Source organism: Nelumbo lutea, chromosome 1 (genome assembly GCF_056320005.1).
Source record: "Nelumbo lutea isolate HS-2025 chromosome 1, American lotus-T2T, whole genome shotgun sequence".
NCBI lineage: Eukaryota > Viridiplantae > Streptophyta > Magnoliopsida > Proteales > Nelumbonaceae > Nelumbo > Nelumbo lutea.
In genome coordinates this window covers 85,769,791-85,841,879 of record NC_142684.1, presented here as the reverse complement: position 1 = coordinate 85,841,879, position 72,089 = coordinate 85,769,791, and the positions used below count along the sequence as shown (strand labels likewise).

At 36.0% G+C, this 72,089-nt stretch overlaps 3 protein-coding genes and 1 long non-coding RNA gene across 17 annotated transcripts; all 4 read left to right on the top strand.

The window, feature by feature from the left end:
- Window positions 1-18,281: 18,281 nt before the first annotated feature.
- On the top strand, window positions 18,282-22,603 carry LOC148875869 (uncharacterized). 9 transcript variants are annotated; one of them, XR_016105444.1, is made up of 7 exons: window positions 18,282-18,844; window positions 19,169-19,247; window positions 19,500-19,561; window positions 19,695-19,786; window positions 21,525-21,566; window positions 22,038-22,167; window positions 22,265-22,603. It is a non-coding gene; the product is annotated as an uncharacterized LOC148875869 (long non-coding RNA). The 9 variants fall into 9 exon arrangements; XR_016105437.1 differs by having other exon boundaries at window positions 18,348-18,960; window positions 19,078-19,247; XR_016105439.1 differs by having other exon boundaries at window positions 18,350-18,844; window positions 19,078-19,247.
- An 8,589-nt stretch (window positions 22,604-31,192) lies between these two features.
- NRPB2 (DNA-directed RNA polymerase family protein) lies at window positions 31,193-40,140 on the top strand. The gene is made up of 25 exons (XM_088965543.1): window positions 31,193-31,837; window positions 32,009-32,230; window positions 32,309-32,599; window positions 32,740-32,937; window positions 33,197-33,261; window positions 33,351-33,437; window positions 33,526-33,646; window positions 33,747-33,791; window positions 33,877-34,014; window positions 34,106-34,178; window positions 34,285-34,361; window positions 34,513-34,620; window positions 34,725-34,841; window positions 35,440-35,595; window positions 35,686-35,790; window positions 35,970-36,095; window positions 36,195-36,272; window positions 36,388-36,483; window positions 36,577-36,692; window positions 36,823-36,892; window positions 36,973-37,026; window positions 37,125-37,268; window positions 37,455-37,754; window positions 38,812-39,234; window positions 39,374-40,140. The coding sequence occupies exons 1-25, from the start codon at window positions 31,598-31,600 to the stop codon at window positions 39,491-39,493; spliced, it is 3,570 nt and encodes a 1,189-aa protein (XP_088821669.1). The 5' UTR covers window positions 31,193-31,597; the 3' UTR covers window positions 39,494-40,140.
- Window positions 40,141-44,494: 4,354 nt separating this feature from the next.
- On the top strand, window positions 44,495-57,396 carry LOL2 (lsd one like 2). 6 transcript variants are annotated; one of them, XR_016105295.1, is made up of 5 exons: window positions 44,495-44,811; window positions 46,904-47,011; window positions 47,814-47,923; window positions 55,606-55,751; window positions 56,638-56,890. XR_016105295.1 is itself a non-coding variant. In XM_088965540.1 (4 exons), the coding sequence occupies exons 1-4, from the start codon at window positions 44,745-44,747 to the stop codon at window positions 57,268-57,270; spliced, it is 303 nt and encodes a 100-aa protein (XP_088821666.1). In that variant the 5' UTR covers window positions 44,495-44,744; the 3' UTR covers window positions 57,271-57,396. The 6 variants fall into 6 exon arrangements, 5 of the variants coding, with proteins under 5 accessions (XP_088821666.1, XP_088821667.1, XP_088821664.1 ...); XM_088965540.1 differs by lacking the exons at window positions 55,606-55,751; window positions 56,638-56,890 and adding an exon at window positions 57,253-57,396; XM_088965541.1 differs by lacking the exons at window positions 55,606-55,751; window positions 56,638-56,890 and adding an exon at window positions 57,092-57,396.
- Window positions 57,397-62,350: 4,954 nt separating this feature from the next.
- LOC148875866 (riboflavin synthase-like) lies at window positions 62,351-64,256 on the top strand. Its single transcript, XM_088965537.1, has one exon. It carries the CDS (start codon window positions 63,149-63,151, stop codon window positions 64,010-64,012), a length of 864 nt encoding a protein of 287 aa, XP_088821663.1. The 5' UTR covers window positions 62,351-63,148; the 3' UTR covers window positions 64,013-64,256.
- Window positions 64,257-72,089: the final 7,833 nt, after the last annotated feature.

Below are 72,089 nucleotides of genomic sequence, written 5' to 3'. Positions count from 1 at the left end.
TATTTGATGGACTTTGGATTTTAATTTAAATTTTTATGGGTTTGATTTTTGAAATTGGCTATTTGATTTGAATATTTTATGGTTTTTTGAATTTTTATAGGTTTTGATTTTTGAAAATATTTGATTTTTATGGGTTTTATTTGATCTAAATATTTGATTTGTTTTTTGCACATGACAGATGCTTTTTCTCTAAGGCAAATCTTAAGGAAGCTAGTGCTCTGCTAGAAGGCATCTCCCTTTTTGAAAGAGCCTCCGGGCAATAGGTGAATTATAAAAAATGTGAAGTTTTCTTTAGTAAAAAGATGCATCCCAAATTTAAAAAGATGGTTTCCAATGTGCTTAAAGTTAAAAAAAAAAAAGTAGACAAGCCTTCCATATTTAGGAATTCACCCTCTTGTTACTAGAAATAAAAACCAAATTTTTGAACACCTTTCGAAGAGGGTATCAAACAAAGCCAAATGTTGGAGGAGATCTCTGCTCTCTCAAGCAAGAAAAGAGGTCATGTTGAAGTTTGTCTTGGCTGCAATTCCAACCTATTGTATGTCTTGTTTCCTACTCCCAAAGGGCATTTGGAATTCCTTGACATAAAGCCAAAAATCCTTTTAGTGGGGAGATCAAGAGGGAAATAGGAAAATAAGATGGGTAAATTGGATGTAAATCCGCAAAAAAAAAAAAAAAAAAAAAACAAATGGGGGGTTAGGTTTCAAAGATCCTAGAGCTTTTAAACTTGCACTGCTTGTCAAATTATCATGGAGGTTTGTTTCTAATACTACAAGCTTATGGGCAAGAATTTTGAAAGAAAAATATTACCCTGGCCACCATTTCACTCATGCAAAGCTAAGGAGTCAGCCCTCGTGGGGCTGGAGGAGTGTCCTAGAAGGAAAAAAAAATCCTAGAACAGTGTACCTGTTGGAGAGTAGGTAGGGGATCCAATATCAAAGTCTGGGAGGATCCTTGGATACCAGACATAAGTGAGTATAAACTAATAGGACCAAGGCATCACATAGTGAGAACCTCAAGGTGTCTAACCTAATAAATCAAGACAATAGAAGGTGGAATGTTGAATTGATAAACTCCATTATGCCTTTTGCCTTTGCCAAAAAAAATCTTAGACATTGAGATTCCCACAAAGCCCTAGGATGATAAATTAATATGGATAGGTAGTAAAAATGGAAAATTCTCGGTTTGATCATCTTACTACCTAGCTAAGCAAATGCAAGAAGAAAATTTATAGATCAATGTAGACTCCATGCAAAATAAAAAATTTTGGAATTTTGTGTGGAAACCGCCAATTGAACAAAAAATAAAGCAATTCTTATGGAGATATTGCTTAAATGGTTTAGCAGTTAAAGAAAATCTTATTAAGAGAGGTTTAGGAGAATCCAGTATCTATGAAGGATGTGGAAAAGAACCTAAATCCATTCTTCATGCATTGCTCCTATGTGATAAAGCTAGATGCATCTGGTTGTGTTTAGGTGTTGGTATCAATCCAAGCTATGGTCAAACCTTTCCAAATTTCAAAGATTGGCTAATGCATATCTTTCTTCAATTAGGAAGAGTCCATAAGGAAAAACTAGCAGATATTGCTCTAACCTTATGGAAAATATGGAAACATAGAAATTTGTTTTATTTTAAAAATGAAAATTCAAATTCCTTTGTAGTTATCTATCACATTTGCAGGTCAATAGTGGAGAGATATCGTCTCTGGCACAGAGATCAAGAAGCTCTTCCAAGACTAGTCAAGGAAATAATAATTGTTTTTGGATTCCACCAGATCAGGGCCTTATGAAAATTAATGTTGATGGTGGTTTGTTGGAGTCATCTAGATAGGCTTCTTTTGGTTTCATTCTTGGAGATCATTTGGGTTGCTGCTGGGGTGTGGCTTATGGGCCAGTCAAAGCTTTGTCACCTCTGAAATCAGAAGTTAAAGCTCTCTTAGAAGCAGTTGTTTTTGTAGACAAGCTAAACAAATCAGATCTTTGTATTGAATTGGACATGAATACTTAGTAAAATTGCTAAATGATTCGGAAGGTTGTGTGGAACCAGACATCCTCTTCTGCTGCAAGGAAATTAAAGAAATTACATCAAGAAGAAACTTCAGAGATCAATTTTTCCCGAGGGAAGCAAACCAAGCAGCTTATTTTGCAGCCAAATGTGGTTTCTCTGGATATTTTGAATCTAGTCTTGCAAGTCCTTTTTGTCTTTCAAATGTTATTAATTTGGACTTAAGTTTTTGTGACCGTCTATAGTAGCTAGGTTTTTTGAGTAGTTTAGTTGTTATTTTTTTCTTTTCTTTTCGTGTTTATTTGCCTGTCATAGATGTATCTTTCTCAGTCCTTTGATGAAATGTTCTCAGTTATCACCAAAAAAAAAGTATATAGGAAGCATAGACCACTATAAATACATGGAACTTACATTTTAGGGGGCGTTCTTTTTGTGGATTTTGAGAGGGGGGAAACCAAGAAACCCATGTTCATTTTTCAGATTTACGTGGGGACAAGCGAATGTTTATTTTCCTGGGCACCTATCTCCTAGGTGGGTAAATTAACTTTCCCATCTAGGAGAAAGTTGCCAATACTTGGATGGGACAAAAATGCCCTTTTAATAATGGAATTTTTATGACTAAGGTCATTGTCTAATTTACATGGGAAATAAAAGAACATGGCTAAATGTACTTACCTGGGCAAGTCTTTCCTGACAAACACTTACTCGGATAAGTGACTTACCAAAAAGTGAACGGGGCATTAGGGTTTAAGAGTTTAGAGTTTAGAGTTTAGGACTTAAGATTTAAGGTTAGGGTTTAAGGTTTAAGGGTCTAGGAGTTTAAATTTTAGGATTAAGGGCTCCTTCAATGTGGTAGGAGCCCAGCATTGTGCGTAGGGGTGCAACTCAGATTGGTCCAGTTTAGTATTTTGCACTGCTTTGGGCTGAGCCCATTCAATTTTGATGTAAGTCCAGCACGAGCCCACCCAAGTGAGGGTTAAGGCACTTGTTTGGAATCAATAGTGGTTCAGTTTGATGCTACGAAGAAGATTCTTCTTTGTTCCCTCCCCTGTGACCTCTCTGAAGAACAAGCCATCACCTTCAAGGAGGATATCAACATCGCTTCAATCTTAGAAAAATCATCGTTGAAGAAGTTTCTTTGATCATTGATTAGGCCCTATCAAATAATTCATATTCTTCTCATTGGCATATCCAACCTTTAAGTGGTGGGTGCAGGGAGATCCATTAACCATTCGATAAGTTTGAAGTAAACATTGTCAATAGCGATAAGAATGTGAGGCTAAGGGTGTCAATGGAGCAATTTTGTGTTGAACCCTAACCAAATTAAAATCAATTTGGATGGATTGTATAGAATAATAAGACATATTGAATTAGATCAATCCAGATTTAATGGACCAATGTATTTATTGGATTGGACCAAATTGACACCCCTAGGGGCTAGGGTAGAGCAGTTCTTTAACAAGCGTCTTCTTCCAATTGTATATTAAAAAAAAAAAACAAAAACAAAAGAAAAAGACCTTCTAATTAGTTAAGATGGTTCTATAGGGTTTAAGACATGATGAAATATTAGGTCATGTTTTAGGGCTTTAATTAGGTCAGAGTTGGATATGATCTAAGACACATCCAAATTTGATATGATTATTGCAATAGTAGACCCAAATCATATCACAAATCCGATTTATCAAACTCTTATTGGATTAAGATTTGATATGAATCCACTTTATTGTGTTTTAAAATAAAGAAAAAAATTTAAAAAATTAATTAGTTTTTAACTTATACATTAGGTCGTTACCCTATATTGTTCCCATTATTTTGGGTCTTGAGAAGAGTGGACTGGATAGGTCAGAACTTTTGACACTTTTTTGCACAAAATTGGCCGCTTTTAGACTCATATTTATGTTTTTCATGCTTGACAGGTGGAAATTTTACTATTATACTAAGTAATTGTGCCTTTAATTATAAAATATTGATTGTATTAATTACAAAATTTATGTAATTATATTCAATGTCTATATATATAATAATTATATATACAAAAACTAACATTAAGATTTGACCAGCTCTATGCTACTATGCTAGCCTATTTACTTTTAATATTTGAGAATAAAATCATAAATTATCATTTAGGGGACTCTATTGATATAGAGCTCCTTCTCAAATTTATTTAAAAAACCCTATGAATCACATGAGTCTCAAGTCATTTATTGCATAAATTGATTATAAATATATTTTACTTAATTTAATTTATTTAAGTTCATGTGTTTTGCTTATGATTTTAGTTGCTTGATTTGATTTCTTTAGATTTATTCTATTGTTAATCATTTAAGTATGCTGCTTATTTGTGATGAAACAAAAACCCCTTAATGATGTTATCCTTCATGGGTGGGTTTTGATTGGTCAAAACTCTTTCCATGCCATATCTTTTCCGCATCATAGATTTCCTCTATCCTTTTTTTTTTTAAGTATTATCATTTGGAGCAACAAATGGTGCAATTCACTTTCGTTGGGGTTGGGGATGCAAATTTAACTAGTATGAAGCAGTAATGAAAGAGTTCAAGTGAGTGGTTGAAAAGCTAAAAATCTGGAAAGCTGGAAGTAGAATGTTGGTTATGCAAGCATGAGTGATTTTTAGAGCGGAGCTCTGCAAGATATCGAATACCATACATGTTACTTGTCATTGCATCATTCGTATTTACTTTCTTCTCAGGGAGTATTTCTTATTTTATGTTTAGATATTAGTAAATATATTATTAGAAATGACTAGTATTTTTCTAAAACAGAGATTTTAAATTTCTAGTTATTTATATTGCTTAAGCTGGTGCAAAACTTTAGAATTTCTTCGATTTAGTTGTATCTATTTAGTTACCACCAAACTTGTTAGTTTTCTTTTCTTGTCTCTGGTTTGGTTTCTCAAACTAAATCTTTGAAGTCTTATCTTATGCTTGTTTCTGGTCTTGTCTAAATGTCTTTTCGCTTTCCAGAGTGTTAATGAGATTATCCTCTTTCGTTTAGTTTTTTTGCAACCCGGCGATTTGCAACTTTTCATTTGAATAGGTGTCTTTTACTTCAAGATTTACTAAACCCTTTTCCAAACGATTGTATCTTTCTTCTTCTTCCTCTACACTTAACTCCTTATTACTCTAGAACTTTGTCTTTCTCTTGTCTTTGTTCTTGTCTTTTTGTTTTACCATCATGGACGATGTCGAAGCCTTAATTGAAGCCTTCCAAAACATGCTTCATGCTACTAATATCCTGGGTATTGACCTTGTTGATATTCGCCCTCATCTTTTTGAAAATTTTTGAGAGGGCTTGGATTTTTCATTTATCTGTCGATTATTTCCTCGTCTTACGGATCAATTTTATGAGCTTAAACAAGGTCTTTATACCCTTTGGAATCTAGATCCAAACCGTCTTCTTATGACACCCTTTCAACGGGAACATTTTAGGCTCCATTTTTTCTATGAAGATAATTTTATTCGAGTTAGAGATAATGGGCCTTGGATGCTCAATGGTCAGTGGATTATCCTTAAACCCTAGGTTCCTAGTCGACCCCAATATGAATGGAAGCTTAATCAGATTGAGCTTTGGGTTCAGCTACATGATCTCTCCTTGAAATCTTATCGGAAGATATAGGCAAACCCATTTTTGAACGCATAGGTCCAACTTGTCATATTGAGGTTATCCAAAACTATATCCATGCTAAAGTGTTCATTACCATTGACAAATCTTTGAAAACTAGGTCTTTTTTAGTGGTATGAATTGGGTTACATTTAGATATGAAGATCTTCCCATTACTTGTTTACTTTGTGGTAGAGTTGGTCATTTCTACCACCGCTGCTCACAACCTCTTCCTCATGTTTCTGGACAATCTTATGAGCAATATTTTATTCAAAGATCCATGCATCTTTCGGGTCCCTGGCTTAGTGTAGAAATACCCATGCATCATAACTGGAATCGACCTTCTTTTCGTGATTTTGTTCATATTCCCACTCCCCCATCTCAGGCACAACCATCCCTAGTAGCATCTCAGCCCCATCAATCACCTATACAATCTCAACAGGGAAACTCTAATCCTAATTCTACTTTGGCAAGAATTACCTCCTCCATTTCTACTTCTGAACCATCTAATTCTCAACATTCCACTATGAAAGTCTCTTGAGAAACCTATCGGTTAGCTCAACATGCTTAGACTACCCTTTCCAACCTCCTATTTTCTTATACTTCTGGTGCTTCTTCTTCCAAAGGCAAACGCCCTAGGTTTGATCTTTTAGAAAATCTAGAGATAGAAGATACTCCTGACTTGCCCATCTATGAAAGACTTGAATCTTCAGATTGAAGTAATCAGACTCGCAAAATCCTTTCTATTGTACAATCTGATCTAGAAAATGATAATGACCTGCACATCCATAATAGAGAACCTTCTAGTCAAGAGGAGACTTCTGCAAGTGCTTTAGAACTGGTCAGTTTTATTTTTAAAATTCTACTTTACTTTTTTCTACATAGGGTGGTGATGGCTAGCCCCAAACAGCCACAACACCGCCAATGTTGATTATTAGTTAGAATTATTGAGAGGCAACACGCCCTAAGGCAGTTAAAGGTTTAGGAGTTTTTGTTAAAAAACATAACCCAAATTTTATTTTTATTTATGAAACCAAAATTCCTTTAGATAAAATGGAAAATTTAGCTAATCGATTTCATTATGCTAATTCCTATTTGATTCCTCCTGAAGGATGTGCATAAGGCTTAGCTGTTTTTTGAAAATCTAGTATCCCAATTTCCCCTTTTTGGTTCACTCAAGGTATGTTTTCCTTAAAGTTTCTTCTCCTCCTATTTTTGATGATTGGTTGGTAGGTCTCATTTATGGTCCATCAATTAAAGCCCATAGAAATAAATTTTGGTCCAACCTTAATCAATGGCTATAGTCTCTAAACCCATCTTTTTAATCCTAGGTGATTTTAATAAAGCAGATACAATCATGATTCAAGATCCTACATCCTCTAACAGTACCTATAAACTTACATCTAACCAGTATCATAATTTGGTTTTGGATAATAATCTTATTGAAATTAATATTTAAGGGGGAAAACTTAGTTGGTCCAACAAAAGATCCTTTGGACTTATTAATCAAACTCTAGATAGAGGCTTAGCTACCCCAGATTGGATATCAGATTTCCCTCATGCAACCCATAACTTATCTACAAGATGGGGTTCTGACCATCATCCTCTAATTTTAAACATTAATCCCCATAAAAATCAATATCCAAAACCTTTTAGGTTTTATGAGATGTGGTTGGTAGATGGTTCATGTAGTGAAGTTATTCAAAATGGATGGGATTTCCATATAAATGGTTATGCTACCTATAGACTTTCTCAGAGGATGGATCGAATTAAAGCTTATCTTATTCATTGAAGGAAATTAAAATTTATAGACCCTCAATATAAGTGAATTAGAACAATAGATTATTCTAGTTGATCAATCAACTCCCTGGGATTAAACTAAAATCATGTCTCTTTATAAAATTTATGATGATACCCAATCCCAAGTTGAGAGTTTTTTGGAGACAAAGATCTAGACAACTCTGACTTACTTTGGGAGATAGAAATACAAATTATTTTAATAAAAGTACTTTATATTGCCAGAGAGAGTGAAATTCAAGGAATTAAATATTGTCATGGCTCTTGGGTGACAGATCATAAAGACATAGCAGAAGCCTTTAATTCTTATTTCTTGGACGTATTTACACATCAACCTCAGGATGACTTGTCCTTTATTCCAGATATTTTTAACCCTATCATTTCTAAGGAGGATAATGTCTTTCTAACTACCATCCCTTCTGAAGAAGAAATTAAGTTAGCTCTATTTAGTATAGGTAGTCTTAAATCTCTAGGTCCATATGGGATGTTAGCCTTAGTATATACAGAATACTGGGATTTGATGGGCACTGAAATTATAGCTTTTGCCGAGGAATTTTTTTCAGAATAAGAAATTACTTAAACGCTTGAATCATACATTTATTTTCCATGTAAAAAAAAGTAAATTGTACTAAAGTCCAAGATTACCATCCAATCGGTCTTTATAATGTACTATATAAAATCATTTCAAAAGTTTTAGCTACCGGACTTCATACTATTTTGGACAAATGTATCTCCCCTAACCAATCATCCTTTATTCCAGGGTGTCAAATACATATAACACCATTATTACCCATGAAATATTCCATTTTTTAAAACATCACAAATGAGGTACAAGCTATGTGGCCATTAAGTTAGACATGACAAAAACTTATGATAGACTTGAATGGTCTTTTCTTCATCAATCCTAAAAGCATTAGAGTTTTCTTAAGACTTATGTCACATCATTCTATAATGTATTTCTTCTATCTTCTATTTTATTCTTATCAATGGTACTTCTAAGGGGAAAATATTACCTACTAAGGGTCTTAGACAAGGTGATCATTTATCCCCCATACTTGTTTATTCTAGTAATGGAATGTCTGACTCGAATGATTATTAAAGCTGAAAATAATAGTCAACTTAAAGGCATTCAAATAAATGCTATAGCCCCCTCAATTTCTAATTTTTTTCTTTGCAGATGATATCCTCTTATTTCTCCGAGGTTATTGGGATGAACTAAATACTCTCAGGAATATTCTTCATCAACTTCATAATTCTTCAGGATAGTTAATTAATTAGATAAATCATAAATTTATTTTAGCAAGAATATTCACCCTAAACACCAAAGAATGATACGAAGACAACTTTAGATAAAAGCCCTTCCTGAATACACCAAATATCTAGGCCTTCCTCTAATTTGGGGATGGAATATGCATTCCTAGTTATCTTTTATTTTGGATATCTCAAAGATAAACTTAATAAATGAAAAACTTTTGCTCTTAGTTAAGTTGGGAAAAGAATTCTTATTCAATATATACTCCAAGCTATTCCAACTCATACAATCTGTAGCACAACTACCCTAAAAAACTATTACTGCCATTGACCAAATTATCAAAGATTTTTGGTGGGCTAGATCAGGAACAAACCCCCATCCATATCATTGGTGTTCTTGGAATTCTCTCTCTCTTTCTAAATCATCAGGAGGCCTAGGATTTTGAAATATTAAATTGGTGAATCTAGTCTTGCTTAAAAAACTTGCCTGGAGATATCTTAATGAACAACATAAGTTGTGGGCCCGAATTTAAAAATCCAAATATCTTCCAATTCAGTCTTTCTTTCCTTATTCCATCCCTTCCGATAGTTCTTATTTTTTGAAATCTATTGCCCCAAAACTTCAAAGTCTACTTCAAGAAGTAGGTTGTTTAGTCCTGGAAATCTTCTTCAAAGAAAATTGATCAACTCCCTTGGATCCAACATAATGAGAATTTTCAAATGGTACCTCACCATATTTCTCTTACCACTTCTCATCTTACTTTTAATGATCTCATCATTAATGGTAATTGGTACCTCTAATCTTCGTATTCATTTTGATAATGACCAAATTGAACATATTTTACGAACATCTATTTTTCCAACTAATATATCTATTTTCTACATCTGGACCAAGCATTCAATAGGTAAATTTTTTACTTCAGATGCATATATTGATCTATTTCATACTTATCTCCCAAGAATTTTTGACCATTTAAAATCATGTATTAAGTGGATTTGGAATCTTCCATGCCCCCCTCGTTATCAATTATTCATTTGGAGGATTATTCAAGGTTTTATCCCTGTCAAAGTAAAAATTCTTACTACCAATCAAGATCAAAATTGTGTCGTTTGTCATAATCAACTGGAAACATTGCAACATCTTTTTCTAGAATGCTCTTCCACTCAGTCCATTTTATTTGCTTCGCCTTGGAATATTAATTTAAATACTATTTCTCATACCAACTGGGTGGATTGCATTCTTAAACTTTGTAATCTTTTTTCTATGAAATCTACTTTTTTAAAAGTTCTAAGTTGGTATGCTATTTCTCTACACTAAATCTGGTTTGCACGTAATGAAAAATCTTTTAAAGATATTACTATTTCAAATCTCTGGATTCTTTGCAAGATTAATACTATTTTCAATAGCATTTGAATATCAAGCACTTCGCGGGAGTTACCTTTGAAACTACCTTCACGTTTAAACCTTTTTGTATAGTTACACACTGATGGTATTATATTTACAGATGCAGGGAATATAACCTCTACTTTGTTTTGTTATGGTACTATCCTCCTCAACACTCAGCTAGAATGTATACAAATCTCAGGAGGACGAAAGTACTTAAAATCAACCGAGGCAAAACTTTTTGCTATATCAAGGAATCCACCAAGCTTTTCAACTAGGAAGAAGGAACATCTTGGTGTGCTCGGATTCTGAGCTAGCTATTCAAGCACTTCAAGGAAAAAATTCCCATCATTGGTCATTTTTGGATCTGCTCCAAAAAATACAAAACTTATTTCAATCCTTTCAGTCTATTACTTGTTTATATATCAGTAGGAAATATAACATCCCTGCTCATCAGATAGCGTATAGGATTAAACATACTCTACAGGATTACTTTTTATTAAATACTTATCCTCCTTATATATCTGATGTAAAGAACTTTGTAGTTTGTTCTCTCGTTTAATATATTACTTTTATCTTTCAAAAAAAAAAAACTAGTATAACACTATGACTTTGGCCTTGTTCAGTGCGTCTGATTTCTTAATGCTGATGTGGTTTCTTACGATTTTTAGTGTTAAAGAGGTGTGCGGTGCCTCTTAACTCTAAAGACTCATGATGGCTCAAGTACAAATGAATTCAATGCCTCTGATTTCTTAAGGCTGATGTGGTTTCGTACCACTTTCAGTACTAAAGAGGTGTGTGGTGCCTCTTAACTCTGAAGACTCATGATGGCTCAAGTACAAATGAATCAGTTAATTATCCTAATGTATTTTCCTCATATTGCCCCCTTAATGTTCAAATAACCTATATTATTCATATTGTACTATTATAATAATAGTTAATTAAATAATGTTATTAATTATAATATTATAGTGCTATTAATAATTACTTATATTAATTATTATAAATATTTATTTAGAATATTATTTACCAATTACAATATTACAATGAAACCAATAATTGTTCATATTAAATAAATTATTAATTAAAACAATAACTACTTAATTAATTATATTAAATAGTATAAAAAATTTTGAATAATAATAACAAATTATTAATATTATTATAAACTATTTATATATAATATATATGTATACATGTTATTTAGTTTTTCATAAATTTTTTATTTATATTGCATTTTTGTAAATTTTTTATATTTTTTATTTTTTATGAAATCATGTATATATATATATATTTGCTGAAAATAGTTGAAAAAAATACCTTTTTTCTCCATTTAACTAGTTATATTTTTTCTTTCAATAATTTATTAATGTTTTAAAAAAATTAATTCAGATGGATCAATTTCGAATATCCGACATCTTGATCGGATTCAAATTCAAATTGCTATTTTTATGAGATCTGATCAGATCTTTGGATCGAATTGGATTTGAATATACCTTGATTTGAATCCGATCTGATTTATTTGCACCCCTACTCACAGAGCACACCTCACACTGAACTCACAGCACATTTCAGTTGTGCATTGGGAGCATCTCCCCATAAATAAAATTTTACAATGACGGAGATATTCTAGATGCACAACTGAAACATGATGTGAGGTTGGTGTGGAGACACTTTGTAAGGAGCAGATCTGAACTCAAGTTGGGATAAATCTAATAGAATTGATAAAAGTTAGAGGGAGGGAGTTTTTGGTAATAACCCAAAAAATACCAATTTGATTACAAATTTAACATACCGGTTGATTGGTTTCAATTTTTTTCCCAGCAAACCCACCATGTATGGAAAAGGAGCTGCCCTTACTCAGAAAAAAAAAAAACAAAAAGAAAAAAAAAAACACAAAAAGAAAACCTGGATTGCTTTTACTGTTGATGTGGTAATAGTTTAAAGAAGGCAATTGTTTTTTGACACGTGTTTGTTTGAAACTAGTCAGCTCGAAAATTCCATCATCCAATCTAAAATATTTATATTAAAGGAATGTGATCAGACTAAAGAACTTTTCCTTAATACATTTGGCAACCTAATGTTTCAAGAAAGAACATCTCATAAGTGGGTTCTCCCATTCTAAAAAAAAAGTAGGGACAGATACATTTTCAAATACAATGAGTTTAATTTGAAAGAGACCATAAACCCATATCTTCTTCTAATTGAATTTTATTCATTTTGGTTTTTTTCTATTATCATTTTCTTCTCTAATATTTAAACCATTCCATTTCTTATCTAATCTCTATTTTCTATGATATTTACATCTTTCTCCAACTCATACAACTATCATTTAATCTAAGCAACTTAGACAGGAGGTTCTAGCCAAGAAGATACATGTGACTAAGGTTAGTCTTTATAAATCTTATTGAATTTTACATTCTCAAACCATCCACACCAGCATCACTAGAACATAACTAATAAGAAGCAATGCACAAGTGAAAGGAGAAGAGGAAAAGGTGACATGGTCCCCAACTGTCGCCGAAGATAGAAGAGAACCAACCTCGCTTGGATCTGCTTCTGACGATATCATGAGAGGAGGTAACAAATGATTTTGCTATGATGTGTGGGAGAGACGAGTTCAAATCAGCCCCCCACAATGTCCTACAGCACATCCCTGTCGTGTATTGGGAACATCTCCCGATGATAATATCATAAATGATAATGCCATCATCTGGAGATGTTCCCAATACACGACGGGGATGTGCTGTGGGACGTTGAAGGGGGCTGAAATCGAAAGAGATTTTTTCATGATGTGGCCCTTTGAGATAGGCTTCTAAATATTTTTCTTCCCCAAAAATGTTCATCTTTTGTATTTCTTTTTTCTTCTCAAAACTGCATTAGTTGGGAAATCTTCAATTAAATTGGTTTGTAAGCAGTTAGCATTAGCGAATTTATCCTCTTTTAACTCTTCACCATGCAACTTTGTTGGGCCACTCAGACTTAGTTTGTCTCTCCCGTGGGGTCTTTGCAATAATTGATACGAAGAGCATAAAGAGAAAGGAATAAATGCAAAGTTAAAGACCAGCAAGCTCATGTAAAGGAATATTCATTCATTTTCTTTTGTTTTTCTCAGAAAATTTCAGATTTACTGTTCCCTTGTACTGAAAGTGGTACTACTATTTCATGTTTGCTTTCATTGTCTGCCATTCTCTCTCTCTCTTTCAAACTCAACTTGTGATATTCATCTTTATTCTTCTTAATATAAAAGGTTTTTATTAAAAATATAAAAAAAAATGAGATCCCCCTTCTTCTTTTTCCTACTCCTTGCTCCTCATCTCCCACTTCTTTAGGAGACTTATGCCTCCTTGTGTTCAGGAGACCTGCGCCTCTTATATTCTAAACTACACCTCACACCTCTAGGTAGTGGAATGTCTTGCATTATGCCTTAAAACATTGATGGGGAATATCAATTGGGTCTTAAAATGTGTCTTAAGCAATTTATTATGACAATGATGACATTAATTACCACCTATTTGTTAATTAGAGAAGTAGGCAGCGTTTATCCCTGTTACATAGTTGGACTTGGGCAGTACCATATATGAAACCTTGTAATTGCACCCTGCCTACAAATGTGAAAGAAAAGGAAGAAAGTTCTTCTGTAGATGTTGACCTCAACTGTTGAACCTTCAATATAAATATTGGTTGCTCTCAATTTCAACTATTGATTACTATTGTGATTTGATACTAGGAAGATAGATTATACTTCAATTGCAAGTTTGACCCCCTATGATTGAATTATGATGTGTAAAATTTCATGTACAAGGCTTGCCAACTTCCCTTGCAAAACAAGACAAGTACTCAAAATTCCTTTAGAAAGAAAGGAAGATAAATATTTGGGAGCTCCAATTATCAAAGGAAGAGTAACAAAGAAAACATTTAAGAAGATAGAGGAAAACGTTGAGAGAAAACTTAAGGGTGGAAGAGAAGTATTCTCTCCTTAGCAGGAAGAGTCACTCTAATCAAGGCATCAATCAACATGATGTCGCAATACATTATGAGAACATTCAAGCTTCCATGCTCTACTATTGAGGAAGTGGATAAAAAACAAAGGTATTTTTATAGAGGAAAAATGACAAAAATAATCAATAAACATAGTGAAATGGGAAACAAATTGTAAATCCAAAAGGGAAGGTAGATGGGGATTGAAAAATCTCAAGTGGGTTAATGAAGTGAGATTAGTGAAACCAGGGTGGAAAATTTTGACCCAAATAACATGTGGGTCCAATGGTCGAATAAATACCTCGCAGCTAAGAACTTATGGGAAGCTAAAACCCAAAATAACATTTTTTGGGCATGGAGGGGCATCCTTGTAAACAGAAACATTCTGAAAAGAGGAGTTGGTTGGACTGTAAGAAAAGGTAGAAATATTCATTTCTGGAACGACATTTGGGTAGGTGATTCCTCCTTACAATCAAGTCTAGACAATGATCAGATTGAGGATGAGTTAATGGTAAGCGAGTTTATAACAAACACGAGAGAGTGGAACAAAGACACGATTCTTTAAAAAGTTTTTCCATTTTATGGGATAGAATAAGGTCTATTCTTTTTCCAAAAATAGAGAAAAGTGGTATTATGATCTGGAGACCAGATAGTGAAGGTCAGTTCTCCATTAAATCAGCATACAAAATGATCGAACAATGATGTCGTAGGTTTAACATTGAGAAAGGTGTGGGATCTTAGGTGTCCTCTAAAGGTCTAGTTTTTCGTGTATATGGTATTTAAAGGCAAGATTCTCTCTAAAGCTAGACTAAAAAGTTGGGTTATGGGAGAGGATTCATGCTCCCCACATTGTGGGGAAGAGGAGGATCTTAATCATATGTTTTTACACTACACAGAGTTAAGACAAATATGGGAAGGAGAAAACATCATTGACATCACACCTAGATTAGGTGACTCTATTAAGGACTGGTGGGATAAAGTGATGAAATCAAAAACTAAAAACATATGGAATCCTAAAATTGGTAGCATAACACTATGGCACATATAGAAGAAGCGAAATACCAAACTCTTTCAAAATAAAAACACTCCTAATTTGCTCCTCCTTCGGAGGATCGAGTCATATGTGGATATGGACCTAAAAAACCTCACCCCACCTCACAAGGTGAATCTGTTCAAAGTCAACTTTGATGCAGCCAAAAGGTTAAATGGCAAGTGTGTGATTGGGGTCATTATGAGGGATGAGGTAGGAAGGATAATAAGTTGTAGAGATGTTGGGGTTTGTTCTTCCAATGAAGTGGAAGCATGGGCTGCTCTTGAGGCCCATGTGGTAGTTGATAGGTTTCCTCAATGTAAGAGCATCACAAAAGAGATTCATGTTTCATCATCAACTGTCTTCGAGGTCAAATGTTTCCCCCATACGACTTGGTTTGGATCCGGTGTAAAATGTGATCATCGTAAAAGTACATTGATGATGTTTTACACTGAACCGTATAATAGGTGATCGTTACATCTTGAAAATGGTGATAAAAAAGTGTAAAGTTTTACATCGACAAAATTGATGTAGTATTTACATCGATTATTGATGTAAAACTTTATGCTTGATGGGGTTTTATATCGATTCATGGTGTAAAACTCCACTCCATATATCTAAATGCACGCAAAACTGAACCGGAGTAGAGTTTTATGTTGATCATAATTACATGCTCCTTCCAAACACCTACAAAGCTGAACCGATGTAAATTTTACATCGGTTATTGATTTACATTACTTCCAAATGCAGCCTACAACATCTCCAATCTTATTGGAGAATGTTAGGAAGTTTGGAAATGGCATAACCTTAATCTTTCTTATAAGCACGTCGTGTGGGAGGGGAACTTTGTTGCGGATCGAGTTGCATTCCTTGGTCACAGTGTATCCTTATCCAGTTCGTGTATCTCGGATATGAAGCTTCCTTATTTGTTATTTTGGCTCAGTTTGGAAGGAGTACAAATACAAATATGTAGATTGCACTCTACATATTTGTCTTTGTACTCCTTCCAAACTGAGCTTTTGATGCATGGGGTCATTACACCATGCGTCATGGTTCCTTTTGATTTTTCCTGTTAATTCTCCATGTACCATTAAAAAAAAAACAAGATGAGTCTTGGATTTTAGAAGCCCTTTGGTTGTGAATGGATCATAAACTATCATTTTTTTTTCAAATTTTAATATGTGAGATTATTTGAAATCACAACTTTATCATGAAATCCCATGTATAATTGTTGCATCAATGTTTTTTTTAAGGATTATCTTATGCAATTAAATAGCTCTTTGTGACAAACAATATAATGCTCATTAAGTGCATAAACACTACATAGAATGTTCATGGAGCTCCATGTATTTTGTCAAAGAAAAAAAATAAGTGAGAACAATTAAGTGTGTTTACCTTGTGTGATGTATTTGTTTAATGTATTCATGTGCTTACATTGTCTGATGTGCGATCAAGACATGGTGTGAGGTTGGTGTGAGGAGCAGATCCGATCTCACTGGAGATGTTTCCGGTGTATGGTCAGGCCCCCTAGGGAATGGGATTCTCATTCAAGTTTGTCAAGAAGTATGAAACTCATGACAAAATCCCCCAAACCTGGATATTATTAAAATAATAAAATATTGTTATATACTAATAATTAAAGTACTAATAAATATTAATAAATTAATAGTATTATAATAAAATATTTAATAGTTGCTAGATAAAAACGTGCTAAATAAAAACTTTTATTAATATAGTTATTAGGTTTATTATTATTATTATTATTATTATTGTTGTTGTTGTTGTTGTTGTTGTTGTTGTTGTTGTTGTGTATCATATGTTATGGGTTTCTAGACAAACTTGAACCATTTTCAAAAATGAGTCAACACAAACCCGTTTAGCTTGTCTTCTTCGTCAGAGTGATAAAATGGGTTCTACATTTTAAATTTTCATTAATTTTTATTTTATTTCATTTGTAATGGGTCCTCACCCATGGATAATTTTAAACAAAACTCAAAACATGACACCAAGTAGGGATCGAGGCACTTGTTTGGCAAGTGTAAGGTCCATTGCTCAACCCATATTGAATAACTCAAATTATTCTCACCACGTATCCAACCTTTGGCAGGTGTAGGGAGATCCATTAAACATTCAATAGGTTTGAAGTAAACATTGTCAATAGGGAAAGGAATCACGAGGCTAAGGGTGTCAATGGAGCGGTTTTGGGTTGGACCTCGACCAAATCAAAATCAAATTGGACCAATAAGACATTGAATTGGGCCAATCTAGATTTAATGGACCAAAGTATTATAGATTGGATCCGGTCCATCCTTAATGGATTTATATTGGATTGGGTCCGATTGAATCAACATCCAGTCTATTGATAAAAGATAAGTATACATGTGTCAATGGACCAGGTTTGGATTGGAACAAATTTAAATTAAAACCAACTTGAATAGATTGGACAATCCAAACATTGAATTGGACCAGTCAAAATAGTCCAAAATACTCATGGGATTGGATTGGATTTGCTCCATTTATATTTGACTCATATTGGATCAATTGGATTGGACCAAATTGACACCCCTAGGGTAGAGCAATCTAGTTATTTGATAGGTGTCTTCTTCTAGTTGTATATTAAAAAAAATACCTTCTAAGTAAGCGAAGATGGTTTGATAGGGTTTAAGACATGGTGAAATATTAGGTCATGGTTTCAGGGTTTTAAGTAGGTCAGAGTTGGATCTGATCTAAAACACATCCAAATCTGATATAATTATTGACATGGTACATCTAAATCATATCAGAAATTCAATTTCTCAAATTCTTATTGGATTAAGATTTTATGTGAATCCACATTAATTAGTTTTTAACTTATACATTAGGCCATTACCCTATGTTGTTTCCATTATTTTGGGTCTTTGAGAAGAGGATTGAATATGTGAGAACTTTTGGCACATTTAGCACAAAATTGGCCACTTTTAGACTTAAACCTACGTTTTCATGCTTGACTGGTGGAAATTTTACCATTGCACTAAGTCATTGTAGATCTCTTGTTTCTTATGAGGAAGTCGTCCGAGTGGCTTTTTTTTCACATCGAAGTGGCTATTTTTTTTCACGTCGGAATGTTCGCATACTTACCAACTTTGAAATGTCACCGGTGTGGCTATTTCCATTGTAAACGAGGTGAAACGTTTTAACACTTTGGTTATATTAGGTCTAGTTTTGAAAGGTAATTCTGATTGTCCCCAGTATCTTATCCTCATTTGTTATAGATAAAACTAAGGGAAATTAGAGTGCACATTACAGGAAAATTTCCATATACCAACGGACGGATTTACCGACGGACAGTTTCTATTTTGGACTCCATATCTCCTTATTACTCTCCATTTTACACTCACTTTCTTTCCACTCTATTGGAACCCTGTCCTCCATCCACCTCTCTCTACACCCTTCTCCATTCTCCCTCCGATTTTTGTTCGTTCTCATTCTCTTTCACACTTCCTCCACTAAAGCCCTATCCTTCCTCTGCCTTCTCCCTAGGACAATCACCACAGCAGGTCACGCCATCACCATGCCCTAACATTTTGATTTGAAGACATGTATGATGCTTGATGATGTTCTCCAATCTCCTTGCAGCGTCATGACTATGTTTCTACACAGTGAATTCTGGTTGTCTACTTGGTATCTTTGCGTCGTTTTTCTTTCATTTGGCTAGAACCCAACATGTCAAGCAGAGTTCACGTCATCTTTATAATTGAGAATTGAGATCGTGTAGTCCATCAGATCATTCTACGTTGGTGGTGGGTCGGATTCAGTTTTTCAATGGCTGGTTTAACCAGTCAAGAAATGAAATTATCGATTCCACTGCTATTACTGGTTATGTTGCCAAACTGTCGTGTGAATCCATATTTATTATGTAATTGCAAAAGTTGTTAGCAACTCTAATGCTCTTTTCTTGTGAGCTTCAACTATTTGATTTTATTCCACAATCAAAATCTGCTTTAATCAGTTGGGGTGCCCTGGAATTTTGCAGTGGTTTGCGGAATATCTACCTGTGTGCGTGTTCACGCCGTCCTTATAAGCGGATTTCCGCATTATGACACTCGTTTCTTTGTTTTCTTTAGCATGCTCAAGACCCTCGAGCGCTACCAAAAATGCAGTTACGGTGCATTGGAAACCAGCCAACCTGCCAAGGAGACATAGGTAGCTTCGAATGTCTCATTCCTAACCAGAATTTTGTTGAGATGGTATTTACTCAATGGGACAAAAGTCTTGGATATAATTTTTAGTTTAAATTGATTGCTTCCTTCAGTTTTTCACTGCTGGATTCTGATCGCCAAGTTGTCATAGTTCATGTTAATATCTTCTATCTATTTACTTGTCCTATATGGCTGAGACCTGGTTTTGATATCCGGATTTCTGACATGGTTTTATTGTTACAATTACCTCATGCAGAGCAGCTACCAGGAATACTTAAAACTCAAAGCAAGAGTTGAGGTCTTACAGCGTTCTCAGAGGCAAGTTTCTTATCATGCAATCCAACTTTCTTTCTTTGATCTCATAGCTATCCTATTTTTGTGAATTTATATTACTGTTTGTTTAACTCAGGGAAGTGATTAACCTGATTCTTCTTTAATCATGTTATTGTAGAAACCTTCTTGGGGAAGACTTGGGTCCACTAACTACAAAAGAGCTTGAGCAGCTTGAAATGTCCTTGAAACAAATTAGTTAGATCAACAAAGGTAATTTAAAAACCTAATCTTTGGTTTGATAGTGTTGACTAGATAATTTCTTTTAAGCCATGCTTTTTTCCCAGGTAGAGTTGGGACTGTGCACTATTTCTGTTACAATGAAAACTTCTGAATACATTGAGAACTGATAGCCAGGAGTAAAGCCTTCCCGTAATTCTTCCCAAAACTACTTAATCATTGCCACTGTCGTTCTCAAAAAGCTGAGCATTCTTCTCCCCCCACAAGCACCAAAAAAACAATCATAGGAAGCAGCCCCTTTAACTCAAGCTGCCTATCTTTCAGGTTATCAAAAACGATCATGTGGATTAAGGAAAGCAGCCCTCCCAGCTGAAAGTATCAAGAACTTTGCTTCACACCTTGGTTGTGAATGGACAGTTCATAAGTTGTTTGCAGTCTCCCACTCCACACCATTTTGTTTCTGACAATGATGTGGAAGTACTTGTGCATTGATTTATTCATATCATATCCTAAGTTTTAGATAAGAAGGGTATGGTAATGAATTTTTTTTTTCTTTTCCTACTCTTTGATAGATATTTATGTTTGTCAGTATAAGGGTGAGAATCAATGCTATACAGGAGTCTGTTTCTTACTGGCTTTCTTGAGAACCATTTCTTATCTTTCAATATAGCAATGGGAGTCCTAAATCTTTAATCCATGCAACTCTGAACTTTGTGGCTGTTGCAAAAACTGTGTCAAGTCATTACAAAGTAGAGGCTGAAAATAAAATTTTCTCACATTTTTAGAACTAACAACACTGCTTTTTATAAGGAGAATGGAGGTTTAAAACTTGAGACCCTTATGTATTTTGTTAGGTGGTCTGCAATTTGCATTCCTATTTTATTTATGTAGGCTCCAATTATCAAAATATCGATATGATATGCCCTACATTGGGACTATCATTTCTGCATCATTGACCATGGAGACAATGGTACACAAGGTTTTTGAAGTTTAAAAGTTTGGGATGATAGAAGACATACCTCTAATGCTAAAAAAATAAAAATAAATAAAAAAGGTAGAATATTGGTCATCTCAATGCATACTGATGCCCACGTCTTGCTATTGAGCATATTGATATTTTGATTCTTGGTAGACTCTAATCCATTGTTGAAAAGACTGATATCTGGTCATATTTTCTGTAGAAGAAATACTCCAGTTATATTTATTTGTTGTTCAATTTCATTGAAATTGTATGGAAAATGTGAATCTATTTGTTGTGTGTCTTGTAATTAGATTGAACCTGATGTTTGAAGGAGAAATAAATCAAAATGTGCAAGTTACAGTCCCTTATGTCAACCATTTCTAGGGAGAACGGGAAGATATGTCATACTGTATGCCCAACTAGTAAATAGGTCTAGGTGAAGCACTCAAGCTGGGCCTAACTGATATCACTCATACAGCTTCAAAACCACAGTTGTAATAGGGTTTTCCTTTTATTCAATAAGTTGACCTATTATCATCATATTGGCCCTTTGTTGGAGCCATTATTGTAAAATAATATATGTGGATCGATTTGAGTAATACAACTTATATACATTTGCCCGAGGGTCCTTTCTTATGCTAAGAAGGTAATTAATCCCTTTTTAAATGCTTTGCAAACCCAATTAATGCTTGATCAGCTATTTGATCTTCAAAGAAAGGTGGTTAAGTGGTCTTACTTATCTTGGGATTTAATGTTGTTATATTTCCATCTTTCTGTCTTCTAAGTTTGTCTAATGTTGTGCTAATGCAGGAACAAATGCTCCAAGAAGCAAACAGAACCTTAAAAAGGAAGGTATATCACCACCTTAGCATTTCAAATGTGAGCAACTTACAAAATGCTTGAGAATTTGGGTGTAGGTGCAGGTCCGAATATACTTGCCTATCTGTCTGGTAACTAGGTTTTTTTAATTTTTTTTAATTCTTCCACATAGCAATGTTTTAGGGCCCAATTAGGGTAAGCACATTACTCTGCATTTCTAATGCCAAGTTCCAAGTGTCTGGGTAACTATATCCACTAATATCTTGCTTTTTGGGGGCTTAAGTCATGCACTCTTACTACTATTTGTTGAAGGTTCAATTTTAGTTCCTTCAAACAACTGTTCAGGTACCAGTTTCAGGTTGACTTTAAGAGTTTAACTGGGCTCCATAAAGCCAAGTAGTTGAATTTTCAAAACTCGTAGATATACTTTATACTGCCTTAACAGAATTCAAGCAGATCACTGAAAATGGTCTCTGATATAATTTTTGTATTGGCAACTGGAAGAAACTAGTTGTGAAAATCCCCTTCGGCTGACATGGGAAGCTGGTGGGCAAAGCATTTCATATAGCCGCTAGGCTGCTCAATCAGAGGGGTTCTTCCAACCATTGGAATGCAATTCAACATTGCAAATTGGGTAAGCTCATCAGAAGTAAAATCCTTAAGGTTTTTTTTTTCAAGGTTGGCTTTCTGAATTCATCTAATTTTCTATTTAATTTTCATTTTGCCTATAGGTACAACTGTGGGACCAGATCAAATAACTGTTGCAACCCCAACCCAGAATGTGAATGGCTTCATTCCTGGATGGATGCTTTGAGTTCTGAATAATAAGTTAAAGCCATAAGCATGCTTCCTACTAGTTATATATGTCATATTGGAACAAATAAGTTAGCGGAGGTTTATCCAGTTTTTGCTTTGGATAATGCTATTTAGGCCTCTTGTGGCTTAATTGGACAATATTTACATGTATTTATCTCTTACAAAGTTGGTCATGTGTTTTACTATCTCAATGAATGTTACAAGAACAAAGTTTATTGGTTTGAATGGAATTTCAGGTTATGGTCTTTTGTTCACCCTTTGGATTTGGTCTAGTTTTTTAATGTATAGGTGTGATGCATGTGTTAGACAATTTAGATGAACGGGGAGGAAGGGAATTAATTGTAACAAGTAACAAATTTAAGGTTATGATGAAAAAATCACTACCTATACCAGCAGACCTATCTGTTGGTATATATTGGCACTATACCGACGGACAAAATCGTTGCTAAACCAAAGACTAATACCGATGGTTGCTAGTCCTTATTGTGACGAAAGGAACCGTCAGTATAGAAACATATACCCTACCATGACTTTTCTATATATACTGATGGATGTCTTCATCGACGGTTGTAGATTCATTGGTATAGCCATTAAAACCTACAGCGACGGATCTAATCCGTCGGTATGCCCCTATATTGACTATAACAAACTAGACGATTGGAATGACCGCCAGAGTAGCCCATATTGGGTTATACCGACGGATTTTCTAACTATAGTGACGGATGTAATTCATTGGTATATGTCATATTTCCTGTAGTGGCAATCTTCCCTATCCGCCTGCAGGAGGTCTCACCCCAAGTTTTCAGCTTCCAACTAAATATTATTTCTTCCTTACAGGTTTCTAGGTAAGTTTGTCTCTAACCTATCATGTGAACTTTATCTACAGGGCAGCTCGTCCCCATGCTATTTTAATTTAGGAAGGGTCCTTTTCTCATTGTTGGGTAATAGTTCTCTCTACAAGAGAAGAAGTCAACAGTCCAAAGTAGCTGGAAAATGGCATATCAGAAAGGAAAAGGAAAGGTATGGGAAGATTAGGACAAGGCTGTGAACATACACCTGGCGCAAATGCTTACAAAGAAAGCTGTGGTGAAAGGAGTGCACATGAAGCTACCGATGGAAAAGTGCCCTGAGGCAGAGGACGTACTAAAGCACCTAGTAAAGGGTAGAATATTTCCTCACATACAAGTCACCAAGGAATCTTTCAAGAAACATGTGAAGGCCATTTGGAGCATTCGCCATGAGGTAAACGTTAATGGGTATTGAATGGAGGACCATGGTTTTTTAAAGCTAGTTGGATTTTAGTGGCTCCCTGGACTAACTCGAAAGATGAAACAATTGAAAAACAATTGGAAAACAAGAACTTGGAAAAGTTATATAACGAAATCGGGTTTCAGATTTGTGGATCTAGAGCTAGGGCTAAACAAAACTGGGCCGACCATGTAAGACCATTTACGATCCAGATATGAAAGCAATTTTGTCTATCAGTGATGGGTTTTTGAAGTGCTTAGCTGATGATGGAAACAAGTCGATGGTACCTCTCGGCATGCTACTAGGGAGGGGCTCTGAGCAAGAAGCAAGCGGCTTAATGAGAACCACAAATATTAGAGGAAAGGTGAATACCAGGCCAAACATGACTGTAATCATCGGCCATAGCCAAGGAACTATGACCATATTACCGAAAGGCGATAGTGGAGAAATGGACGAGAACTGGATTGAAGTTGTTGGAGACTTGCTACCTGTTCCACCTCCAAGCCAATCTCTCCTCCGGAATAATATCTCTGCTCTAACCCATTAAGTATGCCAAAAATCACTAAAACCCCAGTCATTTTATTTCTCATTTTATAGCTCTCTTCACTTTCGTCGTTGGATGTTAATAGTGCCAGCCATTAAATTTTTCATCTAGAATAGTCAAGGGTGTTGTAACCCTCAAAAAGTTAGATTCCTCTCTAAGAGCATTAGAAGAACCATCCCCAATGCAAAACTCAGCCTTGGATCCAACTTGGGGCCTATGTTTGGTCTATGGCAACCCAACAAAGAGTCACTGCACATCGTTTTGGGAAAATCTAAGCTCTATACTGGAGGATTGTGATAAATGGCTCCTCAAAGGTGACTTAAAAGACATAATTAAGGAATCAAATTACAGGGGTTGCTCTTGGAATGGTAGAAAACCATCAAAAGCCCTAATCCAATTGATTAAGAACCATGGACTTCAAGAAATAATGACTGTCAGTACCCATTTTACTTGGTCCAATCATAAAAGCAGAAGCAAGCTGATGAAAGAGAAGCTAGACATGGGATTGGCATCACAATGGTGGCATGAGACATTTCCAGAGGCAAGAATTTTGTCCTATCCTACCATTTTCTCAGATCATGCCGTATTGCCCTTAAAGACAAGTCCAACCTTAATGTTTGATCCAAAATAGTTCCATTTTCTACCAATGTGGGCTGATGATGAGGAATGTAATAAACTGATAAAAGAGCTATGGGAGACAGAGACAAGAAACCAAAATCTTCCTTCTAAACTTAAACCGTGCAAATGGGCTCTTAAGGAATGGAATAAAACAAGATTTGGGAATATAAATGAGAAGCTAAAACTGATAGAAAGACAAATTTTGGCAATCCAAGAAGGAGATAGTCATGCCAGTAGTGGGGAGCCGTCTAGGCTAAGAAGGGAATATGATAAATGGCTGATAAGAGGGGAATAGTTGTGGAAATTGAACTCTAGGGAGATGTGGTTAAAAGAGGGGGACCGGAATACCAGATATTTCCATCAGATGGTCAATTTTAATCAAAAAAGAAAGAGCTTGTAGTTTCTAAAAAAAGAAAGCGGGGAAGTCATGAAACTAGAGGAGGTAGCAGAAATGTTTAAGCCCAGAGCCAAAGAAATTGGGGATTGTCATCATGGACATGACATAAATGTGTCGGGCCTTTTTCATAAAAAAGTGCCAGCTAAAGAATGGAAACTCTACTCTCCCCTCCCACAGAAGAAGAAATCCATGAAGTAATTAAATCCATGATATCACATTCGGCACCCGACCCAGATGAGTTCACCCCTTTCTTCTTTCAAAGATACTGGTCTTCATTAAAAGTTGATGTGGTAAGCCTAGTACAAAATTTCTTTAGGACTGGTGAATTTTTTCTTGAAATAAATTCCACCAATTTGGTCTATATCCCAAAAGTAAATAATTCGGAAAATCCCTCTCACTTTAGACCAATCAGTGTGTGCAATGTTATCTACAAGATAGTAGTTAAGTGTATGGTTCTGAAGATGCGAAGATACATTAATTAGATCATCTCTCCCAACCAAGCAGCCTTCATCAATGGTAGACAAGGTACTAACAACATGATACTTGCCAAAGAGATCATCAGCAAAATGAAGAAACAAAAGAAAGGATTAGGTTGGCTATTCATCAAAGTTGACATGTCAAATGCATATGATAGAATGAGAAGGGATTTCATTCTGAAAGTTTTAGAGGAAATGGGATTTCCAGAAAAGTAGTGTAAATTAATAGAATCCTACATTAGTACATCCAAATTTGCTATAAAAATCAATGGGACCCACAAGGAATTCTTAGCTTAAGGAATGGTTTAAGACAGGTCCCCATATTTGTTCATCATTGGAATGCAGGTCTTATCGAGCTTAATTGAAAAGGATAAACAGGAGCATAACTTGAAGGGTTTCAAACTGGGGAGAAACAGTTCACCAATAACTCACCTACTGTTTGCAGATGATTGTATACTCCTTTGTAAAGCTGATCCGACATTGGTAAGAAAAATAAATGGGGTGTTGCATGAATTTGAACAAATGTCAGGACAGAGGGTAAATTTGAAGAAGTTGGGGGTGCATTTCAGTAAAAATGTGCACAGAAGAAAAAGAAAACTCTTGGCAAGTTTACTTGGAGTCAAATGCATGGGCTTGAATGACAAATATCTGGGAGCTCATATCCACTTTGGCAGAGAAATAGAGAATGAGAGTAAATAATTAATAAAAAAATGAGCTCTAGATTATCCTTGTGGAAGGCTAAACTACTATCCCAAGCAGGAAGAACCACAATGGTCAAAGTCGTCATGCAATCAGTGCCCACATACATTATGAGGGTCTCTATATTTAAGAAAAAAATAATAGACCAATTAGAGAAGATCCAAAGAGACTTTTGGCGGGCGGGAAGTTCAAAACAAAATACAATGCACACAATAGCATGTGAAAAGATATGCAAGCCGAAAAATGGAAGGGGGGTAGGTTTAAGGAAAATGAGAGAATTCTACAAGGCTTTATTTGCCAAACAACTGTGGAGATTACTTTGAGATGACTCAAGCTTATGGGTTAAAGTCATTAAATAAAGATACTTGAGGAACAAATCTCCATTCTCACTCTCAAAAAATCAGTTGATTATGCATGGTGGAAGAAAATAGTGGACATGATGGAACTTATGAAGAACAAATTTATTTGGCAGATCAAAGATGGATCTAATATACATATTCTAGATCTTTGGATCCCATCTTTCCATAATGGGGTTCCGAAACTGCAAAAATAAAATTCCAATTTAGCCCAAGAAATGACAGTTAAAGACTATTTGGATATGGCTGGCAACTAGGACTTACATAAACTGAGATCTCTATTTTCAACTGATTGTATTGAACACATTGTGCAAACACATGTGTTCTCCTACATAAGCAAAGATACCTTGCAATGGAAGGGTCCCGAGAAAACAGCATACACTGTCAAGTAAGGATATAACTTTCTTAATGGAGATGCTCCCTCTACTTCAGGACTTTCGTCCAACTAGAATTCAATATGGAAAGCCCTCACTCCATTAAGATTCCAGTCTTTTATGTGGAAAGCATGATGGCATGGGATTCTAACGAGAGACAAACTCATATTCCTAATAGAGACTGAAAGAAAACGTCCATTATGCAATGTGGAGACTGAGTCATGGAGACACCTATTTTTCATGTGTCATTATGCAAGAGCAGTTTGGCTCTAAGCTCAGATTGGAATATCTCTGGAGGAATTCTACCAAAATGATATCCACATCTCCATAGTGAACTAGGTGACTCAAAAGTTATTTCGTTTGTCTAAGGAGAAAAAGATGAGATTCACATCCCAATTCTTAATAATATTTTGCCTCATCTGGGATATTAGAAACGTAAAGATAAATGGTGCTCAGGTGCCGATACTCAGGGAAAATAAACTTTTCATGAACATCACAAAAAACCCATAAAAATAACATGGATATCTTGGTTAATAGGAACCAAAATCCCATTAACCAACTTTCTCCCCTCTCAAAATCCAAAAAATAAATGAGCCCATACTGTAAACTAATGTTTTAAAAACTGACCCGAAATCGAAAACATTCTAGCCACCGGTTTTCGGGTTGACGGTTCAACTGTTTGACTTGAACGAATGGCTTGTTCTGACAAAAAAAAAAAAAAAAAAGAAAAATAATTAAAATAAAAAGCGGCCAAGAATGGGTTAAACGGGTCATTGACCAATTCAATAGTTTTTTGCTAAGAATCGGGTTTGGGGTAAAACAGTACTGATTGCCTGGATGGTTTCTGATCCAAACGGTCTAACCATCTAGGTCAACAACGGTTTGAAAACATTATTGTAAACCATTTATATGAAATAGTAAATTTAGAGTTGGGATCTCCTGTCAACAAAACATGTCCCAACAACCTACTAACATGATTTGGCATCGCATATCTCACCTTAAGACTGGGGCCCACTATAAAAGTGGGACATGTGTAGTGTCAGATGACGTTGGGAGGGGGTTGGAACATATGCTATTTGCAGGCGATCTAGACTACTAAATTTATATTAGGGACTCTATGGGTTTTGAAAAGTCGGAATCCATAATTCCATATACGTATAATAAAAATGATAGTTTCACGTTTTTTATTTCATCCATAATCTCTCTCTCTCTCTCTCTCTATTTCCATAATCTCTCTCTCTCTCTCTCTATTTCCCCCCTTAAGCCCAATATTCAGGATTGTCAAAGGGTTAGGCTTGGTTTGGGATAGCATGTACCGGTCCCATCTCAATAAACTTTATTTACTTATTCAATTATTTATTTTTAAATTAAATAAATTATTATCTATAAAATTTTATATATTTAATTACTAAATTATTTGTTTAGTTAGAAATATTTTATTAGCAATTTATTATTAACCCAATTTTTAGATCTATCAATGGGTTGGTCTGGTTTAGGATAGCATGTAGCAGTCCTAATCCAATAAACTTTTATTTATTCATATATTTATTTTATTAAATTAATTGAAGTATTACCTATAAAATTTATTTATTTAACTTACTAAATTATTTATTTGTTTAGAAATAATTTACTAACAAATTATTACTCCATCCCCATCCCCGTTGGCAAGGACAAGGTTATCCCCATCCCTATCCTTACAAGAATTCCCACTCCTTATGCTTTTTCTATGATGTTAATCATTTTATTTTTTACTAAAAAGATCAAAATATATCCAAACATATTCATATATATATATATATATATATATATATATAACACATATATATAAACAAGGATCTCCAAGGGGCAAGAGGTCCTAGGAAAAGTTGACATCCATAATAATCGTTGGAATACCATTAATTTCTTAGATAAACAACATGTTTTATTTCCTCGTTGTATATATTGTTATTCTTATTTATTCTTAATCGATCCCATTTGTACCTTTCTAGCTATAAAGGGAAAGCTCTACGAGAAAATAAAAAGTAAAAGACAAATAATACTTACTCAACTAACAAAAGTGACTATCCATATTATTGATAATTATTAATTAGAATAATGGGCTTTTTATAAAAAATAATAAAATATGATAAAATGGCAAAATCATATATGTTTACATAAAAATTTAAAAAAGAGTGATAGCAACAAAAAGTTAACTTTTTTGGACCAAAATGTCCTTTCTTAAATTCCCTCTTGAAATTTGAAAGCAACCACTCATCATCACTGTTCATTGTCTCCTTCGTTTGAATTTTAATATTCATCGTCCTCTCCCAGAACATCACCAACAATGGCAGAACATCACCAACAATGGTAGAAAACAAAAAGGCTCTTTAATGTGAAATGCCCCTTTATATGTAAGCGTTAATGTTCTATGACATCGGTGAGAATTCGCAGAGCAGAAGAAAGTGAGAGCTTTCTTCGAAGTCTTGCTGTTGGCATTTCTTCCTTCGTGTCTTTCTCTGGTTAACATTAAACATGTTTCTCTTCCAAACCCATTTCGAGCTCATGTCGAATGGATAAGTTGAAGTTCTCACCTCCATTAACTAGGTTTCTAAGAAGCAATGGAGGGAATAGAAGTAGAGGTAGGTCCTGAGCCAGACCCCTGTTCTTGAGAAAGAAGAATACGACCATCAAAACCCAGGAGTCCTCTTCACCGTACCGAAGGTCACCTATATCAGGCAAATTCACATTAGAAGGTCCAAGCAAGCTGCGTCTAAGCTTGGATGCACTGGTACCGCTTCTAAATGCTGGTGCCATTAAATCTGCGATGCTTTGCTTTGTAAGTTGTAACTATATTGTTAAAAGGCCGAAACCCAGAACTTGCTTTTCCAATTAAGTTATCGGAGAAAGGTTGAAGTCGTGGAAGATTCAATGAAGAGAGAACCCGAGCTAGAAGATTCAAAAAAAGAATACGATTCAGAAGAAGATGATGAAGCCAAGGTCTTTATCTCTTCTTCTCCGTTGAAGAGCGCTTTACTGCTTTATGAGATGCAGATTTGAGCCGTTGTTCAGTGGAAGGAGACAATGAACAAGGGTCATGAATAGGAGTTTGGGGCATTTTAGTCCAAAAAAAACCTCTCCCGCATATTGTTTTGATTATTTTTTTGAAACGTGCATATGGTTTTCTTAAATGATCATAGTTCATCATTTTTTATGTAAAAAGCCCTAAAATAATTATAATGTAATCAATTATTCAAGTTGTAATAATCTTTGTATATTATAATTAAAAAATTTTAAATTTTCATAATGTGATTTTTTCTTAATTCTATTTTTATTTGTTTCATATTAAATAAATTTTACTACTACACATATTTTTAATATGCACACGCTCTTCTGCTAATAACCGAAAAAATAGTAATTTTAATACTAATTTTTCATGACGAATCACTAGTGTATTTATCCTTCTCTTTTGGTGGTTAAAGATATGGTGATTTATCTCTTATGTTGGTAATTTATTTCAGGTTTTGTTTGTTGCAGAAGGTTTTTCATTTTCTCATTTATCCATTATAAACATTTTGTTCTTTTTTAAGGACTTATATTTTTGCTTGGTATTATTATATTTTTAAATGTTTCTGTATTTTATTGTTTGATACTATTACTACTACCATCTATTCATACAAATTTCATAATTAAATAAAATATAATATTTTACTTAAAAAACCAATTTAATTACAATTTTAACATAGCAATAGATTAGTTTCAATTTTTTTCCCGGTATCAAAGTTGAAACCAGTACCTTGTATTTAAAACAGAAACCTGGATTGCTTTTTACTGATGATGTGGCTAATAGTTTAAAGAAGCCAACTAATTTTTAACACGTGTTTGTTTGAAGAGTAGTCAGCTCGAACATTCCATAATCCAATCTTCTATGATAGTAGAACAACCCTCAGCCGTTAGATTTGCTAGTATGATCATTGAACTGTTGCCAGCGCCAACAGTTTTTCCACACGCGCGTCCCAGGGCTAGGGCCCACCTCACCGGTCACCGCCTTAGCCTCCGTGCAGCTCGTTCGAACATCTTTAAAGCCTTTCATCGGAAACATTTCTATATTTCTATACTTTATTTCATATATTCCCAATACAAGCTATAATAACTGTTCGAACATGTTTTGCATTGACTGGAATCCGGTTTCCTCACTCAGCCCCAGGACCAACCGCCTCTGTCGATCCAGGAAGTCTTTAACCTACGCACTCCGTTAACTAAACCTACACACCGCATCTTCACTTCTCCCTATATAAGTCCATGCTTCATCCATTGACGAGGTATTTTGCTGCGGAAGAACCCCCTCTTCTTTCATCGCTTCGACGGGGTTTTCCTTTGCCACACAAAACCAATTTACCCGGCAAAACGAAATCTTGCATAAATTTAAAAGAAATGGGTTAATAAACAAGCATTCGAACATTTGTGCACTAAGACAATACTGATTTGAAGCTTCCAGAGGATCAGACATCTAGGGTTTTTTATTCTCTTTCACTGAGAAATTAGGGTTTCTTTCCGAAAATGTACGGCGGAGACGAGTATGATCCCTCAATGAACGATGAGGACGAAGAGATCACTCAGGAAGATGCCTGGGCGGTGATCAGTGCTTACTTCGAGGAGAAAGGTCTCGTGAGGCAACAGCTCGATTCCTTCGATGAATTCATCCAGAACACTATGCAGGAAATTGTTGACGAGTCTTCCGACATCGAGATCCGTCCCGAGTCACAGCACAACCCCGGTCGCCAGTCCGACTTCCTTGAGGTTAGACATCGGTTCTTTCTTCAGATAGAAACTTAATTTCTAGGGTTTTTACCAGTTTGAGGTGTTTTCAATTAGTATAGATGTTCAATTGGAAAACAAGATGTGGTGATTTTAATGGAACTTATTTTGGCCACCATTCCTAAAGACAATACTCATGGTCGTTTGATGCAGACTATATACAAGATTAGCTTTGGTCAGATATACTTGAGTAAGCCCATGATGACGGAGTCGGACGGTGAAACTGCAACCTTGTTTCCAAAGGCGGCAAGGCTGAGGAATCTGACCTACTCGGCCCCATTGTATGTGGATGTCACCAAAAGAGTAATAAAAAAAGGGCATGATTGTGAGGAAGTCACTGAGACTCAGGAATTCGCGAAGGTCTTCATTGGGAAGGTATTGATATTCCAGTTCCCAAGTGATAATTAATAAATTATGAACTAGTCTATGTGCTTATTATGTACTAAATTTCAGGTTCCTATAATGCTCCGATCAAGTTACTGCACTCTGTATCAAAATTCAGAAAAGGATTTAACAGAGCTTGGGGAGTGTCCATATGATCAAGGTGGATACTTCATCATTAATGGAAGTGAGAAAGTTCTGATTGCTCAGGAGAAAATGAGCACCAACCATGTCTACGTGTTTAAGAAGAGGCAGCCCAACAAGTATGCCTATGTGGCTGAAGTCCGGTCTATGGCGGAATCGCAAAACAGGCCACCCAGCAGCATGTTTGTTCGGATGCTTTCTCGGACAAGTGCCAAAGGGGTTAGTTTCTCTCCAGCATATCTGGCATTGTTTTTCCCTTTTTTCTCTATAATGTTTGAATTATTTGTTAATCCATTTCTTTATTTTTGGATGTGAGTTCATTTTACCTCATGTTGCCATATCACATCATGTTACTGCAGGGATCTTCAGGACAATATATACGTGCTACTCTTCCATATATCCGGACGGAAATCCCTATAATTATTGTGTTTAGGGCTTTAGGATTCGTTGCTGACAAAGATATACTGGAGCACATATGCTACGATTTTTCTGATACTCAGATGATGGAATTGCTACGCCCTTCTCTGGAAGAAGCATTTGTGATTCAGAATCAACAAGTACATATCCCTCCCTTTCCTTTTCTTCCCCCCCTCTTCAAGTTTTGGGTAGGGTTCATGATTTAATGGACCATTTTAATTCCTCTTTTTGAATGATGTACATGAAATTTGAGCTTTTCAAGTTTTAAGCTGCACTTTTTTCTAGGTCAAAATGTAATTCTCCTATAGGCCCAGAGTGGTAGATGAATATTGGCTTACTTCATCCTGTAGTAGAATAACTAACTTGACATGTCTCTGTGTGCTCTGTTTCTTTTTGTAGGTTGCATTGGATTACATTGGGAAAAGAGGATCAACTGTGGGTGTGACTAGGGAAAAGAGGATAAAGTATGAATTAAATTCTCTACTTTTTCCCCCTCTATCAGTTGTGTTGCATTTTTCACAAAGTTGCTCAAAAACTTTTGCTTATTTTGCAGGTATGCTAAAGAGATTCTTCAAAAAGAAATGCTTCCACATGTTGGTGTTGGGGAATATTGTGAAACAAAGAAAGCTTACTATTTTGGGTATGTGCCTTTTCCAGACAGTAGACATTGTTTGTGTTACCATGGCTGCAGAATCATATTCATTGATTATCACACGGTTTCTTGATAGGTATATCATCCATCGTCTTTTGCTTTGTGCTCTTGGGCGAAGAGCAGAAGACGATAGGGATCACTATGGTAACAAGAGATTGGACCTTGCTGGTCCCTTACTTGGGGGCTTGTTCCGAATGGTTTGTTATTTATGTTGTTCTTTTGGTTGTTCAAATTAAAGTTCTGGCATTTTGCTTTCTGATTGTGATAGTTTCTTTGTGGTATATTTGCATTTTACAGCTTTTCAGAAAGTTGACTAGGGATGTGAGAGCATATGTTCAGAAGGTTCCCTTTTCTGTCCTTTGATGAGTTTAGCCATGTCAGTTCTTTTCATGAGTTCTTTTTGAGCTTACGTATCTTCATGGAACAGTGTGTCGACAATGGCAAGGATGTTAATTTGCAATTTGCAATCAAAGCAAAGACTATCACTAGTGGTCTGAAGTACTCCCTTGCCACTGGAAACTGGGGGCAGGCAAATGCAGCTGGTACAAGAGCTGGAGTTTCACAGGTTAGAGTTGTGTTTTTTTTTTTCTTGATTATGTAAACATTTATTCTTGTTTGAGTTGAGGTTTGATTCGGTATAGATCTGTCTGTGCTAGGTTTTGAATCGCTTGACATATGCTTCTACACTGTCTCACTTGCGAAGGTTAAACTCTCCAATAGGGCGTGAAGGTGAAACTTTTAGTTCTTTCTAGCATTTGGGTTCATGTTGTTGGTGATGTTTTCCTATCCTATCTTTATTCCTCCTTTAATCATGTTCTGTTTCTTCTTTAATCAGGGAAATTGGCAAAGCCCAGGCAGTTGCACAACTCACATTGGGGGATGATGTGCCCTGCAGAGACGCCAGAAGGGCAGGTAACTGTGCTTCACTTTTCTTTTTGATCAATATATTTCACATTTGCACAATTATGTTATACTTCCATTGGCATGTCAGAAGGAAACGGTTTATAGGACAATATTCTATAAAATTTAGTTTCAATATGTTTTATCTGGTGGGTTTTTCTAGGCTTGTGGACTGGTGAAGAATCTGGCACTGATGGTGTACATCACTGTTGGATCCGCAGCAAATCCTATCCTGGAATTTTTAGAAGAGTGGAGTACTGAAAATTTTGAGGTTATCTATTCTACTTATTTATTATTATCATATGAAAGTTGCCTGACTTGATGTGAAGTTACATATCCTGATAACTTTTAAATTTTTAATTTTTTTCTTCATAGGAAATATCTCCTGCAGTTATTCCTCAAGCAACAAAAATTTTTGTCAATGGTTGCTGGGTTGGCATTCATCGTAATCCTGAGCTTTTGGTGAAGACACTGAGGCAGTTAAGGCGGCAGGTCTGTACTCTATTTTCTTTAAATGCCACAAACTGAAAGTTTTGTCTCCACGAACCTGCATGTTTCTTTCTTCTACAATGCAATGTGTAAGTTCGTTATCTGTGTTTGGTATTCATTTTTCTAATTGCCTTGTCTTGTCATTTCATCATCACTTATAGGTGGTATCAGTTTTCCCTTGTGTTGTTTCACCTCTATTTATTGTTTGGGTTTCTTTTCACATTTAGTCAATTGCATTACTGAGCCTGCTCAAGTCTTTTGGCAGTCATATATCATAGGTATCTGGAAATTGTTAATCATACGTTGTGCAAGAATTGACTCTTATGGGACTTGTTTTCATTCAAAAGGCATGCACATCATCCACTACATTTTCTTTAGGGTCCTTGCAACATTTATACACGTTCTTTTTTCCACCTAAGATACACTTGTATTCATTTTGTGTATGCACAAACTCAGAGACACCTTTGTTTCATGATAATAGAAATTCATGCATCTAAGTCCAAACTTTTTGTTTTGATAGATAGGTTTGAGCTTTCTCCAACCTGCATATTCCATAAATGATTTTACCCTGCTAAGAACTGGAATTGCCCATCTTTTGCAGGTTGATGTCAACACCGAAGTTGGAGTAATCCGGGATATCCGTTTGAAAGAATTACGACTTTATACTGACTATGGCCGTTGCAGTCGTCCTTTGTTTATTGTGGAGAAACAAAGGCTGCTGATAAAGAAAAGGGACATTCGTGCTTTGCAGCAAAGAGTCAGTATAATTTGATAAATGACTTCTCTTGTGTTTAACATCTATTACTTGTATATGTAATGCTTTCTTTCCTTTTTCTGTCATTAACAGGAATCTTCTGAAGAGGGTGGATGGCATGACCTTGTTGCTAAGGGATTTATAGAATATGTAGATACAGAGGAAGAGGAAACAACAATGATTTCCATGACTATTAATGTGAGTATCCAACAGGTGTTCCACTTCTGTAGCAAGTTTTTCTTCTGTCTTGGTCAAAACTAGGTCATTCTGTAAGGAACAAATAAAATCTTGATATTCTAGACTCTAGATTATATAGTTTTTTCACTTCCAACAAATGTATACTGATTGCTGTTCATATAACTCATTATTCATTACAGGATCTTGTAACTGCAAGGCTTAACCCGGAGGAAGCATATTCTGAAACTTATACCCATTGTGAAATCCATCCATCATTGATATTGGGTGTTTGTGCTTCTATTATTCCATTTCCTGACCATAACCAGGTTGGTTTGTTATTGGTATATTTTATGAATTATTTTTATTTTGCTTCCCCCTTCCTTTCAGGGTTTCTCTTATTTTTTTTTCTTTGCAACATTATGCAGTCTCCACGTAATACGTACCAATCGGCAATGGGCAAGCAGGCCATGGGAATCTATGTCACGAATTACCAATTACGAATGGTATGCCTTTTGTTTCTTGTCTATTCTTGTTTTCATGTATCTATTGTTGATATTCTTCTTTTACATTGGAGAATGGATACTTTTACTAATCACTCATTCTTTGCTCTAAATCCAGGACACTTTGGCGTATGTGCTTTACTATCCCCAGAAACCTCTTGTTACAACTCGTGCCATGGAACACTTGCACTTTAGGCAGTTGCCTGCTGGCATTGTAATATTTTGTTGATATCTTAATTTCCTTTACATTCCCTGTTCACTGTTACAAGTGTACTGACTGTTAACTGTGTCAATGATCTTTTGAAAGAATGCAATTGTTGCCATTGCCTGCTATTCTGGGTACAACCAAGAGGATTCTGTTATTATGAATCAATCTTCAATAGATCGTGGGTTCTTCAGATCGTTATTCTTCCGTTCATATAGGTAACTGAGTCTATAATGGTTTTAACTATTGCATTGCTTTTTAAAGCCACTAGTTGCTCTTTCTTGTTCTTTTTCCATTATTATATTTGTTTCACCAGTTATTATAAAATTGACTGTGTTTGTTATACAGGGATGAAGAGAAGAAGATGGGAACACTTGTTAAAGAGGACTTTGGGCGTCCAAGCAGGGAAAATACCATGGTGAGTGCTAATATAATTCATAGATTTGGTTCTTTGTTGATTTGGGGTAACTTCGTATTAAACTCAATCATGTTTTACAGGGGATGAGACATGGGTCTTATGATAAATTGGATGATGATGGTCTTGCACCACCTGTGAGTATGCTAGAAAACCTTGTAGAATGACTTTGTGCCTCTCATGGCCTGGAAAACTAATCACCCAACTTTAAACACAATTTATGCTTGTGGATTAGGGCACAAGGGTCTCTGGTGAGGATGTCATAATTGGGAAGACAACACCCATTGCTCAGGATGACTCTCAGGGGCAGTCTTCAAGGTATACAAGGCGTGATCACAGTACAAGCCTTCGTCACAGTGAAAGTGGAATGGTAGATCAGGTAACTACATAATCTTCTAGATATGGTTTCTTTTTCTAAATCAGTTTCTTGATTTAAGCTGGTTGGTTTGATTTTATGTCAGGTGTAGGTGGTGAAAATAGAATTATGCATATGCATGTAGTGATTTTTTGCAGTTCCCAAACCTGCACTTAAGTTGATGTCTCAAATGTTGTGGTGGTTTTGTAGGTTTTGTTGACTACAAATGCTGATGGCTTAAGGTTTGTGAAAGTAAGGATGAGATCAGTTCGGATACCCCAGATTGGGGACAAGTTCAGCAGTAGGCATGGTCAGAAGGGAACTGTTGGCATGACATACACACAGGAAGATATGCCATGGACTGTGGAAGGCATTACCCCTGATATTATTGTGAATCCACATGCTATTCCTTCTCGAATGACAATTGGTCAGCTTATTGAGTGTATCATGGGAAAGGTTGCTGCTCACATGGGAAAAGAGGGAGATGCTACTCCTTTTACTGATGTCACAGTAAGTTAGACTCTTGCTCAGATCTAACGCATGATGACTTGTATTGCAAGTTAGTTTCTTAAAACCTAACATATTTGATTGTGTTTAATGTTGCTATTGTGAAATGAATACAAACCTGCAGATGAGTAGGGCTGTCAATTGGACTGGATTTGGTCTAACCCAATCCAGTCCAATGTGAATCCATTACAAATGGACCAGGTCCAATCCAATCCAATGAATATTTTGGACCAGTCCAATTTAATGTCTGGACTGTCCAATCTGTTGAATTCGTTTTAATTTAGATAGGTTTCAACTCGAACCTGGTCCATTGATACCTATCTTCTTATATCAATGGACCAGATATTGGCTCAATCCAATCCAATCCAATAAATACTTTGGACCATCAAGTCTGCATTGGTCCAAATATGTTTTGTTGGTTTGTCCAATCCATCCAAATTGATTTTGGTTTGGACGGGTCCAATCCAAAACCAGTCCATTGACACCCTTACGGATGACAGACTTGCTACTCGCTAGATGGGGTTTCATATGTATGATTTGACTTGTGGAAACTTGTCCTTGAAATTCAGCTTTAAAGCCTTCTCAAATTTCTAATCCATTAAATAGGGGGGATGGTGAACTTTTATCTGATTTTATGTAGTAGCAGTCCAATTAGAAGTATTAAGTGGATGGTGATTGGTGACCTGAAAACATTGGTGCAAATACGACGCCTATCTGAGTCTCTGTCCATTTGCTGAGGTTCTGTTTTTGGTTCCACATTTGCTTGGGTTCTCATTGTGTTTGTTTTGGTTCAATTGATGAATATTGTAATGCTTATCTTGAATGGATAAAACATGCATATGAAAAAACCATGCATAGCAAAATTTTGAGTGGGCAATGACCAGTTTTAGGACTGGAACAATTGAAGACGTCAATCCTCCTGACTGGGTCCCAAGTCAGCTCCTACTCCATTTTGAATCGATAGGTTGTATTTTAACCACCATAGAATGTAGCTGCCTTCGACCAAATTTCATGGTAATCCTGGTTTGGTTTATAACAATCTGAGTTCTTATACATTCAGGTGGACAACATCAGTAAAGCCCTTCACAAATGTGGGTACCAGATGCGTGGTTTTGAGACCATGTACAATGGTCACACAGGCCGGAAGTTGACTGCTATGATATTCCTGGGTCCCACTTACTACCAGAGGTTGAAGCACATGGTGGATGATAAGATCCATTCACGAGGGAGGGGGCCAGTGCAGATTCTCACCAGGCAGCCTGCTGAAGGACGGTCTCGTGATGGTGGTCTCCGATTTGGGGAGATGGAACGAGATTGTATGATTGCTCATGGGGCTGCACACTTTCTCAAAGAACGATTGTTTGACCAGAGTGATGCCTACAGAGTTCATGTATGTGAGCGTTGTGGGCTGATTGCCATTGCCAACCTCAAGAAGAACTCATTTGAGTGCAGAGGTTGCAAGAATAAGACGGACATTGTTCAGGTGAAGACTGCTGAAGCTTATTTTTGTCCTGTGCTGTCCTAGAGTTGGGAGTAATTTTAGGTCTCTCATGGTTGTTGAGTCCATGGTTCCGCTATTCTCTGTAGGTAACATGTTATTGTCTGGTGTGGTTTTTATGCAGGTACATATACCTTATGCTTGTAAACTGCTTTTCCAAGAGTTGATGTCTATGGCCATTGCCCCTCGGATGCTGACAAAGGAAGTGAAGCCATCCAAAGATCAAAAGAAGAAAGGAGCTTGACTGAAAAATCTTTAACCTCAACTTTGTTCTACCTGTATCAACTGGTTTAAAGTAGTCATGGGAATTTCGAAGCTAATCTAGTTGTTCCGAGTTGAAAGCCAATGGCATTGGCTACATTACAGAACTCCAGGGAATGAGGAGATCACATGGAAGCCAACACATAATGCGATGAGAACCAAGTATACATTGGCGTCTCTGTTGATGGGTGGAAGTGGAGATCAACCACTCTGGTACAACATCGCGGACAATAGATTTTGGGTGTTTCCATTTGGCACGACACTTGAGCATTTGAAAAGAACTGAAGCATGTTGTTGGTAGTTGAAGCATGGGGCAGCCCTGTTGAGAGTTCTTGTTTATGTATATGGGACTACACAAGGGATTGCTTTGCCATGTAGAGGAAGGAGAATTTGTCTTATTTATCCCAAGAGTTAGAGAAAAAGATGGTTGCTACCGAACTAGTTGCCGAATGCTATTGTATCAGTGTCATTTGCCGCTATTTACTTTGGTTTTGATGGCCATCTCTAATCTAATATCATAAGTTGCGGGTCCCAATTGGACCGTGTTGTGTAGTTGCATGTTAGGTTACGGGTTCAGTTTAATTGTAATGATTTTATTGTATTAATAACATTTGCTTGAAATTTCTGCAACTGGCGGTTTTCTGTACAAGTTTCTTTTGTGGATTGTGCAAGTATTTGATGTCGATAGCAGAATTATTTATTCGACTTTTCCAGTGTTATTCCGCAAGTGGTGCCGTACAAACTAATGGAAATGCACCAAAGTCCGAAGTTACTCAAATTACCTGAAAGGAAATTTATATAAAAAAAAAAAAACTTCAACAATAATAAATAAAAGGTTTGATGATTGTAAATAAGGCTCGGTTTGGAAGGACATACAAATATGTACCGTGTAAAATCTTGTATTTTGTAATATTATGTATATATTTACTCTTTTCAAACTGAGCCCGTTTTTCTTTTTTCACTCAAGAAGGATTAGTTTAAAGGAACAATACAAAATAAGAGGTTTTGCACTTGACATTTGTATTTGTACTCTTTTCAAACTGTGTTTGGTTGTAGTGTAATTTTATTTGTATTAGTATAAATGTATGGAGTGCAGATAAAATAAAAATACAAAGTTTGGTTTAATTTGTTTTGGGTTTTATTTTATTTTGTCTTATTTTACTTCATGATCAAACAAAGTAAGACAAAATTTGAGACAAAAATAAATCAAAATTTGCATCTAAATCATTTGTACTATCATAATTTTGCATTAGTGCAAATAAATTTGCACTGCAATCAAACACAGCGTAAACTTTTTATCACACGCTTTAGTCTCGGAGTATGGTGCAATTTTAGTAATTTTCAAAAATACTTCCCATAAAAAACCTTACCCATTTAACAAAGTTATATAAGAAGATTAACAATTCGAAGATTAACAATTCACAATGTCTTATTGTCCGTGTATATCAATCAAAAAAATGTCTAGTCTATGTATTAGCAATAAGCCAGTACGGTTTGAATAAATCTATGGATGGGCAATAAGCCAATTCACAATGTCTTATCTGTGAAAATAGTTGGTTTGGCTTGAATTGAAGTTGTTAAAGGTAAGGTTGAAAAATATAAATCCAAATTAACTTCGAAACATTCTTAGTCTCTTTGTCTAATAGATCAAGTGGTGATGAGGGAAGGTTGTGGACGTTAGAGCGCAGTGGTATTTTTTCTGTAAAATTTGCCTATAAATATCTATGACCTATTTCAATTGACTCTCAAGATGGTGCGTTTTGGAGGGCTGCGTACACAGGATTAACTCTTTGGTGTAGGGCCTGAAGCGTTATGCCCTTTTGGGTGTAACGACATTGAACCATCAGAACATTTAGTATGGCTTTGTTCATTTTTTAGAGCTATTTGGTTTGAGTCTATATCTTGGAGACTGGATCAACCTTCAAATCTAACTGTTGCAAAATGGATTCAAAATTTTGTAATTGGTGCACAGGATCATGATGTCTTACCTGATTTTCATGACTATTGTGTTGTGGAAGATTTGGAAAATGATAACTGGCTGTCAAAAATGATAACTGGGGTGGATGTAATTATTTACACTGATGCTGCTCTGCTGTCAAAAATGATAACTGGGGTGAATAATAGGTTCGTCATGGTGGGCGTTACTCCATCTCCTCTTTGTGATGTTGAAGGTGTGTAAGCATATGACTATTCTCTCTTCTTAAAAGCATTGCTCAGTGTTTCATCATCAGAAAATCTATGTAATAAATGACAATCTCAACGTGATTACTGCCTTGCGAAGGACATCGTTCTCTTCTTCATGGGCTGCTCAACTAGTTATATCTGACATTAAAAATGTTGCTGTTAATTTTGATGATTTATGTTTCTTTCATGCGCATAGATCTTTAAACTTGATTTATCATACTTCGGCTACAAAGTTTTGGGGATTTCACCATGAATTAGTTTGGAGCTTTGGATTACTCCTCCAGATGTACTCCTTAGACTTTTTTAGCAATTGAAATTTTAATTGCACCAAAAAAAAAACTTTGGATTTGATTAGGGCTGAAACATTAATCAACCTGAAACAAACGAAAATGCGACATGTATTTGTATTTGTATTGGTTGAAAAATATAAATCCGACTTAATTTTGGATTTGGTTAGAGTTGAAGCATTAACCAACATGACCCAACCGAAATGCAATGTCTTTGTATTTGTATTGTATAAATATCATATGCATGCATGCAATTATGTATTTATGAATTCATGTATTCATATTTATGTAATTATGTGTATGCAGTTTTGCATGTATGAAGGCATGTATCCATGTATATGTATAGTGCTCATCAACGGGTTGGGTTGGGTTGGGTCTGGGACCTAATAAGGAAATGTGTAGAACAAGACCCAATCCCATAGTCGTTAGAGTAATAAATTTGGACATCATAATATAATAATATTATTAATATACAATGAGAGTTCAAGTTGAGGGTATCTTAGATGATGTTTGGTTTCCTAAGCGTTTATTGAAAAAATATTGTCACATTAGCACCATGTAGGTATTGGCATTTATTGCATATGAAACCATTGTTTGGATTTTTACTTTTATCAAATAAACATCAAAAAATTGAAATGTTTTGATTTTTGTGCATGGGGGCATTTGGGAAAACATCAAAATTTTGTTTTCCATAACGTTCCAGTATTTCTTAAAACGAAATGTTTATGTGGCACACTTTTATGGGGTGGTAATCTGAGGTGGAAAGTAAAAAATGTTTAAAATAATGTCCAACCAAACAACAAAAGTGAGAAACATTTAGGCTCCGTTCACTTTTTGCTAAATTATTTACTTGGGTAAATGCAGTTATCGGGGTAAGTTTTTCTTGGAAAACACTTTCCCGGGTAAGTACAATTACCCATGTTCTTTTATTTCTCATGTAAATAAGACAATGACCATTTTAGCCATAAAGATCCATTATTAAAAATGATATTTTTGTCCCATTCAAGTGTTGGCAACTTTCCCCTAGGTGAAAAAAGTTATTCACCCACCTAGGAGATGGGATTCACTAATCCCCACATAAATTTGAAAAAAGAACATGGGATTCTTGGTCAATGGGAACCAAAATCCCATTAAAACTTCCCCCCTCTCAAAATCCAAAAAAAGAACACCCCTTAAAATAAAAAATGTTTCAAATAAAATTTGTATATATAAATATTTAAAGCAATAAATAACTCATTTATAAATACCCGCAAAACCACACATATCCTTAATGTCCTCATCCAATTATACGCCAAATACGGGTGCGAGTTGGATTAGCCCAAATAAATATTTTACAATTTACAGCTTTGGGCTTGGGCTCCGGGTCGGATGACAAAAGCGCAACCTGAGAAGTGAGTACGCCCAAGTTGCATCCTTAATATGAAGACACTTCAACACGGCTGCTCACATCTTGAACTCTATCTTTTTTTTTTGGTACCGAAAAAAAAGAAAAAACTGTCTTTTTGGTTTTTATTAGTTGACGTGTTATTTCATTTATCAAATTAGTTACGGAAAATTTTTGACCAGTACCTTGTAATTTGGGCCTGTGTCACTTTGGTCATTGAACTTTAAAATGCGACAATTCAATACCCGAATTTTCAAAATGTGCCAATCCAGTATTTGTCGCTAACCAGTTGTTAAGTGGCATTTGAAAAGATGTAAATGCTCTTCGAGTGTTGTCTAATTCTCTTTATCAACCATCCAAACATTGACAAAAAATGAACAATCACAAATCTTTGCCTCTTCTATTCAAGAAAGTCGGGGTAATATCTCACTAGGCATTCTAGTGACCCCAACTTTCTTGAATAGAAAAGGCAAGAATTTGTGACCAAGGTTCAAAAAATCATTACGTATCAGGCTCTTACCGATACACCCCTACAGGGGTTGTATCGAGTCATGGCTTGGTTCAAAAGGTAGACGGGACTTAAACCAACCCCTTTGAACCAAAATCGAAAAAGAATAAGTGGAAGTTAAAAAAAGGACCGATATTCTAGTGCCCTTTGTGTCTACATCGTACTACACCGTACTACACTCGGTGAGCATTTATATCTTTTCAAATGCCATTTAACAGCTGATTAACGGACTAATTAACATAAATACTGAATTTACTAATCCGGGACATATAATAGAAAGCCTAAAATGAGCGCATAGGGGATTAAGTGTTCAACCTATGTTGGAGAGTGGAGGGGCAAATTTATATGGCAAACTGTATTTACTAGTGTGGGGGATTTCCGGATCATGGGGGCCCATGACTCGCCTGGTCCCTGAGTTGATTGGTGATAGTTGTTCTGATTATCATAAACAAATAAGAACATTCTAGTAATTGGAGTGAAAAAAACTAGATTAACCCAAGCCGAACCCAACCCTAAATAAGATTGAGGGATTTAATTATTCGGGTTGGATTAAGCTTGCAGCAAGGTCCGCAACCCGATTAACCCGGCTCAAATTGCACCCTTTTCATCGGGCTCGAATCCGAGTTGTTTTTTACTTTTTTTCCTTTTCCTTCTCTTCAATAATGCTGGTCGTTCGAACAGGGGGACGAAACGAGTCCTCGATCCTCCTCTCCACTTCTCATCTGTCATCTCCCACTCGAGCTCGGAACTTCGGATTATCTTGTCTTGTCTTGTTGTCTTCTGCACTTTGGCATCATATGTAGATATCGGCAGGGTCTGACGAAAAAGAGAAGCAGAGTTTGAATAATCCCGACAAACGAAAATCGCTGTAATGGGGAGCCACGGCCACCTTACGGATGCGCCCCCTCCGCGGCGGCAAACCACCCCTCCTTCTCCCGGTGATTCTCTCTCTCTCTCTCTGTGAGTGTGTGCGCGCGCGCGTCTCTACCTCTGTAATTTCATGAACTTCTGTAATCCACCCCCTTAAAAAGCACTCCTTAATTTCGAGAAACAAAGAGAAATAGGAGGGTTATGTGTATGCACGATATTCTTTTTTTTGTGTTTAATCTGCGTTTCTACTGGTTCATTATTCTATTCTGTCTATGTTGTTAATGAAGTCGAAGTTAAGCTCAATCAACATGGTTTTCAATTTTAGGGAAAACACCCTGGCTTTTCTCTTACACCCATGTTGAAGGCCTTATATTGGTGTTCTGCTAACACGTTACTTGGCAAGATTGTCTGCCAAACGGTTTCTTGATCTTGGAACCTAAATGACTCCCATTTCTCTTGCAAGATCGCTAATTTCTCTTATTATGTGCCGATACTTCCATGGTCCCTAATGCTTGTTCTTGAGCCAGTCTATAATGGTTTTGGGATCCGCTTCTACATCCCACTTGGTTATAGTTTTGGCTTCTTCCTATTCTAAGGCCATGGAGTACAGCCAGTAATTCCCCTCTAATAGAGTTCTCATGGCTGATTTTCCTGTATAGATCGCTGCAATTGTATCATCATGGTGTCTAGAAACATTACCTATACCTGATTAGCTTGGATTTCCAAAGCTACATACACCCATCAAAGTTCAGTTTAATGCTACCTTCCAGGAGAGGCAACCAAGAGGAGAGAAAGGTAATAACTTGCCAGCCTCTAAAAAGATTATTTGTCGAGTAGGGGTGGAAGATTGGTAAAGTTTAACCTAATGGATCACTTTGATCAAGATATTTTGAATCAAACGTTCTTTAGGATGGGTCTCTTCTTTGAATAGCTCGGCATTCCTTTCTTCTCAAACAGACCATAAGATAGCAGCTCTAGTACTTCATAATATTTTTCCTCTTTTCCTAGGAGAGGAGTGGAGGGAATCTTCAAATGAGCAGCACACATCCCCCAAAGGAGTCCACCTGCATCCAAAGAATGCAGAGAAATACTTGTAATACTTGAGATATAATTACAGGAGATTAGTAGACATAATATCTGCCAAGACTGCCATGGAAACTTCTTATTTCTAATGCTGAAGTTTAGGTGCTATCCTGTCCACCCCATAGCTGGGACCAACATTTAGTAATTTCCCATTGGCAATCTGCTGCTACTCTTAGACCAGTTCTCAATTATGATGGTACTGATGGAGACGCCTAGAATGGATTACTTCATTAAAGTTGCTGGACCTAAATTTCCATAAACAAATTGGCAGGAGTAGATGTGCAATTTGCATGTTATTGGAAGTGTAGCATATATAACAGTTTGTGAGCCTTTTCTGATGCTTTGCAAAAATTTGAATATGAAGATGCTCAACTTCCAGAAAGAATGGTTGGAACTTGAAAGGTTTCCAGACAAGCAATCTGGTTAAAATTCTTTTTTTTTGATAGTTCAATTTGGTTAAAGTTCTTGCTCGATTAAGTTCCAAAAAACTTTACAAATTGATACAAGTACAAAACTCCATAACTACTTTGAACAAGTTGATTTTTTTAAAGAATTTACAGTTTTCTTCCAATAGTTGCAAGTTTTATTCCTCCCTTTGTCCCAAAATCTCCCCATCTGAATATCTCTGAAACTTTCTTATTTCATTTATATTTGTAAATATATTAAATTCTATTTATATTTTGTTTATTCTAGCTGTCAAAACTGGAATCAGAACTTTGAAATTTCAAAAATTTCAATGATATTTAAAATCTTAGTTTGAAATTGTTCGTTAGTAGGATTTTTTTTTTCATTTTCTTACATTACCCATTTCTACATATTTTCTTCTTTACCTTTTTCTTTTAGATTATTCGCCTGTACACTAGCCGCAAGGGGAGGGTAATGCTTAATAAATATAAACTAATGAGAACAAAGCATTAACAATTATCTCATTTAAAAATTTGTTTCTTTTACAGAGGATATTGATTGCGGATGGAGGGAGTAATTATGAGATTGTTAATTAATGTTGTTATGGAAGTCGTTTGAATTTGGTTCCTAAGTCAGTTTTCTCACCCTTTCAATTACATAATTTGGATGCAGAAATGGGTCAAATGGTTTGTGGAACCTGTCGTTGTCTTCTTTCTTATCCTCGAGGTGTCAGATATGTTAAATGCACACAGTGTCGGACAGTCAATCTTCTGCTAGAAGGTTTGTTAATGTTTGTTCTCCATTAGTTGCTCAACTTTCATGTATCTAATGATCAACTTCTAATAATACTTGTATCAAGCATTTAGCAGTTGTTAGGAGAGATGCAAAATTTGTTAGCAATATAAGTATACAACTTCTATCTTGTTTTGGATTAACAATATGATTTTGCATGATTATCTCCTAGCAGTTACTGTGGACAAGATTGTTTTTAGGGTAAATTGCTGAAACCTCCCCTGAAGTTTCTGACCGTTGCTGAAACTTCTCCTGAAGTTTAATAATTGCAATCACCTCCCCTGAACTTTCTCATACAGTTGCAAGCAGACTCCCTTTGGTAGAATCTTCTAAAAATATGTATGAAAATGTCCAAAATACCCATGTAGTAACTTTTAACAAAAATGTTTGTTTTCCAAATTTTCTCTTCATATGAATCACTACCCCATACCCTTCAAGTATTTTTTTTTCTCAAAATTGATTTATTTTTCAAATTTGCCTTCATACCAATCACTCAAACTGTAACTTTAAATTCTCTTTGTTTTTGTTGTTCATAAAGTTTGTGTTATTATTTTTTATTCTGTAGAAACTAACCTCAATAGGAATTACGTGGGTATTTTGGACATTTTCATGCTTTTTTTTAAAGAAGATTCTATCAAAGGGGGCCTACTTGCAACTGTATTTGAAAGTTCAGGGGAGATGATTACAATTATTAAAATTAAGGGGAGGTTTCAGCAATTTACCCTTGTTTTTATTGTGGAAGAGTTTCCTCTTTGTTTTTACTTTTATGGGCTTTATTTTCTTTTTGCAGCTCATCAGGTTGGGCAAGTTAAATGTGGGAATTGTTCCGTGTTGCTGATGTACCCTTATGGGGCTCCATCAGTTAAGTGTTCTTGTTGCCATTCTGTGACAGAAATTGGGGTATGTGAATTATTCCTTTCAAAACATTATTTATCTATCTGCTAAAGATATTTTAGTGGTCCTTCATTGTGAATATCTATTGCCAGAGGCCTTTTTCCTAACACATTAAGAGGCAGAAAGAGATCTCGTGTCTTTGTTTTGAATCTGCAGAGTAACTGCAAATGTATATGGTACGTTGTAGATTAAAAACAAAGGCAATCTTTTTGCTTGTTTTTCATGCAAATGTTAGAAGGCCTTGGTTGATACATGTATTTTTCTCTTCTCCCAATATGACCAAAGTGATGAAACTCTAAACTTTGTTGATAAAAAGAAAAGGTGAAGAGCTTGAGTAGTACAATACTGTGACTGTGGAAACTTCTTGATGAATTCTGTATTTAAAAAATTAGAAGTGTGACTAAAACAAGGGTTTCCTAGAGTCTGTGATACAAGGTGATTTGTGCACCTGAATGTAGCAACGTTCCGTGTTTAAGGAAAAAAAACGATATGTTAAGACAAAAAAACTCAACTCGAGCTTTAACTAACCATGACTATTTGGAGTTTTCTACAATAATCCTTCCCTGCCATTGTGCTCTATTATGGATATGTTAAATCAAAAGAAATAGAATAAAATGTCTATTTCCTAAGTTTTAGTCAAAATAAAAGTTGTTTAGGAATCAGTAAGTAGTTAGCAGTTATAGTCATATTCTAAGTTTGATTTATCAAGTATTTCTACATCGTAAATGTGGTCAGTAGATATAGACACACTTTTTGTATTAAAGAAGTTTTTTTAATCAATATTTGTATTAAAGAAGTTGATTATCAGGATCTGCTTGTTATGTTGCTAGGGTGTGACTTGTTATTTTATTGGAGGAGCCACTTCGTGCAAGGTTAGGTCCTTAGCAAGTCTACCCCTCTCAAGACCCTAGATAATAGCTAGGGGCTAGGGATTATCATCGGGTAATGGCTAGAAAGGGTCTAATACTAAGTTTTTGTGATTCATACACTTTGTTTAGGGAAGAGAGGTTTCTCGTATAACCATTTAACTGTTGACCTATTCTTTGTCATTCTGTTATTCAACCTTTCACATGAAGGCTTTGTTGTGTTGGGTTGGGTTGAATTAGGCCTGTCAATGGTATCCTAGATTTTGTGACCCAATTCGGTATCCAATTCAATTGTCTCGGATTTGGATGAGCTAAATAAGTCAATGGATCGGATTTGGATGGTGCAAATAGCATCTGATTAGAAATTGGATCGGATTCGGGTGTACCACCATCCAATCTGATAAAGATCCGACTCCTGGTGATTTTATATTATTATTTTTTATATATGATATGTATATGTCATAAGGGTAAATGAGGAAATCCTCTTCCCCAATACCATTAAGCATTGTCTACCTTTAACTGAAGATTTAAACCCTAATCCTGGTTTTCCTTTGAGTCCTGTCCCAACTCCTGCTACCTGCCATAAAACAAATGCCACCAGTCAAGTGTCGCGACTTGTGAATGGTGAACTGTTGTTGATGGATTATGCTCTTCTATTTCCCTTCTCTTAGTCCTCTCCCAATCCTTGCTGTTTAAAACAGTTGTTGCCAACCAACTGTTGTTAATGGCAAATCGTTAATAATAGACCAGCACTCTTCTATTTTCCTTGATTTGAACGGTGTCATTTATCTTTTCCCTACCGCTGTTACTTGTTTGGTGCCTTTCGCTGTCATTGTAACTTGCAAGTAAACCCTTGTTGTCTATGGAATAAAGGTAACAAATTCCACAGTTCCATGCTCTGTTATTAGTTTATCTCTCGTGCTTTTTGTTTTTGTTTTTTTATTTTTTGAGAAAAAGGTTAACTTTATTCGATATAAAAGAGGTACATGAGGAGATGTACACAACATTTAAGCACTCAGAAAGTTACATAGGCAGAAAACTATCACTAAATAGGTAATCCCTGTGAGCACCAGATTTAGCTAGACTGTCAGCTTCAGAGTTTAGTTCCCTCAGAATCCAGACCAATGAGCATTTAAAGAAGAGAGGATGTCTTTCGCTTCAGCCAGGTAGTGAGCTAAGGCCCAAGGCCCACTGTCAGGATTAGAAAGCCAATTAATGGTGTTGGCTGAATCTCCTTTAATGATAAGATTTAATATTTGTTTTTGTTTTTTGTTTTGTTTTTGCTGTTTTTTTTTTGTTTTTTGTTTTGTTTTTTTTTTTGTTTTTTGTTTTGTTTTTTTGTTTTGTTTTTGTTTTGTTTTTGTTTTGTTTTTGTTTTTGTTTTGTTTTTTGTTTTGTTTTTTTGTTCTGTTTTTGTTTTTTGTTTTTGTTTTTGTTTTGTTTTGTTTTGTGTTTTTTTTTTTTTTGGTGTTGAAAGTCCTTTCTGCATTTTCTCTGACCTCTATCAAGCATCAATCCTATGATTTTAGTTGGAGTTTCCCACTGAATTTTCTATCACTTTCATTTGATCTGGTATGTTAAATGACAGGAAAATAATAAAGTAAAAAAAATCCTCTATTTTCTTGAGCAAATTTTTTCTCATAAATCCAACCTTCTTTTATGTTTTTGATTTTTAAAGTCTTCAACCCCTTATTTTTAGGTTCAGTTCCAATTTTCCTACTCTAAACTTCAATTTGCAAGAACCCTATCGAAGTCGGATTAAAATCCGAAATCCTAAAATCCAATCGGAGTCGAATTCGAATCCACTAACCATACATCCGATCAAACTCAGATGCTAGGAATACTCTGTTGGATCAAACTTGGATTTAGCTACATCCAATCCCAATCTGATCCGATTACAGGCCTAGGTTGAATGCCCTTTTATATTACTTCTTAGACATTCGATCATCCCAAGAAAGTTTTGCTGAGTTACTCTTGAGTCTTGATCAAACGTCATGAATCGAGACTTTAAAATGAAAACCACAACTTTGATATGTCACTTTTTGTGGGTTGACAGTATGGTTTTGCCTAAAACATGTTGGCGAAACCTAGGCCAACATATCTTTGGGGGAAGAAAACATGTTGCCAAAGAAGGTAGCATCTTGGAATAGGAGCTACTTATCTTTGGGGGGAAGAATTATGCTTATTAGGTCTACACTTGCCAACCTGTCGGTGTATTTTTTGTCAGTGTTTAGGATTCTTGAGGAGGTTAACAAAAGAATAGAAAAATTGATGAGTGACCTTCTTTGGGAGCCAGGTGAGAAGGAGCAAGGACCATAGAGTGGGGTGGTTAGCAGAAGCAAGAAGTTTGATGGATTAGGGTTAAGGAACATCTAGAGAAGGATGTTGCTTTGTTAGGGAAATGGCTGTGGAGATTACCTATGGTTAGGGACAAGTTGTGGACAAAACTAATTATTAGTATCCATGGGCTTGCGGTTGATGGTTGGGATTCCCGGATTTTGGCTAGGGCTTCTAAAGCTTCTTCGTGGAAATCCATCCATGTAATTTTACCATCTTTCTTATCATTTTTTAGGTATAACCTTTGCTCTAGAAATCTAGTCAAATTTTGGGAACATGTGTGGTTGGATAATTCACCTTTGAAGGAGCAATTCCCCTTTTTTTATGCCATTTCCAACTGTGGGGATGATTGGATGAGCCTATATCTTCTTTCATTGTGCCCTCTCTCATCCTTAGTATTAGGGGTGAACATGGGTTGGTTCGGTTCGGTTCGGTTCCATGGCAGAACTTGAAACCTACCTTGTAGGGGTCGGTTCCAGGTTTCGGTTCTAGGGTTGGTTTTGTCCTTGGTGGTTTGAGGGTCAGTTCTAGGGTCTACGTGTGGAACCTGTTTTTTCTTTGCTCTCCCCCTTAAAAAAAAGAAACATGTCCTTTAAAAACTTGATTTTTCAATGATGATAATATTTACTTTAAACTTATATTATCTTTATTGATTAAATTGAGTAATTTAATATGTTAGGTTATCATAATATATTGATATGTAGTTCAAAATTTGTCATTATAATTAATTTAAATTTTGTAAATATTACCTTTTACATTATTTATTATACACATTCAAATATTAAAATGAAAACTAATGATAAAGTACTTAGGTAACTTAATTGTCAAGTGAGACTGGCTTTTTAGCCATGAGTATTATTTGGGTTCAAATCTTCACATCCTTAAAATATTTTGGGGTTTATTTCAAGGCATGTTCGGTTCCAAGGCCGGTTCCACCAAGGCCAACCAAGGTTGGTTCATTGGGTTGGTTCGGGTAGGTTAACCCCTAGACCCTGGAACTGACCTTGGTGGGGGTCGGTTCCAAGAATTTGGAACCAGACCCTACCCTGTAACAGATTGGGTAGGGTCGGTTCAAGGCTGGTTCGAGGTCGGTTCCATTTTGTTCCAGGTAGAACCTACCCATTTGCTCATCCCTACTTAGTATAGCTGTGGGATGGTTTGGGGAATGCCTTTTCCTGTTATGCAGTTTTGGAGCAAGCTATCCCATTCCCACCTTGAGTTGGTGTTTTTTGTTGGGAAGCCTTTCTAGAGATTATTAACACCTATGATTTACTTCAAAGAAAAAGACCTAGTTGGTGTTCTCTTTGTAAGGCTGAAGGTGAGTCTTTTTTTTTTTTTTTTGATCAATAACAACATTTTCATTAATTAGACTGTAAATATAGTACAAGCAGGAGATAAAATTTCTTAACTCCCCCTACTGAGGCCAAAGCCCCATACAAAGTCTGAAATTACAACTAGGCCCTAAATAAAGCTTCCCTACCCACCCCACTCTTTGCTAACTCATCAGAAATGGGTTAGCAGATCTCTTCACCCAACTGAACTTCACTTCCATGTCCTTGACTAGCCACTTAAATTTTTTCTTTTCATTTCTATACCCCCATAGACCAGCCTTATCTTCTTTCAGCCACCCTACATCTTGCTACCACTTATTAATCTCCTGTCCTTTTATTTCCTCAATTTGGGAATGGTTTCTCTCTTTGTTTGGGTGCAGGTGGAACCCCCCACCAAGCATACAGAGCTTGTTTGCCTCTACCTTTTTTAGTTGGCCAAAGAAGAGGGGAAGGTCTTTATGGAGATGCATAAGTGTGGCTTTGTGTTGGACAGCTCAGGAATAAAGGAATCAGAGGATCTTTCTTGAAAAGGAGAGAAGAGATGCCCTAATTGAAGTCATTACAATTATGGTTATCCACCAGGTGAAGTCTATTGAACTTTTTGAGGGGGTCCATGTAGATGACTTGGTGAGGAATTGGAATGAAGTTGCTGATCCAGCTACTATGAAGGTTGTGGTAAGACCAATTTGGTCCCATCTTCTCAGATAAGAAGAGAAGCCTAGAAACTTTACTGGTGGTGATTCATGTAAGGGTGGTATAATGGCTTAAGTCTTTAAATCTGTATGAAGACTTTACAGTGGATGATTTGCAAAAGAAATGGAAAGAGATAGCAACATCTGACCTGGCTAAGGAGACTTCATGTTCCTATTTGGACTCCTCCTAGTGGCTTTATCAAGCTGAGTTTTGATGGTAGCAGTGCTGGAAATCCAGCGCCTTCAGGCATTAGGGGAGTATTAAAGAATGAGGAGGGGAATGTAATTGCTCTTTTCTTGGGACCAATTGGAGTAGGTGACTCTCTTCAGGCTGAGATCTTGGCGGCTTTGGAAGGTGTGCAAAGAGCTAAAGAGCTGAGTATTAGAAAACTGGTCATAGAAGGAGATTGTAAGGTGGTAGTAGGCTGGTTGAAGGAAGAAGTGAATGGGATTTAGAATACAGCAATGAAAAGAAGTCTGAAGTTTTACTAGTCAACAAAGGACATTGATGCAAAATTCTCATGGATTAAAAAAACTGTCAATTCCTTTGCTGATGGGTTAGCTAAACAAGGGGTTCTTTATTTTGGTCTCGATTGTAATTGTAATTTTCACCTTTTAGGTGGACTTCTTGGATGAGAGAGTTAAGAAAGCTTATATCCCCTTTCCTGTACTCAATTCTTAATACTTTTTAATGAAAAGCCACTTATTATTGATAAAAAAGACTATTTTGGCATCCACCTTCATGCGGCTTCATCAAGCTGAATTTTGATGGTAGTAGTGAAGGAAATCCGGGTCCTTGAGGCATAGGGGAGATTTTAGAAACAAGGAAGGAAGAATAATTACCATCTGCTCAGGTTTGATTGGTGTTGGAGACTCTCTGAGGGCTGAAATAGTGGCTGTGTTGGAAGGTCTTCAAAGGGCTAAAGAGCTGAATTTTCATAAACTTGTAATTGATCGAAGGGGACTCAAAGTTATTTTTTGAGTGGCTGCAGAAGGAAGAGGAGGCTGGATGGTGGAGCTATATTAATGAGAAAGGGAGTAAATGGCTATCTCAGGAATGGAAATCAATGTGCAATGGGTGAAAAGGAATGCTGACTCTTTAGCTGATACATTAGCAAAGCAGGGGGGCGGGAAGGGATCACTCTTTTGTGCTGTTTTGTAATCATGTTGTCTATATTTGGGAGAGTTAAGAGAGTTTATCTCTCCCTATATCTTCTTTGTACATCTTCTTTATTAATTTTTTTGCTCAATATCTTCTTTATTAATTTAATGAATCAGTTTCTGTTCATCAAAAAAAGCTCAACATACATGATACATGATAAAAATAATGCTTTTGCTAAAACACGTCTTATCTGGAAGTGCAAAATCTTTGAGGCTTTCTAGAGGTTCTTCTAGTTAACCTTTTGTTAAATAAGGATGCTGTCTTTTTGGGTATTACCAGTCTTTCTTTGGATTTTCAATATGTTACATGTATATGCATGTGTGTATTAGGATCAACTATTTCCCCCTTGGTTTATTTTAGGTAGTATTTAGGCTATGCATTCTATATTTTATCCACCCCATAAAATATTAGTATTTAAGCTACGCATTCTATATGTATATGCATGTGTGTATTAGGATCAACCTTTTGTTAAATAAGGATTCAGTTCATTTTGCCATAGAAGTACGGACTTGTCATGCTTGTGCACATTGTCTACATATAGAAGTAACTTCTTTGTGGTTGGATGAATGATAAACAATTCTTAAAAACATGAAGGCGTGAAGTGAGGTGCCTAGAACTTTAAATTAACAAAATTATTAGAAATACATCAAACTACATGATAAAAACTCTAGCATATGCACATGAGGAGTATATTTTTGTGCAGAAGAGTAGTCCAGATGAATAAATGATCACAAGAATAAAGACTATTAGAATGTTAGGAACTCCATGGCAAGTTATTGAATTCTTATAAACCATTTAACATAAACTAGTAAACTACTAAGAAACTCTAAATGCTAAATAATACCCCAAAATGGTTTCGAATATATTGAAGCATAAGTGCAAGCATAGAGGTAAACATATACATAATTATATAGCACCACTGTAAACGGGGGTGCATGGCTCTTGATGTTGTACATTTTCTTAAATTTATTAATGAATTCTTTTAACAGTTACTGATAAAAATTACATATACAGCAAACAATTACAAATACACACACACATATACATACATAAGGAGTCTGAAGGTATGGGGAATATGCTTTGCACATTCAAGCGTGCACCATGGTTTTAAAAAACAATCTGGAAATGGTACCGTTCTGGCCACCGGTTTCTGGGTCGACAGTTCAACCATCCGGTTCGAATTGATGGCCTGTTCTGACAAAAAAGAAAAAACGGCAAAAAATCGTTGAATGGGTCGATGGGTCAATGGCTTGACCGCCCATTCAACGGGTTGTTGACTGATTCAACGGTTTTTGGCCAGGGACCGGGTTTGGGGTAAAACGGAGCCGGTTGCTTGGACGACTCCCGGGCCAAACAGTCCGACTGTCCGGGTCAACGGCGGTTCGAAATCCATGGCGTGCTCCTTAAGGTTGAGCCTGGTGGCATATCCTTGGGCCTTGCTCGGAGGTATGACAATCCTAATCCTCATTTGCCTTCAAAATCACTGACTATAATTTGGTAAAATGATCATGTATTTGCGTTTTAGAGGGTGGGCCTTTGCACAACGGTTGGGTTGCTCCATTGCAACGTGGGTGACTAAGGTTCAAATCTTGGAAATAGCCTCTCTGTATGTGCAGGGGTAAGGCTGCATACGTCTATCCCTCCCCAGACCCACATTGATGAGAGACTCGTGCACTGGGCTGCCCCTTTTTATCATGTCTTTGTGTTTTAATGTTAAAAGAATCGAAAGATTTCACTTGCCAATTTGACTCTTCTCAATATATCTCACTTGCCAATTTAACTCATCTCTCTCCTTATTTGACTCAGATTGCCCAAGTCAAATATCTAGATCAGGTACCACAAACTATTAAATTTGTACGTAAATGAATTACTGATAATTCTTTTCTCATTCTACAATGATTTAAATTAAAAGACGATTTCACATGAGAAATTATTCTAAATATTGTCATCTTCAATATAAAATAGTAAAATTTGATGTTGGCAGTCTATCGATGTAGGAACTGGAAAGCAATAGGATTTGGATGTAAGAAAAGTTTGTGTCTTGAAAGTTCTGCAAAGAAGTAATCCATAACCTAACAACCAAAAAAAATTGCCGCTAAAGAATTATGGTTTCCAGTATTTACAAAGATTTATCGCAATCAGATTTGAGTGTGAGAAAAGTTAGAGGCATTATACAGCTGATTTTGGTGGTGGGCCTGGTGGCAGTTGGTGGTCCTATCAACTGGGGGGGGGGGTAATAACAAGGGATAGTGATTTTGCAATTAAATGGGCCTTTTGAATGGAATTTTTTTGTTACTGACTACTCACCAAAATCTTCTATTGATTTTGTCAGAGAATGGTTCACTCCAAATAGATGATGATGATTGGTAGCCGACCCCATATGATTGGGATTAGATTTAGATGATAATGAATGGTTCACTCCAAACAACCATGTGTGCCAAGTTGGTTTAAGAGAGTCTGCCTCTTCTACCTCCAGTTTGCTTGTTAGGTCTTGTCAAAGTTTCATTTTAAAATATTTCAGCTTTCATACATTCATATAAACAGTCAATCTTTACACATGTTCAATGAATATTCTTGTATGTCCATATGCAACTTGTTTCCATCTCTTTGACGTTTTGGTCTATGAACAGGAGCACAACAAAAGACCTCCACTTTCTGTACAACAGGGCCAACCTTCCCCACTTCCAAACCCTGTACACTAGAACACATTTTTTCTGTTTCTGTATGATGCCTTCATAAGTTATGTTTCTTTCTCTGAATTTTGATGATAGTTATTCTGCATACAGAACCAAAGATGATGTTTCCTCAAAATATTTGGGCGTTAATTGTGTTTTTGGATGATTCTACATCATCCAGTGGGTCCTATTTTTTGTAAAAGCTTTAGTAGTATGGATGATGTGAAATTCCAGGTGTGGTTGTTCTTGATGGTCCACAATATTTCTTTCAGCTGCGTGAAGGAATGTAAAGGATTGGATAGGAACAATAGACTGGATACAAATTTCAAGTAGGTGCTTTTGCTTGAGCACCCATCTGTTGGTAGGTCTGAACTCTTTGCGTTGCATGAATTAATGAAGTCTCTAATTGATATCAATCAGAGAACTTTACTCAACAAGAAAATCATAATTATGTGCAAAATGTATAGTGAAGCCCAAATATTGAATACTCCATATGGATTTAGTCAATAAAAAGCTGACCCAAGAAACATGCAAATTGATTTATAACTGTGGAAAATGGGTGTGGTAGAAATACAAATGCTGAGATGGATGAGTGGAGAAAATAGAAAGAAAATCATTAGGAAAGAATATATTTGAAGGAATCTAAGAGTAGTTCCAATGGGCGACAGTTGACAAAACAGGGAAAAGTAGACCGAGATGGTTTGGTCATGTTTAGAGATGACCATCCACAACACTAGTAAGTAGTCTGTCACAAGTTGAAGGGTCTAAAGGAGCCAAGGGCAGACCAAAAATGACGTGCACTGAAGTGGTAAGAACATAGTTGTCAAGGCGATGCCTAGGTGGGCACTTAGGCGACAAGGTGCCCTTTGAGGCTTGCCTCACTTATCGCCTAGCAGTTTTGTACTATGTATTGTAAATTGCTTTTTTATTCTTTATTTTTTGACATTATAATTATAAAATAGGCACAGTTAAACTAAAATACTCATTTTGTGTGTTTATATACTAATTCGTTTTTATTATTTTCTTATTTGTTAGGATTTAATCATGTATTGAACCCTCAAAGACTTTAAAACCTGAACCAATAAGTAAGGAACAACTTAAAATTTTGTCTAATCAACACATTTTCTACGACAGTACTACTACTATAATCAACACTTTTTCTTTTCTTCTTTTTCTATTACAAAAATAAGGGTTTCAGACCCTATATTTTTTGAATTTTCTTTTCTTTTTTTTTCTTCTCATGAATATGTTGATTTTCTATACTTTAATTATGAAAATTATGAATAATTATTAAGGAAATATGGCTATGGTACCTAGGGAACTATACCCTAGGATCTATATTTTCTATACAAAAGAGTCCATTGCCTAGGTGACAAGGTGCCCCCCTGACGCCCAACCTCGCCTTGGCGCCTTGAAAACTATGGGTAAGAAATGACAAGGGTTCATATTTAACAACAAAGTGTTCAGACCAACTAACAAGACATAAGGAAGGTCATCTACACAACACACTATATTCATCATATTAAAAAAATAAATGTAATTATAATAATTAAATTTATTTATGATGGGAATGGAATAACATTTAAGATCAATCAAGAAAGTAAATGATTTTTTCCATCTAGGTGGTGGGTTTGTGGTTTAACTACTCATGTCAAATGGGGTATTTATCAAATAAAAAAAATTAAGTGTGATAAATAAGAATTATTTTTATTAATGATGAAAATTGAATAAAAATAAAAAGAAAAACATTAATGTCTAACACATTATCCCACCAACCATGTTAAATGGTTCAATTATTTAATTAGCTAGGTCATCGTATAGGAGAGTGGTTTGGTGGTATATTGACCTAGAATCCTGAATTGGGCAATGGATTGATCGATTTAATAAATTTGACCACAATATTAAAAAACATTGTCCAAACAATGTATTGGAATTGCATTTCCTTTGGTAAATAAGCAGATTTTATTATGTCATAAATTAAGTAATAGTAAATAAAAATTAAAAAAATTATAGAAAACTTTGACCATGCCATTAATATCATATATTCTTCATATTAAACAAAAAAATGTTTGAAAAAAATGAGATCTATGTTTATAAAGGTGGAAATGGCTAAAAAAAAAAGAAAAAGAATGTCTTAACCATGACCCATTGACATGGTCAAATAGGTTAGTGGTTCAACTAGTAAGCAAGGTTCAAAGTATTGACACGTATTGGCTCGTATCAATCGATATGTATCGTTCTGGGACCCCTCCGATATGCCCCTACAGTGGGTGTATCGGAGGTCTGGCCGGTTCAGGGGGTAGAGGAGACCTAAACTGCCCTCCTTGAACCGGTTATGAAAAAAAAAAACAGCTCCAAAATGTGTATTGATTTGCTTGGAACGCCCCTATGGACGTATTGAGCATGTTGATATTTTGAACCTTGCTAGTAAGGTCATTTGGTTCTTGACTAAGTCAATGATTTTTTGCGACAAAGTGGTTTGTGTTAAAATATACTCAAAAAATTTGTCCAAGTGGCAAACTAATAAATCCATTTGTCTAATTCAATCACAAGTTGGAAACATTGATAAAAACTATAAGAACACTTGAAGTTAAGTATTTGGCTTAAAAGACAACAAATCCACGAAGACACCATGCTTTGATCACTTTTCTTTGTTACATGAGTTTTAATAAGAAAACTAAAATATTATTATCGCCATCATCATTTGAAACTGTCACGTGCAATGTATGTGCACATTTATCAGTTTCTTAAAATTTATTGGCTCTTTTTTCTTTTTTATTTTATTCCCTATCATCTCCTCATTAATGTGATAAACCAAAAGTAATTTGCTTAGGGATGATCATTTAAACATAGCCTAGGCCCAAGCCTACAAAAAGCCCACACAGTTTCAAGGCTGAGCATGAGGCTAATACTTCAAGGTCGGCATGGGCCCAACCCAGATCGTAAATAAATAACAATTTAAAAATTAGTTTATAAAAATATCATAAATAGTTAAATCACCTAAAAATAATGAGAGAGTTTGTTTCATATTCAAATTCTGTTTGAATTAGCTAATTGTTAGAAAATTATAATTTGAAACATAATAACTAAATTTAATAAAAAATTAGTTAATTTAATTAGCATATTAAATTTTAGAAACTAATAAAAATTAGTAGTTCATAAATTGAAAGTTAAAATACATTTCAATTCTATTTAAAAATAACTTATATTAAAAGGATAATTAAGATTAATAATAAAAAGTAAAAAAATATTAGAAAAACCCTTTTGGCATATAAAAATGAATTAAAACAATAAAACTAATAATGACTCAGTTAGAGATGTTATAAAACTCATTCTATTGTGGGATGATCACTTATAACTTAGCCCAACCCAATTAGACTTGCAAATTTCTAGGTTCAAGCAACTATTTTTTTTTTTTCTGAGTTAAGTCTAGTTCGAATTTAAATCAAACCCACGCATAATGTGGGTAGTAGGGCTGTGTAAGCAAGTTGGATTCAAATTGGATCAAACTGCATTTGATTATGAAATCTCTAGATCTGCATTTGCATTTGATTATTATGTTGGATTTCAAATCGGATTCAAATTTAATCCACAATCATCTTATTGTGTTTAAAACGACTAGAAAGTTTTAAAGTTAAAAAGAATTGTTTTTAAAGTGTATGTATATAATAAATGTATATAAATATAAAATATTAAATTTATCAACTATAAATTTTATATGATTATACATAATATCTATATGATTACATAATTATACTATATATATATATACATATACATAAAATAACAATTTTTTATTGGACTTGAATTTTAATCTGATCGGGTGGAGTTAAATTCACAAGTATCAAACTTTTGAAGTCAATTGACTACCATAGCGAGTAGGGCCCAAGCTAAGCAATCCCTAAGATTGACATGGAAGTTATATATATATATATATTTAAACAACAAATTTTATATTAATATATAGATATATTTTTTATAATAAATAAAAATTTTAATTTATAAAAAATCATAGTTTTATAATTAACATAGGCAAACCTGTCCTTGTCCCAAGCCCAAACAAATATTATTATGCTTGGGGTGTGGGCTGGGTTGGGCTAGGCAACCTTAAAATTTGTCAAGACAATAGGATACAATGGAGGTAGTCCATCCCCCATAGTTCATTCGACTTTAATATTAATATTTTCTATAGGAAAATAGTTTAAAACCCCAAAATAATGCATGCATGGGTTGTACTCGGTTTGGTTCAATCCAATTATGAATATCACATTGCTCTTAAGGGTGGAACTTGGGTGAGTTAGGTTAGGTTGAGGGCCAACCCAAGCCCAACTTGAAGTCTTAGGCCTTAGCTCGGGCTTAGATTAATTTAATTATGACTAAAAAGTTAATCCATAGATTGATTTAATTATGATTATAACCTAATTTTATACATTTACTAATATTTAAGTTATATTTACAAAAAATTGCAACACTTATACGTTAATGAATCAAAATAATAAAATCGAACACTAATAGATAATATGAAAAAAATAATTATTTTTATTAAGTAATTAGTAATAATTTGTTATTTCTATTAGAATATTATTATAATTAATTCAAATTACTAAACTACTAAATTATTTTTTATAACAAATTACTTATACGTTAATTTATTATTTCACTTTCCCTTAACAAATTCTGTGCAATGCACGGGTCCCCACTCTCCACTAGTTTGTGTGTGTAGCTTAGCAACCATACTCAATAGAGTTAAGGTTGTTACTTGTTTACGGGTCAATTCTACTCGAATGAACTGATTATATTAGTGTTCCGATTAATAATCGGGTTGGGACCAATTCTTGATGTTCCGAACCGATGAAGAATTGATTATAAAGTTGACATAAATTGCCCGCTTGGTTTTACAAGGTGGGTTCCACATGAAAATCCTTGTTGAAAATATTGGAAAATTCAAATTTGGGATCCTTGTTGGGTACCCAACTTCCTCGACTCCATTAGGTCAGGGATGGGGAGTGAATGCCCTGCCCCACCCCAACCCTGATTATATATATTAAAATTAAATATATACAGATTTAATATTATTTATATTGTTTGTATCAAATTATATTTAAAATAGTTTTTATGTTTAAAAAATTCTCTTATTTTAAGTAAATTTATTTTTTAAAAAATTGGGAGATTTAGGTCCCTAGTGGAAAACCTATATGTGTCCGAGATCAGAGGTGGATGGTCATTTTCATCCCTAATAGATCGGCGTCGGAAATGGAGATTTGTTTCAAAGTTGAGGTCGGGGACAAGAAATGTGGTCCCCACCCTAAACTCGCCCCATTGCCATTTTTAGTTCAAATATATTTTTAAATCAGCCAAAAAATTGGCTTTTGCCTTTTGGTGAGGTTGGTTTCAAAGCTCGTTTGGGGAAGACTTATGCGGTGATTGAGCCGCTTTTGAAAAATTACTTTATTGGAAAGTTGATTTTACGGCCTATCCGCCAATGTATATGCAAGTTGTTTTTCCTTCTTTTTGTTTTCGATTTTTCGGATTTTTGTCAAACCAGGCTTGCTGATTTTACATCTGCCCCCCACTGAATAGGACTCCGGATCTCCTGCCCACTAGAATTCTGCCTATGTTTACCCACAACACACTACTCCCTTGAATTGGTAACATCTCTCTGAGCCCAAATTTCCTATAAACTTTTCTTATCACAGAGATGTATAACTTCACTTCATGGCGGATAGAGAGTAGATAGGAAAAATTTGTAGGACATCGTGAGATGTTCTAATGCATGCACGCTGAGATGTGTATGTGGGATATTTTTGGGGCGCGTTTGGTGGGAACATGTGAACTCCCCGAATTTATTGGCTCTTGCAGGAATTTACATCTTCGCCCCATTGAGGGCGCCCCACGAACGCCCAATAGCATATTCCAACCACATCTCCCGTACTAGCTACTAACAACTTCGGGAGATGTTTACAATGCACGATGAAATGTGCATGAGGGGCGTTTGTGGGGTGCAGATTTGATCTCCTCTTGCGATGCTACAAGCTCGATCACACATGAATCACGCGTTTTTCTGTCTCCATCGCTCGCTCGCTCGCTCGCTACAAAAGAAGTTCAGGATGCCAGTACCTCGGTACTAGTTTTTGTTCTAACCCAGTTACAGTCTTTTTTCTACAAAATATGGTTGTTTCTTGTCGTCTATTCGGTTCGGTCTCCAGGGATTTTAGATTCTCCCCCCATCCAACAAAAAACTTCATCTTAGTTTCTTCAAATCTTCCTTCCAAATGCCATCTCAGATTCAATCCCAGACTCAAATTTCATTTGTTCCATATCTTCTTCGCCAATAACAGACCCAAATCCCCCGTGAAATCCCTCCACCATGCTTATCCCTCTAGTCACAACCAAATTCAATCCATGTTCACCGGAATTGTTGAAGAGATGGGCGAAATCAGTCAACTGGGTTTGACCGAGAATGGCGGATTTGAGATGACGATCTCTGCAAAAACAGTTCTTGAAGATGTCAATCTTGGAGACAGCATTGCCGTCAATGGCACCTGCCTCACAGTCACCCAATTCGACAAGGAAGCATCAGAATTCTCGGTGGGCCTCTCACCTGAGACCCTCCGGAAAACCTCACTCATTGAGCTTGTTCCCGGCTCGCTCGTCAATCTGGAACGAGCCCTCCAACCGTCTACTCGAATGGGTGGGCATTTCGTTCAGGGCCACGTTGATGGAACTGGTGAGATTATTTCCACGGAGCCTGAAGGAGACTCCCTCTGGGTGAAGGTGAAAACGTCACCTGAGTTGTTGAAGTTCATCGTGCCGAAAGGGTTTATAGCGGTGGATGGGACAAGCTTGACCGTGGTTAATGTGTTTGATGAGGAGGATTGCTTTAATTTCATGTTGGTTGCTTACACGCAGCAGAAGGTAGTGATTCCTCTGAAGAAGGTCGGACAGAAGGTGAATTTGGAGGTGGATATACTTGGGAAGTACGTGGAGAGACTTCTTAAAATTGGATTCCCAAGCTCCATTGCATCTCCATGACCCAGGGTACTGAAGCTTAGTTTCATTTTCTGTAATTATTATTATTATTATTTTTCAATTTCATCTTTGTGAGTGCTTCTTCTTGTGTTGTTTAGTTAATGTTGTAAGGTAGTCTGGTAAACAAAAAGGCATTTCCAATTGGCGTTAGTGTCTTGATTTTATCGTCATTGGAGTATTAAGCTTTGTTTGTTTGCTGTTAATTCCATTTGCACTGGTGAAAATAAAAAGAATGCAAATTCTGGTACGTTTTTTTTTTCTGTATTTACTTTACTTTTCTTCAGGTTCTATTTCTTTCGTCTAAGATGCTAGGCAAAGTATGTGAAATTAGTCAGCCCATCCTGGGCTGGATGGGTCCCAGCATCAAATCAGACTTATTAGAACTCAGATATGATGCTATTTAAACCGGTTGAGATTAGCCAGCCCAATTCTTATTAGTTCCATGGATCCTACTTGTATGCACAGTCTCTCAACTCTGACAATCATTGATGCCCCGATTTAGCAATATCTTGTGATGGGCTGATGCCAATTTGATATGAAGTGGTTTAGTCTTAAATGCTGTTTTATGTCTGATAAATCTATCAGTTGTTGCCTTGTATGGGAAATACTGAGGAAATTTAGTTCCCTCTGGTAATGTGTCAGTAGTGGGATACTGAATTGAGATTTTAAACTCATACAACAGCCCTTCGTGAGGCGTGAGCTGCAGCCCTCTTCCAACTGATTACAGGGAAACTAGAAAGAAGAAAAACAAGCATTACAGCTGCACCCAAAACAAGGCTTCTTTAATTGTTGCTTGCTTAGCTAAACCATCAGCCAAAGTATTTGCTGATCTCCCCAACCATTGTATAAGAACAGACATATTCCTTGTCTTTTTTTTTTTTTTATTTCATTCTTGTAGCATCATATAGTATCCTCAAGATTCTTCAACCACCTCACCACCACCACCTTGGAGTCCCCTTCAATAAGTAGCTGCCCTACACCCAGTTAGTTGATTTGCAAATAGTAATTCTGCCTTGACTGAATCCCCAAGTCCCAAAGGACCTGAGCAGAGGAGTACAATCTCTCCAAGCTCGTTTATCAGAACACCCCCCAATCCCCCATTCCAGTGTCCTGGATTACCTCGGCTTCTCCCATCAAAGTTCAGCTTCCGTGAGCCTTTAGGCAATGAGGTCCATCTTGGAACTGCCCTGGTCTTACTGGATGAACACCTTCCTACTGCTAGCCAATTTCTCCATAAATTTGTAAAGGAGAATTGATGGAACAGTTCCATGGTTTTTAACCAATGTATTTCCCTATTCAACACACAGCCCTTTAAATCTTGACTATTCCTTTCCTTCTCTTGGAAAATACAAGCGTTCCTTTCTTCCCAGATTGTTTAGATCAAGGCTTTTCTAGCGCATCTCCACATAATTTTCCTTTTTTTTGGCCTAATGAAAGTAAAGAGGTTAAAAATCATGCTCACTTTCACTGGCAAGTTCCACCTACACCCAAACAAAGAAAAAAGCCAAGCCCATAATTCTGCAGAAATAGGGCAGGACATTAGACAAGAAAGCTTGGTTGGAAAGAAGTTTTGAAGAGATAGAAATCAAAGGGGTAGTCTTCAGCATGGATGGAGATAGGGCACCTGGTCCAGATGGATTCCCATTATTCTTCTTTCGTAAGTGTTGGGACATTGTTAAAGAAGATTTGCTAGAGCTTTTTAGGGAGTTTTACTCCTTTGCCATTGTAAACAAAGGTTTAAACTCAACCCTTCTGTGTTTAATTCCAAAGAAAGGGGGAATTTTGGAGGTTAAGGACTTTAGACCAATAATCTTGGTAGGGAGCATATACAAAATATTGGTTAAAGTGCTAACAAAAAGACTTAATGAAGTCGTAGGAGATCTGATTTCACCAAATCAGTTTGCTTTTGTTAAAGGAAGACAAATTGTGGACAGTATTTTAATTGCAAATGAGTGTGTAGAAGACAGAAAAGCTCTCAGGAAGCCGGGGATCCTAGTCAAGTTAGACCTTGAAAAGGCATATGATAAAGTGGACTGGGAATGCATCTTAGATTGCTTGAGATTGAGAGGTTTTGGCAGCAGATGGATCAAGTGGATCAAAGGTTGTATTGGCTCATCTTGGTTTCCGGTGCTTCTAAATAGAGAGCCTAAGGGTTATTTCAAGGCTAGCTGAGGGCTTAGATAGGGATGCCCACTCTCTCCTTTCCTTTTTACCCTGGTGATGGATATCTTCAATTATTTATTTGACAAAGCCAAGCTACTAAGTTTGGTTAGGGGCTTTGAAGTTGGGAGAGATTCAGTTTAGATCTCTCATATGCAATTTGCTGATGACATCATCTTATTCTTGGATGTTTCCATGGAAAACACCTCTAATGTGAAAAGGGTAATTGAAGGCATTGAATTAGTCACTGGGTTGAGGGTCAACTTTAGTAAAAGCGTCATTGTACCCATAAACTCAGTAGAAGAGGATCTACTAGTACTAGAGCACTTCAAATCTAAACTGGATTGTAAAGTGGAGAACATCCCTATTTCCTATTTAGGGATGTCTCTTGGAGGAAACCCAAAAACTCTTTAAGCTTTTGGAGGCCGGTGGTGGAGAAGTGTGAAAAGAAACTAGCTTCCTGGAAAAAATGTTTTCTGTCAAAAGGGGGAAGACTCATTCTCTTAAAGGCCTCCCTAGCAAATCTACCAATCTATTACCTTTTGGTCTTCCACATTCTGACTAAAGTGAGAAACCTCTTAGAGAAAACCTAAAGAAACTTTCTTTGGGATGGAGGAGGGGAGAAAAGAAACTACTTGGTAAGTTGGGACCAAGTGAGTAAGCCGAAGGAGGAAGGAGGATTGGTAGTAGGACATCTAAAAGAGAAAAACACCTCTCTTCTGAGCAAATGACTTTGGAGATTCCTTATCGAGTCCAATGCTCTTTGGGCAGCTGTCATCTCAAGCAAATATGGAACAAGTGCAAACAGGTGGGATAGCAATCTTCATTTAAACTGAGTAAAGACTTCAGATCCTTGAAAAGGTATAGTCTCTTCACATTCTTTTTTCCTTCCTTCAATTAGATATAAAGTGGGAAATGGTACTAAAACAAAATTCTGGAAAGACCTCTGGTGGGGGAACTCCACCCTAGCAGACTCTTTCCCTAGACTCTTCAATCTCTCATTAGATCAAGATTCAACTGTCTCCTCTTGTCTTTCTGACCTTCCTACTGATAATAACTTGAACATAAACCTTAGAAGACCCCTAAGGGACATAGAGATATCAGACCTCATGGACCTTTTTCACATCATTAAAGAAGTCTACACCTCCCCTCTCTCCACTGACACCCGAGTGTGGACCCTCCACCCAAATGGTGATTTTCTTGCAAATCTATGTTCAAAGCTCTAACTGCATGTGAACAAAGTTCCTTTTTCCCTTTCAAGAAGATATGGTACAGTCACATTCCATCAAGAGTCTGTTTCTTTGTGTGGGAAGCGTGCCTGCAGAGAGTAAATACCTGTGATCTTCTTCAGAAAAAAAGTTTGGGAAGATCTTATATTTCTCCTCACGCCTGTTTGTTATGCCTTATAGAAGGTGAATCAGCTGATCATCTACTTATCCACTGCAAATTCACTCAAAAGATTTGGTGTCACTTCTTAAACCTGGCTGGTTACAATTGGGTTTTTCCAAAGCATATTACATCCATTACCACCACTTCTACAGCCACAGCCACCACCTGCACCATTGGTACCACCACTTACTATCAGTGCCAGTAACAACAGTGGTAGCAAGTAAGGTGGTGCTTACACCCACTATAAAGACCACATGTCATGTTTGAACTTTGATGCCTGTGTTTGCTTTCTCTCCTATGGGCTACTACAATTGCAGATATGGAAAACAAAATCAATGAACAAAGTACCCCCCCGCCCCTTCCCAAAAGAAAAAAAAGAATACGATAAAAAAAAACTTTCTATTATATCTGAGCTTGCATCAAGAAGCATTAGGGAGATATTTTTATTCAGTTTATTTTTTTATCCTTATCTCTTTCTAGTTTTTCCTGTTATTTGATGGCTGGTTCCTTAGATTATTTGCAAGAGGGAAATGAAAAGAAAGGATGACAAGTGAACTTTTCGCAAAATTAAGGATGTAAAGTCTTAATGAAGTCTTTGGCTGCTGGTGCTGGACTAGTAATGGGGCGTTAAGGCGAATCTGGATTGCCTCATAAAATGCTCCTCACATAGGAACATCTCCCCATGAATGCCAACAAACAAATACAGGAGATGTTTCTGACATGTGGCCCCACGTGCTGTGAGGTGGGTGTGAGGAGGAAATCCAGACTCGATTGAGGCTGCAACAACTTAAAGCAAGACTGTCATAACAAGACTTGAGTTTCAAATTTATCAAATCTCGCTTAGTAAACTTTATGTTTTGTAATTTCAGCACCCTATGGGGGCGTGGAACAAAAAGGGTGACCGTTAGTTGGTCATTGGAAGAGAATCAAGAGCATTCAAACATAAAGGATGAACACTAATTATCTGTTTAGGAGTAAGGTAGGATGATGTAGCAACTCTCGTGGTTTGCTTTTCCTCGACCTTTTGATCTTTATCAGAGTATTGGTCAGATCTGATATTAAGCCTGTACAAACTTCTGGTGTAAAACCTTTTTTCAGCGCTGGTGAAGCGCTTGCTAATTCGGAGGTAGAGCCTGCACTTTGGCATCAAGTCTATATACAGATCTGGAGCTTGTAAGGGATTTTGACAAATTTGTTTGGGTGGAGGCGGTAGGAAAATCTAGGGGTCTTCTCTGTTGTTGGTTCTTTAACTACAGCATTTCAGTCATTATGTGATATTTGGAACAGTGACGATATATTCCATTTTCAAATGCACCACGCCTCTTCTCGGTGACCGGTTGCACTGTGGTGTGAACCAAAACCGAACCACACTATCGGGGAACAGTCCACACTAGGGGTGGATTCGAGCCGAGCTGAATACTTGGCTATTCGAGCTCAGTTTGCTGAAACTGTGTTAGGCTTGAGCTCAATTCGAGTTAGAAACTTGAGTTCAAGTTTGGCTCGGTATTCGAAACAGTGATGATATATTCCATTTTGAAATGCACCACGCTTCCTCTCGGTGATCGGTTGCACTATGGTGTTGACCAAAATCGAACCACACTATCGGGGAATAGTCCACACTAGGGGTGGATTCGAGTCGAGCCAAGCTGAATACTTGGCTATTTGAGCTCAGCTTGCTGAAACTTTGTTAGGCTCGAGCTTGATTCAAGTTAGAAACTTGAGATCAAGCTCGGCTCAGTTCAAAGCTCACAAGTTCGAGCTCGGCTCGGCTCGAGATTGACTGCAAGCCAAGTTTTTTCTAAAAAATAATAAATATATTTTTATTTTACATACAAAAAATTAAGAATTATAAAAATTATTTATTATTATACATGTAAAAAATGTTTTCATTTTGCATACAAAGAAATAAGAGTTATAAAAATTATTTACTATTATGCATAAAATAAAAATATTATTATATAAAATAAAAATTATTTGTTATTTACTATTTATATGTATGTATGTATGTATAAATAGCCCATAGCTGGGCTTGATTAGCAAATGAGCCTATATATCAGGCTCGAGCACGACTTGAAGCTCGGTTTAAACCGAGCTTAGCCGAGCTTTTCACAAGCCGGACTCGAATAGCTCATGAGAAGCTCAGCTCGTGGCCATCCCTAGTCCACACCATATTTTAAATTCTAGTATATGGTTAATTCTTGTGGACCTTTCCATGCCATGGTGGCCAATTCCAAAATTGATGATTCCTTACTTCGTAATGCAATAATGGACCTTTCATTTTAATAATTTGTATAAGAAATACCAAATTATTTATATAATTATTTGATTTGAAAAAATATTACTCTTAGAAATTTACTAATTTTAATATATTTTTGAATTATTTTTATAATTTTTATAATGTTTTATTAATTTTGTGATTTATTATTTCTTTTTTAATAAATGGTTTGAACTAACTATCTTAACTATACATATTATATATAAATGCATTAATTTGTATTGTCATGGTTAAAATATATTATTTTGTTTATCAGTAGATCATCTCACACATTGTAGGTGAGATGCATGATAAATTGAACTGCACCACACCTTGCAGAACTCCTATGAGGGTTTGGTGTGCTTTAGTCCATGGTTTTCAAAACTAGAATGGACCGGACGGTTGGACCGGAAAAACTGGGAACCGGTCAGGTGACCAGTTCCGTTTTACCCCAGAACTGTTAATTTGGTCAGCAAACCGCTGACCCAAGTGGCCGAACTGTTCAACGGTTTGGTTGGTTTTTATTTTTTTTTTATTTTTTTTATTTTTTATTTTTTATTTTTTGTCAAAATAGGCCGTCCATTCGGTTCAAACGGTCGGCCCAAGAACCGGACCCCTGACTGGTTTGTTGTCCGAGTCAGTTTTAAAAACCTTGGTTTAGTCCACCCATTTTATTTACAACATAGAACAATATCCTATTGTGGCGTGGTCTGGACATGCCTTTACCACAAGTGAGGTGTGAATGAGAGCCACCCAATTTCTCATCCACACTATAAAACACCCCCTCAATTTTCTATTCACCTGATTCAATTACATATTCATAACCTTCCTCTGACCAATCCATGGCTGCTCTTATTCTTCTATGGTCATCCTCAAAAACACCTAAGAAAGAATTATGGCAGTATTTAACCAATCTTCAATCTTCAGCTGGGCAACCCCTTACCCTGGATACTAACTGGAGATATGAATGATATATACCTTTGTCAAGACCAAAAGAATTTTTGATACATTACTCTCTAAATCAATGAAAAGTTCAATCTCGCCGACATTGATTTTGTGGGCCCTCCTTTCACATGGACCAATGGTCAAAAGGGCCTAAACAGAGTCTCAGAAACACTCGACTGTGCTTTAGCAACTTCTGATTGATTAACATTTATCCCAATTCCATAATTCATCGGATCATGGTCCAATAAAACTAAACTGCCTTACCTAACTATCGGAAATTGTAGTTTGATTTTTGGGAGAATAACGGTTCAGCCCAGGTCAGAATTTGTAGGCTCAAAGTACTGTTGGGGTAGGTGCCAATTCGGAATTGATGCCAATTCATGGGTGGGTGTTGGTGCATAGAATGTGATTTATTGACATTTTGAATGTTTAAAGCATTGCAGTGGAAATCAGAAATCTACATTGGCCCTGTCCGTACTTTTCCGTTGATTTTTTACTTTTTAGACAGGACATATATGGTGCCATGACATCATATCTCATGTTTGGAATCAACAAGGAGAAGGCTCATACTCTCACCAACTCCACTCAAAAGCTGCAAAAGATCATTCCATTTGGATAGACAGTCTTTGGAAATATCCAAGATCATCTCAATGTTCTTTCTAATGAAATATCTAGGCTTTAATTGCAGTCATCATCAACCAACAATACCTCCCTATTGAAGTCCCTTGACAATATCACCATTGGTTGCTAAAAGAAGAACAACTCTGAAGATTAAAATCAAAAGAGCTTTGGTTGCGTGATGGTGATAAGAATACTAAATTTTTTTATTACATAGCAAACCACAAGAACATAAGGAATAACATTGTCATTGAGTGGATGAAGAAATTAATGGTTCATGGACATTTAACAGGAAAGAGATCTCTGAAATATTTATCCAAGTTATCAAGGATGTAGCCTGTTGGAGGTGTTAAGGAACTGTTTGATCCCAATTCCCCCATTTCCATTCACCTTTAACAACTTCAGCAAACTCACCAGGATTCTCTTCTTCAACCCCCACCCTTTGAGGAAGTCTTTCTAGCAGTTAAGTCAATAAGCCCTCATAAGGCACTAGGCTTGGATGGGTTAAGAGCTTTTTTCTATCAACACTACTGGAAAATGATTGGTCAAGAGATATACAAGATGGTGCTTAATTTTTTCACCTCTAAAACTCTCCCCAAGGAAATCAATAATACCAACAATGTTTTCATTCCAAAACACAACTCCTCAATGGAACCATTGAGTTTCATGCCAATTAGTTTCCGCAATGTATTGTACAAGATTATCACAAAATGG

Coding starts and splice junctions, on each gene's coding strand:
- LOL2 (XM_088965538.1), top strand. CDS start 44,745: ATGGGGAGCCACGGCCACCTTACGGATGCGCCCCCTCCGCGGCGGCAA. Junction 44,812..46,903: donor AACCACCCCTCCTTCTCCCG/GTGATTCTCTCT, acceptor ATTTGGATGCAG/AAATGGGTCAAATGGTTTGT. Junction 47,012..47,813: donor AGTCAATCTTCTGCTAGAAG/GTTTGTTAATGT, acceptor TTCTTTTTGCAG/CTCATCAGGTTGGGCAAGTT.
- LOC148875866 (XM_088965537.1), top strand. CDS start 63,149: ATGGTTGTTTCTTGTCGTCTATTCGGTTCGGTCTCCAGGGATTTTAGA.
- NRPB2 (XM_088965543.1), top strand. CDS start 31,598: ATGTACGGCGGAGACGAGTATGATCCCTCAATGAACGATGAGGACGAA. Junction 34,362..34,512: donor CAGAGACGCCAGAAGGGCAG/GTAACTGTGCTT, acceptor GGGTTTTTCTAG/GCTTGTGGACTGGTGAAGAA. Junction 39,235..39,373: donor ATAAGACGGACATTGTTCAG/GTGAAGACTGCT, acceptor GTTTTTATGCAG/GTACATATACCTTATGCTTG.